The sequence below is a fragment of the Hemibagrus wyckioides genome, linkage group LG10, assembly GCF_019097595.1.
Source record: "Hemibagrus wyckioides isolate EC202008001 linkage group LG10, SWU_Hwy_1.0, whole genome shotgun sequence".
Lineage (NCBI taxonomy): Eukaryota > Metazoa > Chordata > Actinopteri > Siluriformes > Bagridae > Hemibagrus > Hemibagrus wyckioides.
Window position 1 is genome coordinate 9,627,300 of NC_080719.1, and position 72,089 is coordinate 9,699,388.

Consider the following 72,089-nt stretch of genomic DNA (forward strand, 5'->3'; position numbering starts at 1 on the left):
TTTCGGCTGAAACAAGCCACTTAAAGAACGCAATATATGTAAAGTATCTAGCTATCTAATTGGAAAATCACTGCTTTAGTACAATTCCTGAACAAGAAATGAGTAACTCTGTTAAGCACATACTGTAGTTCAACTTGAAGGGTCAATATGTAATCACCAATATATATTATATTAATATAATAATTAATTATTAGCTAATTAATTAAAAGTACAAATTAGTAGCCTTTGCTGAGCTGTTTATGATATGACATTTGCACCATAGTAGTTCACACACCTCCTTAGGAAGTTTTAAATAAAGTAGATAAGCTGGGTTGCCACTCACTAGTATCAAACAAGTTTACAAAAAAAAAAAAGGAAAGAAAATGACAAATTTACCAATCTGCTGATTAGGAAGAAAAAATAACAAATATTTCAACATATAGCACAAGATATTAATGATAGCTAGAATATTTTTGAACAGTTTGTATTTGCTGCATTTAAAATAAATTTATAATAAAGCAGAAACATGAGTGTTTCTTTTAGTGACAGATCAAATATCCTACCATAACCAAGTATTTAAACTACATTACCAGTCAAAAGTTTGGACACACCTTCTAATTCCATGGTCTTTCCTGATGTTTATTTCTTTCTACATTCTAAAACAATGCTGAAGGCGGCCGAAATACACAATAATGTCCTTTGAACAGTTGATATTGAGATATGTCTGTTACTGATGCTCTGTAAAGCCTTCATAACGGCTCTAATCTGAGGTGCTGTTAATTGGTGATTTCTGAGGCTGGTCACTCTAAATGAACTTCTCCTCTGCAGCAGAGGTAAGTTTTGGTCTTGCTTTACTGGGATGGTCTTCATGTGAGCCAGTTTCATCATGGTGCTTGATTGGTTTTGCAAATGCACTTGACAATACTGTTCTTGCAAGAACTATTCCAGAACACCTGACCTTCGTGTCTTAAAATAACAACTGACTGTTTTTTGTTGTCATTACATATGGATTACTTAAGTCCATGTGTGTTATTTCATAGTTTTGAAATCTCCGGTATTGTTCTAGAATGTAGAAAATAAATCCCTAAACAAAAAACATTGCATTAGAAGGTGTGTCCAAATTTTTGACTGGTAGTGTATATATATAACTATTTATACTATTATACTAAATATAAATATTCCTAATTGTAAAAAAAAGTTTTTCCATTCATGTTTTTTTTTTTATTTAATCAAGAGGAAAAATTTCAGAAAATTGAATATATTCCATATAGAATGTTTAAAATTAATTGACAAATATGATATTTCTTGATCAACAGGAGCCATTAAACAATAGTTTGTATGTGAAAATGTGTGTGTATGTTTGGCGTCTTTCAGAAAGTGTGTACATGGAGACACATGAGTGACACGGTGCTTTCAGCAAGAAAAGCAGCCCAAAAAGCAGACCTTTCCTATTTATCGCCGGACATCTGGACTGAGGTCAAAAAGCTGTGAATGTTCTATCAATCTGTTGAATGTCAGGGAGGCTAAATGCTAGAGAAAAAATGGGGCACCACACACTCTGCCTGATTTCTATCAATCTACAGTGATAGAAAGCGAGGCAGCAGCCTCTGACATTTCACCCTCTATTATCAAAGCAGGGTTGATTATAGTAGACTTTTTATAAGGCTGGATGGAGGTGAAATACTAGAAATCCTGAAGGCCATTTGTACATGACAGACTGAATAGGTGGTCACAGTAGTCATGAATTTGATAGAGAAATTGGTAAAAACACACACAAGGCAGGGATTTGCAACAAAAAAATACACTTCATATCATATGCTTTGTATCCAAGAACTATGTATTAATATTTAAAAGTACATATCATGCATTAATCCAGAGCTAGCCCAGATATCAAATGGTGGCCTGTGGGATGGAGCTTGCATGTAAGCAAGCATGTTTTTACTGGCCATTACACATCCTTTAACAGCTTAATACTAAAGTATGTGGACACCTGACCAGTGTGCTTGTTGAACAACACCCTTCTATAATAACCACTACTTTGTCTGGAAAAGACAATTTTCCACTAGATCTTGGAATGTATTAGGGGGGCTGTACTCACTTATCAACAAGAAATGATGAAGCTCAACAAGAAATAACAAATCAAATGATCCCAACGGTGTTCAGCGGAGTTGAAGCACATATGCATGTGAAGGCTGTGGCCAAAATATTTTAGACATTGACAGTGTAGGTAAACAGAAGACATACTTCTATCTGGTGATGCGAGATAATATAAAATGATATATGTTAAAAGATAAGCATTAGGGATTAGGGATATTTTGTTTTATGCACCCTCTGGTCATGGCCATGGCCAAACGTACTGCTGAGTGGCTTGTTAAAACACATTATTTATGCCTATGGTACAGTCATGTGAAAAAATGTTCATACCCAACTAGGGGCTTAATTAAAACCAGAGATTTGCTCTTTTGTGTTTTGGGCTTACAATACATGTCAGCTTACAAATCTGCATCCAACTTTGCCTGATCCCTAGATTCTTCAATATGTACATCAACACCCTAGTGGAAGCATTACAGTGCTTCACAATACCACTTCTCATTCCATAAGATACAGAAATAATTCATGACTTGGTCTTGCTTTCACCTGAAAAAAGGGGCTACAGTCAAGAGTGTGACAGACAACCATAAAAACAAACAAATATATTGGAATTTCAGAAAGAGAAAAACAATCCAGTGGAAGCTCTGTGAAAAAAAAGCAAGAAGTACAAATAATCATGAAAAAAAAGAAAAGAAAACTGCCCGTTTTACTGCTTATTGCATAATATAGCAGTGACATTTGGGTTCCACTCAGCCAGTCTGATATAATCACTTACTAAACCCTTGCAACTTGTTATGAATACATAACTTTTGCCAATCTGAGCCTAGTTTTTTAAAGCATCGTAAAAATAAAAGAGAGTGTTTAATGGGATGCTCACTGTACCGTTCAATGATCTTTGTGCATTGCTGCTTTGGAAACTCGGCCCTGGTCATTACACTTATGGATCACTGAGCTTGCATTCTTGCCATAAAACACCAGAAGTGAGCCTGACAGTGAAACAAGCAATAACTGAATTATTGAAGCAATACATTGGTGCATTTCAGAAAGCTTAAAAAAAGCTTATTGTTCATACTTCCTGGTTTCTATTACCACAATGACATGAGTAACAAGGTAACAAATTTCATGACTGAAAACTTCCAATATGAAGTGTCCAGTTCAGTCCTGGCCAAGGCATTTAATTGCCTTGTAGATAGTGTTACTGTCATATTAGAGAAGGCTGAGATGGATGCAATTACAGGAAGTGACTATTATTAAAGGTTTGCAGACGAATCCAAAATGAAAGACAACATCAGGGTCAGAAAACAGGCTAGGATCAAGCGTTTAACAAACAGTTTGATCATCATACCAAGCTTTGCTTGCAGTAGCCACCAGAGAGACTTTGTAAACCAGGGAACAAAGTTAGAGCAAAACCAGAGAAACCATAGCAGGCAAAAACATCAGGTGAACAAACTGAACATATTCTTCACAAGAACTTCTTAGTGAAGGTCTGTATGTGAAGGATGATAGGGAACAAATGTGCATGATCAGAAGTCTGGTGTCTGGGAATGTGATGAGGAGGCTGTGTTCTGAAGAGTCCGGTCCATTTGCAGCCATGTTTGTAGGCTCAGTGTGTTCTGGGAAATTGCTGATTGGGTTTACATTATAGTTAGTGTATTGATAAAATCTTACTCTGTGATATCGTAAGGAACTTATGTTCAGTATTTACATTAGTATATTTAAGCTTGTATATTTAACACAAAGTCAACCTAAACACTATAAAACTTTTTTTTAGAATAAATCCATTAAGCAGAACTAATTTAACCAACCAAACTGGTAAAAAGATGGCTGAACGGATGCCCTTTTTAAGCAGAAGTGGCTCAAATGGTTAAGGCCCTGTCTTATCAGAAGGATGGGGTCTCAAGCCCTAGCACTGCCAAGCTGCTACTGTTGTGCAAAGCCCCTATGCCTCTGCTGTATCATGGTTGACCCTGTGCTCTGACATTATCTTTCTAAGTTGGGATATGTGAAGAAAAGTATTTCGCTGTTCTATAATGTATATGTGACAAATAAAGACTTCTTCTTCTAAATACAAAAAAGATAACTGCTGAGAATTTAATGTATTCTTTAATGAAACAGGGATATATCTAAACTTGTCTTGAATATAAAATATGAATCATATTCGAATATGGTTTAAACACTGGTTTAAACATTTCTAATTTGCCTATGAAGTCAGTATTTCTTGATAGGGTCCCTGATAGCAAAATAGGTCTGGCCCAGATCTGGCCCACACAATGCACTTAGACTCGGCCCACATACCACAAAGAATGATGGCCCTTTGGTGGCCCATGTCTGGTTTGCCAGAGGTGGGCCAGACGTGGGTCAGCACTGGGCCACACCACATAAACCAAACCATTACCGGGCCACATCTGGCATGCCATCATATAAACAGTGCCATCACTGCCAGACCTGGTCCGCATCTGGTTGACATACCACTTGCCATGCCAGAACTCAGCCAGCAGTGCCAGCTTAATGCCAGATCTGGCCCAGACCCGTCTGCTATGTGGGGTTGCATTTACAGTAAAGATCCAAGTGCAGTGAGACTAAATCTTTATGAACTAAGTACAAGACAGTCACAGAGAAATCAAGTATTATCAGCTGATGCCTGAAATGACTCGGACTCCTTTCCCCTTCTGAGTGAAGTTCCGACCCGACTAAGGTTGAGGAGAGTGAGTGCAGGCTAGAAGAAACTGATGGCTTGCTGTGTTGAAAGCTGAATAAATCCAGCAGTTTGTCAGTAGCTCTTGTAAACAGACAGATAGTTTCTGTGGACTGGGGTCTCTGGATGTCTGATTGATTGGGATTAGGTGCAGGTCAATAGGTGGGTGAAAAGAAGAAACAGCACCTTCAGTAGAAATGAGAGTAGTGTCCAGTCAACTATATGATAATCCAAATTATTTCTGTTCAATATTGAAAATACATGAAATTGTGTTTAACAAAATTACTAACTAATGATTTGATTTTTTTAATAAACAAAAAACAGGATTTTCCTGACATTATAAAAATATATGTAAATATAAAAATATACTCATTAAAATATAAAAAAAAAATATTTCTACAATATCTTCACTCTCATTCATCAAGATATTTAAATGGCAAATCTAAAAACAATGAGATTCAATAGAAAACCTAATTAATTTAAATGCTGCCACAATACACAACTAAAAAGATAAAGCACTTTAATAAGAGCTTATGAGTTAACACACTAGAATCAATGAGAAACAATGCTAATATTGGGATTAATGGCACAGCGTAGTGTAGTTGTCTAATCTCACAACAGTCTCCACACATGTTCCACAAAGTTTATCATTTAATCTATTTTGATCATTTAATCTATTTTTACTCGAACTGTTCATACTATTACTGTGTTTTTATGTCTCCTTTTCTTCTTTTACGACTTCGAATTTCTTCTTTTTTCCTCCTTAATGTTCACACACAATGAGCCATTGTTTGTAATGCCAATACAGCACCTTGAATTGAATTATTGGCTATGAGGCTTTGGGCTCTCATTAAAAATCCCCTCAGCCTCTCTGGTGGCTACTGCGAACAAAGCTTGGTTTGATCCACATGGAGGTCAGCACTCCGGTTCTCTTCCCCTGCTCTTCTTTTCATTTGTGTGTGTGTGTGTGTGTGCTTGTCAGTATTTGGGTGGTTGGGTGTGTGCTACAACCAGGAATTTAATGACATCTATTCTAAGCAGAGAATTTTAAAATATTGTTCAGGATTTTTGGAGGTGTAGCTGTGCATGCATGTGTGCTGTCGTTGTAAATGTGTGTGTGTGTGTGTGAGAGAGAGAGAGAGAGAGAGGATGCTTAGGCTGTGTCAGTGTGTGCTGGTGCTTTGCAACACACTGAGCTCATTATATGGCAGGTGCAGCATGAGGAAGGTGGCAGTAAATCCTCACAGCCTGAGAGGATACATAAACATCTGTTACCTCTCTCTCTCTTTTCAGTCTGTCTCTCTCACTCTCTGTGTGTCGCTCTTCCTCATTTCCTCTTCCTCCTCATTGCCATTTCCTTTTACATTTGCAAAGCTGCAGAATAAATTAATCTTCACTGCTTAAAACAAGTCACAACGAGGCACTATGTATGTACTTCACACATAATGTCTTGCTAGTGCACTTCTCTGAACACCAAGCACATGGTGAATAGATGCTTATCCTAATGCCTGAGACTTCCTCTTGTGTACCAGTCAGGAAACCAAAGCTAATCCAAAAATACTTATGTAGTTAAAGCACCTTAAAGGAAAGTGTGTATATGTGCTGACGTTTTCACTTCTAAAAGCTTTTAGAGATATTTTGATCATTATATTACAGTTTTACACAAGTCAATCATAGTAACAGATGTGTGTGTGATGCAGTAGTAGATATGTCTTTGTTCAATGCATGTGTTTTTACCTAGTGATGTGTGTTTGTGTGTGAGTGTGTTCACAGCAGTTCACAGCATCTATATTGATGTGTTTATGGTCATGTTTGACTCTGTACATGATTTTAAAGTCAGCAGGAGACACAGCACATACATATATCACTGTGTGTGTGTGTGTGTCCTCTGCATTGATGCCTTGGTGCATGTGCATCTAGAATATCCAGAGAAAGGTTGTCTGTGCTTAAACTCTGTGTGTGTGTGTGTGTCCTCTGAATTCATGCCTAGGTGCTTGTGAATGTGGAACATCCAGAGGTATGTGTCTGTGCTTAAACTCTGTGTGTGTGTGTGTGTGTGTGTGTGTGTGCTTCAGTACTAAGAGAATCAGACAGAAAAATGCTTATCCTGTCATGATATGCAGTCTGGTCCTTGGTGAGACTTTTGGATGCTTATTCACTAAAGGCGTGTCTGGGTTCTTGCTTGCCTGCATATTCGCGTGTGTGTGCGTGTGTGTGTGTGTTCTCTCTAAGGAGTGCAGAGTCAGGATGAGTCCAATGATTTTTTAAGCATGTCCCAGAAGGACTGGGCTGGAAAAGACAAGCATGAGCAAAATGGGCAAAAAACTGTCCAGAGAATACAAATCACTCCTGTGTGTGTACTGAAAACAATGGCAGATTCACAAATGAATCATTTCTTTAAATGACTCCTTGTAGTGAATCATGAAGTTTATTGAGTGTTATATATTGTTAGCAGAAGCTGCACTAAGCCTGTGAACACAAAAACACAACATTTTCAGCAGTGGACAAATCATAAATCCATTAGTTAGCCAGCAAGGGAAATGTGCTTCCCAGTCCAGTGTTTTGGTTGCCTGGAAACCTAATGTTCTAGGCTAAAACTAGTGGCTAACATAATGGAATAAAGTATGACAAGTCAGTTAGCTAGCTAAACACATTAATGTAGACACAAATGAGTATACAAATTCTTGCTTAATTGACAAGGTTTGGCCATGAGCTCTCATATTTTCTCTTTACACCATGAATAAAAGATTGTTTGAGTCTGGTTACTGACTTTGTTTATTCTCAACGTTTCTTGCGTCTCAAACTGCATGTTTTGCTAGCAGGAGGGAGTGAAGTTAACTGACAGTTAAAGCTTTACAGTGTTTATGGAGGTCTATCTGATTGACAGTTTAAATGAGGAGAAAATGTTAAAAATTTTATGAAAGTTGTACGAATTTTTCATTGTAATGTCAGGAATTTTGAAGCCCCATAACACCATAGCCATTTTTGGCTCAGGGCAAATAATTAACCCTGCTCTCTGGATATTGTTTATATTGCCAGGGTTAGGGTTTGCACAAATAACTTAAGTTATAAATTTGAGCTTCTAAGTCTAAGTCTAAGTCACTAAGCCAACACTTCTCAACCTTCACTGCTAATCACATCTGGTAGCTAATCTAAATAAAAATAGAGTTCTTACTGCTCTCCTGCAAGTGTGTTCAGCTTCACTAGCACCAAATAATATAGTCTTTTAAAAAAGGCAGTGTGCGCTTTACTCTCTCAGTTTTGTAGCTGTCATGTGATGCAGTAAAACATAGCTAGCAGAGAATTGATAGTGACAGAATTTTTAGTGCACTTCTATGAAGAATTCATTCTGAAGGCTTCTTTTTAAAATAAAGTCATAATAAACACTCTAAAACCCCAGGGTGTATTATGTCATGTCATTTTTCCAGTTTTTACAATTTTACTACTACAGAAACAAATCCTCAGTGAGTATCTTTCACAACAGTAATAATTTCTAAATCTGTTTTATTACTAAATCTGTTTTATTGAGAGAGAAAAAACAACAACAACAAAACAACAACAACTAGATTTTCAGGCAGTTTATGTCTGGAATTCTTTATTGGTGGAACGAACAACAAATAGTGTGTAAACTTGGGCTGTGGCAATCGATGCTCTGTAACTACACTGGGCCACGTGCATTATTGCTTTTGTTTGCATTCCTTTGCTCTTCTCTTGGTGTAGATTACTTTTGACTTTATTTAACTCTGAGGAACAATACACACACACACAGCACACACACAAATAAACACCACACACTCACACACACACTACTCAGTACAGTCATGAAAACCTTTACTGCTGCCTATCACGTTAGCCAGAATGGCTAATGTGGCGTGAAAAGCAATTTAGTCAGTGGTATGCAAAAAAAAAAAGAAGCTATTCACAGTTTCACAGTATTAGCATTAGCAGTCGCAGCCAGGCAGGCCTAACTGATACACACTCATTCTCATTGCTCTTAAGCTTCAGCTAACTGTAGCAACAGATTCGGTGGAATCTGGAGCTGAGAAGAAGTCAGTACAAATCTGTGCTTAATCACACTGTTTGGGTTTGTGTCAGTCTGTCAAAGCTGTGCATTATTATTCATTATGCTTTGTCAGAGTGAATCAGAGGGTTTCACACTGCGCTGCTCCAGATGTGTTTATCGTATCTAACAGAAGGCAAGAAACAGAACTACAATATGAAGTTGTAAGCAGCAGCTAATCAACTCTGACTATGCAGCTTATCTGCAACACTACTTCTGTTAAGATTAAGGGAAAAGTTGCAGTTTATCAGTTGTTGCCTAAACTAAAACACACTTTCTAAACTGTGGTAAGGCTAAGAAGAATGCTTATACAACAAATGTCTTTTCTACCCCACCCTCTTAATCCTCTCTATGAGGAGACAACACTAAAATAGTTCTTAATAAAATGTGCAAAAATAATATACAATGAAGCAGTCAGTTTTACATTAAAATTGGATCTTTTTCTGCTACAGAAATAATTATTTAGAGGTCCTCAGAATTAGTTAAAAAGTAAATGAAAAGTTTAAAAATTGCATTATTGGGAGGATTCAGTTCTGTTTTTAATGCAATGTTAATTATGTCTAATATTTAATTTTCAACAGCTCAGACTAAATATCTTAAATATCTAAATATCTTCACTTTATATCCACCTGTGTCTCATTGTATGGTTGCACAAAAAATATTTGATGGTCAAAAATCAGATCAGAGCAGTCCTGCTGTTAATAGGACCAAAGAAAAAAAAAAGAAGAAGAAGTTTATTAAAACATCAGCTTAGGAGGACTGTGAAATCCATTATAACAAAGTAGAAAACATATGGCACAACCCAGGCACTTAAAAAAGGCCAGACTGAGTATTCAGGCGACAAGAGAAATTGTCAGAGAAGTGTCCAGGAGTCCAGCTCTAACACTGAAGGAGTTTCAGAGCTCATTGACTGAAATAGGAGAACCTGTGTAGATGTCAGCAAAATCGTGAGCTCTTCAAAGATCTGGCCTCTGTGGGAGATTGCTCAGAACAAATCCACTTCTAGAAAAGCCAATTCATTAATTCTGAAAGCATCTCAATTTTGTGGTCTGCTGAGAAAAGTCGAGCCATTTGGTATAACATTTGCTGCAAGCCAAATACAGCCCAATACCAAGGTCAGACCATTCCTGTGAAGCATGCTGGTGATAGCATCATGCTCTTGAATTGCTTTTCAGCTGGAGGAATTTGAAATCATGTTACTCTTACAGACAATGTGGACAAAGCCAAAATACAAGCAAATTGTTGTAGAGAACTTACTCCTGACTACCAGAAGTCTACATTTAGGGCAGAAATATATGTTATAATATATATTCCAGCATCAACTACAAAGAAATGGCTTGGAAAAAAGGTTTGTGTTTTGAGTCAAAGCCCAGGCTTGGATCAAATTGACCTGGAAATTCTTGTTCACCAAACATTTTCATTGATGAATAAAAAAATGTCAAAATCAAAATGTGCAAATATCATAGACATACCCAAATTTGCATGGGTAAATATTTCAATGAAAGAGATTTTTCTTTAATATTCAATTAATTCTGAGGATACACTTTATTTATATTAGTTTATTAATTATTCATACTCACTTCGAAAGGTGGAAAAAAGAAATCCCCTTCTAATAAGCTTAATTTGGTGAAGAAATTCAGCCAAAAGAGAAATAATCAGTGAGGGGTGAATACTTTCTGGAGGCAGAGGACAATGGATTTATTGACAGAGACTTCAAAACACTTCTGTATGTCAAATGACTTAAATGTAAAATGTATCTCTTGCACAGGCTCCAAATCCACCATGAGCCTGATTTAAAGATGAAAGAATGAATGATGAAAACTATCAAGTGATCAAGCACCGCATGATTCACACTATATATTTTGGGTTACGCTGCAATGCATCCAACCATCAACCGAATACAAAAATTTCAGGTCGTAGCATGTAAAAGAGATGTGAAAGACACATTTGTGTTGCCCCAGTATGATACCAGGCACAGTCACTATCATGTCCAGTGATTTCATTTACATATTATCCCATTGTTCTATGACATCTGATGAGCACATACTTGTTAAATACATTGTTTAATTTGGTATCTCTCTATGAGCTCAGGGACTACTCAAAATGGTAATAAATAATGATAGATTACAAGCTGTCATGTTTTCCTCTGTGTCTCCTGCCTCCACTTCAAGACTCTAAGACAGACATCTTCAAAGAGGTGTCAGCTCCACCTGTCAAATTACACAGCATGAAATGTGAAAATGGCACCTAGGTATTTAAAGTGTTGCATTTTTAATTACATATCTTAAAGAGTGGGTGGATTTATTCATTTATTCATTCAAGAACATAAAACAAGGTTTGTGGTGGATCTGGGGGCTTTCCCAGGAAGACTGAGTGCATGGCAGGGGTATGCTCTTGATGGGCTGCACATGTTAATATGATCTTAGAGCAATATGGCATAGTCAATCAATCTACCAGAGTGTTCTGGACTGATTGGAAGAAACTGGGGAACCCAGAGGAATCCCACACAGACATGGGGAGAAGATGTGAAACTCTACACAGACAGGAACCTGAACTCAGGATTTAACATGGACAACGAAAGAGTTACAGCACAAAAGATAACATAAGAGTGGTTAAGACTGGATCTAACTTAGAATTTGAGTCTGGATTCATAATGCTAAAGATAATCATAACTCCAGAGTAAAAGCCCTAAAGCTTGGGACTAGGTGTTTCTTGGGCAGCTTATTTCCCTTGGCAATGCTCACAGTGAAACCCTGTCCAAACACACCAACTGTAAACTGTATATTATAATAATATCTCATTATATTGTATATTATGTAAGGAATATGACAAGGGAGCTTGATGTTATAGGAAAAAATTCAACAACGGGCAATGGATTCTTCTGTATGTTGCGGTCAGGGAAGCACCTCCACTCCCTGAAGGCAAACTCAGATAAATGAGGAGCTTCAATCCACAGGCCATTTAGGGCCTCAACAAGGACGACATTTAGACCTTGGGCTTTTGTTTTTCTTTTTCTGTACACCCACTACTTCAACTGGATTTTGCTGAGCATATATTGCAGCAAAATTGCACACAATCTGAACATTTGTACTTAGATCATGTTTGAATTTCATGTTAAATTTTTTGAAATTTCATTGCGCCAGAAATTTAAAGATGGTTGGCATCAGTTTGAAAACCGAACATAATGTGCATTGGCCTGTTCAGCATCTGGTCAAAGTCTGAATTATTTACACATATCCTGTTGATGCACATTCAGGAATTGTTGCTGCAATTTATCGTTGCTTCATGTTTGGAAACTTGAAACATAGCAGAAGAAGCGAATGAGAGACAAAGCAAGCCCTAAGTACACCCATACTACAACATTTAGAGCAAATAAACAGTGTGTTTTCCTAGCAATAGCCACATCGGTTTACCTTTATCAGCATTTATGTCCTTTATCGATGACTCTTCTATGTCTGCTCACACCCTGCAAGGCATTAGCTGATTCAATCTCAAGCTTACTATCTTGAAAATCACATACTCATAGTGCTGTATATGTGTGTGTTGTAGTCCTGGAGGGCCTGAAGCTAATTGATTCTTTCAAACCTAGCTTCTAAAAGTGTTCATCTAAGATAATGGGAGCTGTTTTAATGCTGCAGTTTAATGAAGAAAAAAAAAAAGGTGGTTCATCTATTAAGCTCCTGAAGCAATTTAAAAAGTAAATAAAGTAAATGAACGAGTTCTTTCTTACTATGGCCTGTGTAACTTTAATTTCTTGTGTTATGGTAGCGTCATTACAAAAGCTGATTGCAAATCAAGAATGCTAGGCTTTATACTGATACTACTAAGATACTAATGATCAAAGTGAGCTAGTGGTTTTGAACAAATTTGCAAGCTAACAAAATGCTGATTTCTCATCTAAGCAACTAGAGGTAATGCTAAAGTTCTTTCGTTAATCACCTGAGGAGCTATGTTACATGAATATATAGGATATAGCTACATGTACAGGCATTTACATATTCCAAATATAAATCCATATAAATATAAAATATAAATTTACTACTGCTACTAATTTTTGGTATATGCCAAATAAAAGCCCCCATACCATCTATCAAAAAAATGGAATGTCATTTACACAAAAAGTACAATCTAGTGCTAATATGCCAGGTTTAAGTTTGAGGTCTTAGAGATCTACTATGCTACAGTACAAAAAACATTACCTAATATCCATCACCTAATAAACACCTAATATCCATCTCCACACACAAGCATGCCTATGGTATATCAATACATCACATCATTGCATTTACTGATGAGTGTAAAATTTAACATTAAGATTGCCTTTGCCAAGCATTAGCTTTACCAAATTTGTATGGTAGCCAAGAAGTGCAATACAAAATAAACTAACTAACAAATCCAAAACAAAACCAAATCCAAGAGACAAAATTAGGTCTTCTCCAATCAGCGGTAAGAATTACATTCGCGAACTATACCTACCTTTTCCAGTTTCACTGTGTTTTTGGATTTGTTATTTTGTTTTCTGATTTGTTGTTTTGTTTTTGGATTTGTTATTTTATTTTCTGATTTGTTATTTTGTTTTTGAGTGTGTTATTTTATTTTCTGATTTTTTATTTAGTTTTTTTTTTATTGCTATCTTGTTTTTGGATTTGTTATTTTATTTTCTGATTTTTTATTTTGTTTTTTTAGATTGTTATTTTGGTTTTGGATTTGTTATTTTGTTTTTTTTAGATTGTTATTTTGTTTTTGGACTTGTTATTTCGTTTTCTGATTTGTTATTTTGTTTTTTTAGATTGTTATTTTGTTTTTGGACTTGTTATTTCGTTTTCTGATTTGTTATTTTGTTTTCGGATTTATTATTTTGTTTTTTTAGATTGTTATTTTGTTTTTGGATTTGTTATTTTGTTTTCTGATTTGCTATTTTGTTTTGCACTTCTCGGCCATCGTAGATTTGCTAAACATTTGGCTATCTGATTTGTTTGGATATGCTACATTACCTACAGCCATGCTGACATTCAGTATAACAGCACTGTTGCTCATGCATTACTGCTTAATTAAACAACAGTTAATTCCAGTCAACTTATTGGATTGGATAAATGCCATTCTAAGAGCACTGATATTTAGTAGAACAAGTCTGGTACATTTAACTGTTTGTATCACACATCTGTGTTTAATACACAAATTTACAAATGAAACTAAAACTGTTTAGTTTGCATAGTACACTCACTATGGGCTGTCAGTTAGTCTGCATGGTGACATATAACACTCGATCTACCTGTTGATTCTTTGGGAACTATTTTTCTTGATGGAGCATATTATCATACTCTTAATCATGCTGTTGTACAGAATATCAACACAGCTGTGATTACCCTTGTGCTGTTGTGTAATTGAATAATGATGTTCAGTATAATAGCACACTTGTTCATATGATATTGCTGATTTAGCACACAAAAGCCATCTTCATCATCTGTAGTAGTTTGAGATTCTATTACAACCCAATTTCCAGTTTGGGTACATTTACAGTCTTATCTAGAGCAACTTAAATTGATATTTTAAACAACCGAGCATTAAGAGCCTTGTTTAAAGGCCCAGCAATGACAGCTTGGTTATCCTGGGAGTCAAACTCACAATCTTCCAAACAGTAGTCCACCACCATAACCACCAGGATACCACTTCTTTGGGTACCATTTGGTTTGTGAATGTAACTTGATTTATCAGTTACATTCACATTTAACAGTCAGGAGACACCGTCTGAAGCAGGGATTGACCCTGGATCTCTAAGATAATCTTGATCACCTGCATGCAGGCTAAAATAAAAGAAATGCTTTATTAATAAAAAATAAGACATTAAGAAAATAAGAAAATAAGTTAGTACCCAAGTTTACGTATACCACGTAAACATAAAATAAAGACTGGCAAAAACAGATAACACAAGACAGGTATATATAGGATAGAACATCAAGGTAAATGGTAAACAGGTGACATGGCAGGACAGCAGAATGATAGGGAGGGGGCGTGGCACAACGCATGGGATCAACAATGGCAAACAAAGCAGGCTATGATGAGATACCTGCTAGCACCCCCTCTGGTGGTCTGGCAGGGAACTGTCCCAGTAGCTCCTGACAACATAACACTTTTAACATCAATGAGCATCAAAACAGAAATCAGTATATAAAATTTACATCTGAATAAACATTACTCCTAATGAGATGGTGGCAAGGAAATACTGCCTGAGGTGAGATGAGGAAGAAACCTTGAATTATTATTATTATTTTTTTTTTTACTTTAAACCATTTGTATCAACTGTCCAGTGATTGAGACTTGAGTGTAAACTGTTCTTAGAAATTGCTGTCTTAAGGCTATTCAAGGAAAAACATTCACACAAATCTTTAGGGTGTTCATGTGGTACCATCCACAGCATACCCATGGTGATCTTTAGGCTATTCATGTCAACCATCCTGAGGAGCAGTGAGTGATTTTTTCAAATAAATGAGGTTCTAAGCAAAAGTGGGGCATTAGGGTGGCTCAAGCAGGTCCAAGGGGGCAGAAGTCTACCAGATTACTGGTATCTCAATTGCTAGATCTCAAATCATAGCTATACATATGAAATTCCAATAAACTTGAACATTACATGATCACTGACTCCACAGATAATCCTTAATGTCGACTTTCTGGGTAAGATGAAGATGCCAAATGTTAAATGAGACAGAGTGTCTCAATGGAAATATTTGCCTTTAATTATTTCCCTCTGACTATTTGCTAAATTTTTATCATCCCTGAGTGTACAACATGCTCAATATATCTTATGTCTCATTCCTTGTGTCTCGGTATAGTGGCTGTCAGAACACACCAAGGTCAGAGCTGATAAGGTGGTGGCTCAATTCTGAAATCGAACTTGTGTAAACATTCTGAAGTTATAAATCCGGGACAGTGGAGGCTCAGCAGTTACTGCTCTGGACTATTAAACTGAAAGATGTCAGCTTGAATCCCAATGCTTCCACACTGCTGGATCTTTGTACTTGTGTCAGTGAAAAAGCTGATCTGGAGATGCTGCAAGCTTGCAGATGAACATGAACACTAAGAATCTGAAGATCAAATCAGTCTTCCGTCTACTGACTTAACTTTCTAAAAACTTGCTATCATGATGACCTTGGCAATGCACAACCACCTCACTGGTGAGTGATGGTGTCTCATTGGCCATGTATAAGAACTTTGGTTCAGCAGGTATAAATCTCTGACACAATCAAAAAGAGTCAGAAAGAAAAATCCCTCCGCAGTCATCCATTGATGTGCACTCGTATGTGGGTGTGCATATATTTTCTTTGTTATTTTGGCCACTTGACCCACTTATCTCTCTGAACATCACTCGGGAAGATTAATTACACCCTTTAATCTCATGCAGTTTCTGTCACAGAGCATGATACAGATATTAAGCAGTCACTCTTACCATTGCTTCTTAGAATTATACCCATCACCCTAAAACCTTTAAATCCATTACCATGCCAAATCTGTTCAGTGTTATCTGAAGGTTGTATTCAGTTAATTTTGCAATGCAGTATGAAAATCAGTTGTTTAAAAGTAACTGCACCCTTAATTTTCCTTTATTGCAATTAATACTAGCTTGAATGAAAGAATCCTGATAAAAGGTAGTAAAAAGGTAGGCTCATTTCTACTTCTATTGCTTGAAGGAATGGGTAGGATGGAAAATTGCTTCATTAAAACAGCCTTCATGCATTACAAATGAGAACACTCAAAATGCATATAGGTTTGTTGGACTGATTATTTGGTCCCTCCAGCACAAGCGCACCAAAAAAACCGCTTTGCATGTCAATTTCTTCATTACCTCCAACACACAATCAATTTCCAGCACATTTCAGCTGACTCTGAGACAAATCACTTGCAGGAAAACACATGACCAGATGAATAGTTTTAAGAAGATTAGTCTCAAAAACATTACTTGTCGAAATTGTCAGATAGGATTCATTGCTTTTCTTATACCCCCACCACATGCGTTCTCAAACAGGTCTATAAAATTGTGGGTCGTGATATTTGTAAACATTACACCTTTCTTCAGTTAGTATAGATCTACTTGCATGGATTGTCTTTCCCACAGCATTTACACACCAATTAACCTTTTGCAAAGGCACTGCATTTGTCAATTGTAGTCAGGTTCCTGTCCACTATATCCAAAGAGTTACAACATAATGTCAGTGATATTACAGATGTGCATTTGCATGCAGCCAGATGTAAGATTGCAAACCAAAAACATCAGTGTCTATCATGGTATAAATTCTCTTGGCTGGGGTGGTGTCTTCAAGGCTGTAGGCTTTTTTTCTATTAATTAACCAAGGAAATATATGTAGTGAGGTAATTTAACATAATTGGTTCTAAAGGACTATTAAGATGCCTTCAGTGCTACATTTAAGAAGAAGAAGAAGAAGCCTTTATTTTTGTTACAAATACATTACAGAACAGTGAAATTCTTTTCTTATTTATCCCAGCTTTGGAAGTTGGGGTCAGGGAACAGGGACAGTCATGATACAGCACCCCTAAAGAGAGGGTTAACGGCCTTGCTCAGGGGCCCAACAGTGGTAGCTTGGCAGTGCTGTGGCTTGAACCCATGCTCTTTCAATAAACAAACCAGAGCCTTAACCACTTGAGCTACACATTGCTCTATACAGATACACATTGCTCTTAATTTACATTGTTTGACCTGTCTGAACAATGGCCAGGTCTGAATTTGCCTTTATACCTGAAGTGGACATTGCCTAAACATTATTTTTTGATACCTACTGTTCTGCCCATGGAAACAGTGGGGAAAAACTTGGTTAAAAAAATACCAGCACTATAAATTCTGGCTCTAACAGCTATTCAATCTCAGCGACATTACTCGAGTTCATAACTGATCTCAACTAGAGAGTGTTTTTTGTTTGTTTGTTTTTGTTGTTTACAAAGTGATCATTTTTGTGTGTACCAATCCATGTTATTTTCTATATCCAAAAATATAAACAAACTAGCAGCCTAATTTAAACCACTGTGGCCCTAACCAGGCAGTTACTAAGGATGAACGGTAAAATGCCAAATGCATCTGGCAGCTCATATTTCTCATTAATGAATGTGATCTTTCTTTGTCCTGTGAGCTATATATAGGATCACTCACTCGCACCCGCATGCTTCATATCTCACTGCTCACTGGCATGAAAGTAAAAACCTCCCGCTTGCATAACTTTTTTGTTCCAGCCCTAGACCTTTGCACACCTCCAGTCTCAAACAGATGCTCTGGGAAGCTGTTTTTTTTTTTTTTTTTTTTTTTTTTTACAACAAAGGGCCTAGTTTAAAAAAAAACTTTCCTTCTTTTTCTTCTTCTTCACCACAAAATGTTTCACAAAAGTTCCGCTGAGTGTCTTGTTTTGTTTCGGACAGAATTATAATTGATTAATTTTTAAATTATGATTTTTATTAATTTTTGCAGGCCCTTGAAAATGTGAAGCCTGATGCCCTCATCAGTGTTACTTACTGACTCAGCATTTCAGAAGCTAAATGTCACATGACTCAGTTGTTTGTTATGTGTCCCATCATTTGGTCCAAAAGAGGAAAGAACAAGTGGCTTCAGATTACTTATAAATCTCTCTAATTCGCTGGTGTTATCTGCAGACGTTAAGAACAACACTGAACCTAAGTGTGCCATAAATTGGCAGTAGTACCTACAGAGTTTGAAACTTTAGTCTGAGTGACATATACCTCCATCTAATCCCCAAATCCATCTCCATGTGCCACCAACCAAATCCTGACTGCTGAGTGGGCACAGATTTGATATTGATTTGTTACAAAAAAAAAAAAACATTTAAAAATATAGCCTGCTCTTTTTGGCCCGTTTTAACCGCCTCAATAAAACTGATGCAGTAAACAGAAATAAATGAGTGAATGAGCAGAACATCACATAACTATAAGGAACAAATGTCAAGAGATAACAGATGATGGTGCTCAGAGATAAATTTGTCATGTCAGGAGATTTCAGCATCTCCTGAGACATATTACATATCTTTCCAGATGCTATAATGCCACATTCCAGCTGCCACGCTGCTGCTATTTATAATATTGATTCAACTTTGCAAGTCAGTTAATCAAACTTTGCACAGTTGATTTGTTAATTCATTTTCTTATTCTATGTAGCATATTATTGCATAGTGACTTAAATTATTCTGTGCATTATGTTACTGTGTTCTTTACATTCTGTTTTTTTGTTTTTACATTGGTGGATTACACCATTAGACACACCCATTAGAGGTGTGCATCAGGATATGAAGTTTGTAGGGATGACGAAGGATCTCGTTCATTAATATGGAAGTATACAGCAAAAGACAGAGCAAGTTGCTTGGGCACCACTTTAAACCTTTATTCTGCACATCTGCATAGGGGTGGTTGTAGCTCAAGTGGTTAAGGCTCTGGGTTGAAGATCAGGGTTGAGGCCCCAGCTTTGGGCCCTTGAGCAAGGCCTTCCCCCAATCCCCTGCTCCGGGGGCACTGCATCATGTCTGACCCAGTGCTTTGACCCCAGCCCTCTAAGGATGGGATATGTGAAGAAAGAATTTCACTGTGCAATGTGTATGTGATATAAAGGCTACTTAATTCATATTCATAATTGACAGCAGAGTCAAGGCGCAATGGTCTACAGATCTGGGAAGCTTTCCACTAGATTTAGGAGCATGGCTGTGGGGATTTGCCCATTCAGCCACAAGAGCATTAGTGAGGTCAGGCACTGATGTTGGGTGAGGAGGTCTGTGTTCCAGTTTATTCCAAAGGTGTTGAGGTCAGTACTCTGTGCAGGCCACTTCTTCCACATCAGCCCTGGCATAGCTTTTCTTCATGGGCCACACTTTGTACACACTGTCATGCTAGAACATCTTTGGACTTAGTCTCTTAGTTCCGTCGAAGAGATGCTACAGCCTACAAAAAGATTCTAGACAATTCTAGACACCCTAATATATTGGCTGCAATTTCCCTCTAAATCACTTTGTCTGATCTTCACCCCAACACCTGCCTGACGGCTTAAAGGAGTAACTTACGTCACAGTAGGTAAAAAACAGCAGCTTTGCTTATTGAACTCCTGATGTGTGGAAAGCCATACTGCTAACAAACACCTAACAAGGGATCCGATGCATCTGTAATGCATATGTGTAATGTCAATTCTTTGGAAATTGGAATGAGTATTATGAAATTACATTGCTTTATGCAATAAAAAGAGACTGTGATGATATTTTCATCTCACACTTTGAACTGTATAAGTGTTTACATTTTCTGTATGTGTAGTAAAAGAATTAATCTGCCCTTATTTTGCAAATTAACAATGCCACAATTACATAATTTGTTCTCCTTAATGTGTAAGCAGTCTGGAAAAAATCTGTTGCTTGTTGCTAAAGCTTAATTCTGGAAACCAAAACAGAGAAAGAAAATCTGGTATTGAATGAAGCTTTTTCCTACAAATAATATACTGACATCTACTTTAAGAAAAAAAAGTAATATTTTCCAAACCTATGTTTAGCTATTTTTATTTTAGTTGGCTTTTTTCCCCATTTTTTGGTATTTGTATATAAGACTAACTCAGTGTGTAAGAGCTGTGTTTCAGTGTGTTTTAATGAAGTTTTAAAATATTGAAATGGCTTAATAACAAGAACTCCCTGTATGTGTTGAGTTTGCATGTTCTTCCCAAGCTTTTCCTTCAGGTAGTCTGGTTTCCTCCCCTTTCCATGCATGGTACGCTGACTGGCATCACTAAAATTGTCCATAGTACTTGAATGGGAGTGTGTGTGAGTGTGATTATACCCTGCAATGAATTGGCACCTCATCCAGCATGTCCCCCACCTTGGGTCTTGAGTCCCCTGGGATAGACTCCTAGTTCCCTGTGACCCTGTGTTAGCTAAAGCAGTAGAAATGATGGATGGATGGAGGAACGGAGCAAGAAATTTAGCCAACAGACAAGTGATTATTTCCTCACTGATGTAAGCACCGACTAGGCTCCAGTTCATCAAATGCTGCAAACGACATTTATGTCAGATGATGAGACAGTAACTGATGTGGATGATGCTTATAATCTGTTAATTTAAGCTGGAAACATTTAGTAGAAATATTATTTTTCCAGCAGTTTGTGAGATGAGGTTATATTGGAATGAAATTCAATTTGATTCACTTTTGAGGGTAAGTGGATTTTAAAATGCTATAACTTTATCTGGTTGAGAAACATGCAAAATAGAAAAGTTGTAGATTTCACAACTATATAAAGTAGAAAATGACAAGATTTGGCCATGTGAATGCAGACCGCCACACCTATGAAAAAAAAAAAAAAATCGGATTTTTTCCCCTGGACTTTTCCCACGTTTCTGAGCCGTTTGGCGTTCCATACTCCGCCGCAAACCCGGGACTGTAGAGACAACAAAGCCCAAGCGAGCGAGTCTGCAAACGGAGCGCAGGCATGGGAACGATATCACAGCTCTCATCCTCTACTTCATTCCACATGCATGCACAACCATGAAGGAAACGGCAACCGAAATGCACCCGGACAATAAGCAATAATTTTTTTTCATGCACAGGACTGCAGATGTGACCGTGCAATAGGTATATCCTTTCTCCTTTTTCTTAGTTGGCTTTGAATTTTATTGCTAAAATAATATAAAGATATTTGTGCAGTAATTAATGGGTTTTAATCTATGGTCGATATCTTATTAGAACTCCTATATACCTTATCTAACTATTACACTGTATGCAATATATGTTTGAGCCACTGCATACTGCATATATATATATATATATATATATATATATATATTTATATATATATATATATATATATATATATATATATATACAGAAACAGAATATTTCCAATATTGGTAATTATTTCCTTTTTAGTCCACTGTTGCTGTGTTATGTGGTTTAGTATAATAAATTAAATAAAAACCTCACCACAGAAAGTAAACCACAAATTTATTTTTTATTAATTTTTGTATTTTTTTAATTATTTTTTTTATTTATATTTTTTGTTTCAGTTTGTGTGCATGCTTTGATAAGAGTTACAAAGGGCTCCAGTTAACCTCTGCAGGCAGCCAGATAGTATCTCCAGTCACTAATCCCTACTGTCTCCCCATACAGGGTATCATCTCTTCTCTAAGATAAGACTTAACATCAACCACCATAATGGATGCAGTGCCCGAATACTCGATTTTTCTCGTGAGGATTTTGGAGGAACTAGACACCAAGTACAGCACTGTATCGTATCAGGATCTGTGTAAGTCTCTGTGTGCTCGTTTTGACCTGGTTCATCTGGCAAAACTGAGGAGCTTATTATTTTACACAGCATGTTTGGATCCTAGTTTTCCTGCTACCTTATTTAAGGACAAAATGAGGTGTTCGGGGGAAGATCAGCAGTCTAAGAAGCTCATGGTAGCTGCAGACATTGTGACCATGTTCAACCTCATCCAGATGAATGGCGGGATGGCCAAAGACAAGTTACCGGTTAGTCAGAAACATAAGTTTCATAAAAACCAATCCTTTGAGTCCTGCAGGTCTGATACAGATGTGTATAAATACAACGAGTGTGAAAGTGTGTATGGTCACACAGACAGAAGGGGTCATCATGTTTCTCGGAACTCGCCCTGCCCCAAATCTGAGTGCAACAGCTGTCAGCCATTTATACCAGCTTCAGAGCCCAATTTTCTCCTGGGAGTCAGCAAGGATCTGAAATGTAGAGCAGCATCACTGGATAAGCTGCAGCATCTGCCTCAGTATGCCAGTGCCAGTCCTCCTCCGTGTGAGATGCAGAGCACCTACTTCCCCATGGAGATCGACAGCGAGTCCACAACCGACCATGACTCGCTGCACATCAACCCGGGTGGCAAGGACGTTTTTCTGCCTAACTCCGACTCTTTCACTGTGCACTCGTGTGTACAAAAGCGCAACATTTTCAAGGAGGACTTTCACAACCTTGTTGCCTTTTCGCCCCATGTGATCTCTGCGGAGTCTAAAGTCAGTGCCAGAGACAGTGGAGATTACCACAGGAGGGAGCTACACAAGCCTCCAACTTTCTTTAATCACAGCTTTGAGTTGCCATATAGCAACCCTTATTTCGAACCGGTCAACTCACCTATACAAAGCAAAGGACGAGTGAAACACGAGAGTCTGGACGACTTGCAGGCATCCACGTATTTTGGTCCAACGACAGTCACCGAGTGTGTGAACATCAAGAGGACTTCGGGGAAACAGAGCCGGCAGCCTGCCTGGCCTGTCAAGAGCTTAAGCCTGAACGCAGATGAGGGCTCTGAATTTGAGAGATCCTTTTTAAACCATAAGGTGCCAGTAGACAATCATCGCCATACTAGCATGATGGACAACGAACAGCACTTTCAGTGTGCAAAAGAGAAGCCCACAGCCTCTCCATCCGGCTTCTCCAAGAAGTCCAGCGGACCAAAGATAAAAGATATGGCCTCTGTTGGTTGTGGTCCGAGTTCTGAAAAGAGAGAAGGAGGGAAGAGATATAAAGACAAGAGCATCAACTGTCCATCGCTCCAGACTGCTAACATAGACAACGGTCTTAGTGTGGGGACTCAGACTGAACAGTCAGAACAGAGGAAGCTGAAAGATTACAGCATGCACAAGTATGCAGACAGGCCAACTTTTAAACACACAGATGAGGAGCCTGAGATCGTAAGTGATGACATTAGTGACATATTTCGCTTTCTGGATGACATGAGCATATGCGACTCTATTGGGATACCCCAGTCTTCTTGTTACAACAGTAACGGCTCCCTCTCTCAGGTGGCAAAGTCAGATGGTGATAGCTCACCCGAACGCAACACGATCAAACTAGGCAAGTCTGCCAGCAAGCTTGACCATCTATTCCACTCGCTGGAGAACACTGACGATGAGCTCAAAGCGAGCGTATGCAAGCTGGTCCTCAGGATTGGTGAAATCGAGAAGAAGCTTGAATCCCTCTCGGGAGTGCGTGGAGAGATCTCACAGGTGCTGTCCAAGCTCACCAAGCTGGATGAGAAGATCCAAGAGCCTGAAGTCAACGGAAAGTCTAGTGATGGTGGCATGGCGCAGATTCAGACGGATGTAAACCTTTCACCACACATGTTCCAGTGCCACACCACAGGTCACACTGTCAAAGTGGACACTAACGCAGACTGGTGCTGCTCGGATGCTAGTGGAAGTGAAAGCCTGAGGGTGAAGGCGCTAAAGAAGAGCATGTTCACTCGCAGGTCTTCCAGGTCGCTGACCGAGGAAAACAGTGCTACCGAGTCCAAAGTGGCCAGCATCACCAATTCTCCTCGAGACTGGAGAACTGTCTCTTATTCAAGCCATCCAGGAGAAGATGTGAAAGAGAAGGACAGGCATGGGGAAGGCAAGGATAGACATAGGAAAGCCAAAGAGGTAATAAATTACTGTTCTTGTTACAGTATTTGTCATTGGTTTGTCTGGAATTGTGTTTTTCTTTTGCTTACATGGCAAATTCCTCAGCATTTCCTCATGAAAACAAAATGTCAAGTATTTTGTATAGTAGTTACACAAGAGGTACATAAGCTTACTAAATGGCAGAAGATATAATCTAACAGAAATAATAATAATCATAACCCAGTTTTAATGAACGACCATCAAATTTCCTATTTGTATGCTGACTTCTGTGTTACACTATAAAGCAAATGCCTTATGCTACAGTGAGGCATTTTTATGTTCCTTTATTAGTCCGATTATGAAAGTACAACAACAAAATCAAGCTCATTTTATGAGCTCAGAGACAAATGAGAGCAGCTTTCTAAAGGGTAGAGTGAGCTGAAAGATAAATATAGTTAGATTATTAGGCATGTTGTTGGTGAAAGGCTTTTGAAGAATAGAGCATTTACCACCTCCTAAGTTAACACATCCATCATCGTAAACAAAGGGCAGTAGCACACTGCAAATCTTGGATGCAAATCGGCTCATAAAATTACAGGGGGACTACAGTAACCATTACTGACTACAGAACTGATTTCTGCTGCATGGGTGGAAACGGATGGTAATTGTTATTATGTCCTTTGCTGTGGCTGAGGTCAAGTGATTTGTAATGACGTTTCATTGAGAGATTTAATTGAATTAGTGTCTTGACCTGAGTTGTGACATGCTGAATCTTCCGAATTAGCTACAGAAGTTGCATTGTGTATCTAATGCTAATTCAAGGCTTGTATGCCTTCTCAATATAAATGAATGGCTACATTTTTGTGCTGACTAATAATCTATTTTTAATCTGTACACCTTAATTGGAAAAGAGAAAAAACAGTTGAGACTAAATGATTATATGAGATAGATAATCCTTTTATGAATCTGTTAAAAAGAAGAATATTAGCCATGGAAATGATTACTTTTGCTAGCAGAATCTAAGTGTCTTCTGTGCATGTGGGTTCAGTTCATGGTGTGCTTCCTGTGCGATAAAACCTGTAAGGTTCATGAACACAGGTTTATGGTTACAAGATGTGAGGTTCGTAAACAAAGTCTGTGTTACAGAGTTTGGATTGGCAGAATGATGAGCTTCAAACTAGCATTTTGCGGCAGATGCAGGGAGTAATTTCAGTGGTTAACATTCACTAGACATTCAGCAAGGCTGCAGAACCTGTGAGTGTAATAACAGGGGTAAAAACTTACAACTATATTTATAATGTTAGAAGATGAATAAAGACTTTATATACTCAATGGCATGTTGTGTGCTAACACAACGCAGAAGACCACATCAGGTTCCACTCCATTCATCCAAGAACAGAACTCTAAGGGGAATTTCACACGGGCGGTTTAGTCCGAAACAGAGCTTAAGAACTCGTACACAGGTCCACGCTTTTTCAGGAACTAAAGTAGCCTGGGCATGTAGTTTTGCCTCTGACAGCATTATTAGTTTCCACAACACATGTACCATGAGTAGGAGGGGAAAGCTGCAGGACACAGAAGAGGTGAGATGCCTTCCTGCACAAAAGAACACCAAAAATAATACAAAAACAAAAAATGATATGATATAGAGTTGCATTGTGTTCTCCAGTGTGTTTCTGATGATGTAAGGTGAATGCAAATGCACCAGATTTCGATAGAAACAAGTGAGTCTGAAACCAGACCAACTCTGCGGGCAGTGCCGGGAACAATCACACTCGGATTTGAACTACAATGGGCACAGGCTTAGAAAAGATTAGAAAAACAGCTACTGGTCATTTGTCCCGTTTTCAAAAGTCTAGTTTATTTCAGTTATACAATTTTGCTCAAGTTACACAATTTTCTTTATGTTGCATGTTTAATAATCACATTTTAAACACTTTAAACTCATAAACCCCCTTGCTTTTCCTTGTTATGGTAACATTGACACTAAACCCCATGGCATGCACATATGTTAGGAACAGATTACATGTACTGTATATACGTACACAAAGTCTACATAGCATACAGTTTAGGATACCTATATGTATCTGCAATGCATCTGGAATAAACTGGTGAAACTCTTTGCAAATAAACATAACTAATGAAACATTCACTGAGCTCTGGCCAGAATGTATGCATAACTAGCGTGCTATGAGCTACATGTATAATAGCAACAACATATGAGGCATTTAGACACAAGTAGACATTAATGATATATTCCTCTGGTTTTGATTATTTGGAAACAAATGTGGTTTACGTATGTTAGTGGATGCATGTACATTCTGCTCTTCTTTTGAACATTTCCTTCCTCTGTGCTATCTTTCTCTTTCTGTCTGTCTTTTCTGTTTGCCTGTGTGGAGGGCAGCCAGCTTCTGTGCCTCTCTCTTCTCTCACTCGTCTTTTGTGGAGTTGATGAATGTAGCGCTGCCATAAATTCCGTCTCACGAGTCCCTCAGCCCCGGATTCATCTTTCTGAACGGCACCTCGGGGAGCTAATACTTAATCAAAACTCGCACGCAGTAATGCAACTGGGAGAAGCTAATAGTGTGTGTGTGTGTGTGTGTCTGTGTGTGTGTCGTGGCACCGCATTGTATAGATGATTTTGTCTAATAGGGCACTGGGATGTTTAGCATTTTATTGTTACCCTTTTTCAGGGGTTATGTAATACTACAATAATCAGTTTAGTTCCTGTTATAAAATAAGAGGCATGTTTTGTTCAGGAGCTTGAGGCTACAAAGCCCAGAATGTTATACACACAGGGTTCATAGGACAGTGCTGCTATGCCCAGATATAATTTAGTTTATTAACTGAATGTCTCGGAAGACAAGAAAGTGTCCAATCCAATGCCATATTCTCTTACTTTTATACTCTCTCTCTCTCTCTCTCTCTCTCTCTCTCTCTCACACACACACACACACACACACATACACACACAGACTTCAAAGAAGGCATATACCGGTATTACATTTTCATTTCACAGTAAACTTTTTTTTTTATCACATATTCACATATCATAATATATTTTTTTTTATGACTGAAGTAATAAAAATACTGCTGTCAATTTCTCAAAACTTCCTGTAAAGCTTATCTGATAAACAGAATTATGGGATGGGTTTCTCAGAGAAGGACAAATAAACTACTGCTTTACATTTCACTAAAATAATAACAGAAGATAATATTTATTCGTATTGTACATTGCAAATCTTTCGTCTCATTGGTGTGTATGGCATGAGCAAATCAATTCCTTTCTTATCTAGCGTATGTACATTAGGGGTGTAACACACTAACATTATCTGTATTTATTTAGTGCTCAAAATATTTGGACTTTTATCCAATTAAAGGTTGGCATAACTGAAATTTAATACTGAAAGGAAAGAAAGGCATTTTGGTAACTCAAAGGTGACTGTGGCAGAAATCGAGCAGAAATAAATCATATTCCTATAAAATGCTATAAAAAGAACTACTTAAGTACGTTCACGATTAACTATGCACTAATTAACTGAGATTTAAGCAATAATTACTGAGGCTCCTGCACTTCTACTGTATTCTTCAGTAGCCCATAAAAGCAAGGAACAGCACTGTAAAAGTGAAATATTTTAATAATGAGTGAAATGTTACTAGTTAACGATGATGTGGAAGAGCATTACACGTGGTAATCCATTATTAATTTTTTGTTATTTAAATGTGAATTATTTGTTACTCATTGCAGCCTTATACGTTTGTAGGTTATTGTTGTTGATTTCTCTCATCAGATGTTGACTGGATAAATAAAACAACACATGTTCCTGTGCTCCTCTCAGGAGAACTACAGTATTATAACTCATAAATATTTACATTTTAGAGACTGAGGTTTTGGAACAGGTTGAGGTGTATTAGGTAGTTGATCTCCAAGAGGAAGGTAAGATTAAGTTATTGGGGATTGGGGATATGATCAGTAATTAATTCAGTAGTTATGATAAAAAAGCTGTAGTGAAGAATGTAGAGAAATGTAAGACTCAGTAATTACTGCTTAAGACTAACATAAGAATTGAGTGATTAACTAGTTCTTGGTATATTATAGGAATAATATAGTTAATGAAGAACTTCTCGTTTGTTCCTGCTTAGTTCCTGTATAGTTACCTTTAAGATTTTTTTAAGATTACAGTTGCATAACCTCCTGAACTTCAACAGGAACAACTTATTATCTAATGTGACTGAGTAAACTAAGTAAGTTGGCAAACATATCAAACCAAAAAGATCAAATTTACTTCAGTGTTTGGGGTTTGCTATGTTCCCGATTAGAATAATTCTCCAGATGTGATATCAGAATCTATCACGAAGCTAGGAAGCAGAGCTGCTGACAATAAAATCAGTGTATTGCCTTTATGATTTTGCAGGAACAGATAATAACAATAGAAATAGATTTAAATTAAATGGTCAGTTTTTGAAGCCCAGCAGAGAGATGTTGCACCTTTGCACAGCTTGGGGTCTGTGAGGGCTATATGAAGTTATGGCACTGGAAATAAAACATAATTCTTTGGTGAATTTTAGGCTAATTTGGATAGAAATATGGTAGAAATATTGTTTTTTATTTTGGAGCTAAGTAAGGCAGTATTTAAGTCGGGCTGCTGGAACAAACTACGAAACAAAGAATAAATCATGAACGTTCTATTAGTTATTAAAGGATGTCTTCTGCAAGTTCTTATGCGATATTTTTGTTGCATCATGCAGGACCTCTCTTTCAAGCTTTCTTAAAAAAGAAAAGTTTGTGTACATTATCATGTAATGATATATTTCATATTAATATATTTCAGAAATGGGAACATTAGGGATCTGTCTTTTTAATATTATAAATTAAAAATAATGTTGAATTCTTTCTATTAGTTACATGTTAAAACATAACATAAAATACTATAGGAAAATATTGCCTTTGACACTGGAGTATGGCAATATGTTAAAATCCCAGAACTGGAAGATTGCGCTCACTCTTCAGCATGTGCACACACACACAGACACACACACACACACAAAGACTCATAAAGGGCCTAGTCTATGAAAACACTCATGCAGATGAAGCAAACTGTCTCTGTGAGCAAATGAACTCTCAGCAGGTGTGAAGCCATGACGGAGCTGTCATCTCCAGTCTAGCTCAGAACAAAACATCCATTCCTTACTGAGCCAAAACCAAAACACAAACTGTTCCTCGAGCTCAGTGGTGTGAAGTGCTTGACAGGCATACAGCCTATTAGTGCAGGCAAACCCTCGTCTGCAAAAGTATGTGAGCTGGCTAATAGATTGATCAAGGATACAAGATAGAAAACAAATCTATTCATTATATTAGCTAGTTGACATCAGGGGTCATCAATTGACAGATCCAGCAAAAGTATTTCTATAGACTGAACAGAGTACTTAAAAAAACTAGAGCAGGGCAGCTAAAAAGTATGAACACACATGGTTGTAGTTCAGTGACACAAACATAATGCTTAAAAAGGGAATGGGCAAAGAAATATGTGTTTATTCACACAGGGTCAAAAACAAAAAGTTCCAAATAAAAAAAAAAAATGTAAAAAAAAAAAAATACAATAAAAATAATCAATTAAAAAAAGAAAAGAAATTGAATGACTTTGTCTAATTCATATCAATAAAATAAATATGTATAATAAAATAATTAAATATAATACAATTATGTATAATCACAAAATTAAATAGTTAATGTTATTAATAATGTAAATAATTTTATATAACCAGACTTGGGCTAGCATTGTTTGAGTAGCATGATATTACATTAAGATGAAAACTCTTTATGCTGTATTTTATATATTTGGATTTTGCCCGAAGAATACATTTGATCTTTCTCACTAGAACTCACCACAACTCTGGATCTTTTCTCTTATTTGAATGTTATTTGTTCTGCAAGTGATATTATGTTGCATGGTATGATTAAAGCAACGGTATTATAGTCTTGAAGATTGTTATCCCAGAGAGATGCTGTTGGGCCAAAATTTTCATTGCTTTGGATAGGTTTGTATACCAAGCAGGGCTCTCACTGTAACCAAAATACTTCATTTAAAGTACTTCATATGGAACGTTGTGTTTCTAGAACCATCAATGCAACATTCATTCATTCATTCCTGTTATCAGTAATCACTTCATCCTGGTCAGGATCACACTGGTGGGTCACAGTACACTCTGTGTGCCCATGTGCACACTCATTCAGACCCAAGGCCAATTTAGCACAGCCAATTTGTCTTCTAACATGTGGGAGAAAATTGGAGAACCCAGAGGAAAAGCACATGAACATGGAGGATCTGTGAAACTCAGACAGACTGTAACCTGAGCTCAGGATTGCACCAGGTACCCTGAAGCTGTAAAACAGCAACACTACTTTACTACCTGCTGTGATGTGGCTTTTTGAGGTGGTTTCTTTTTTTTTTCATTTTCTCCCCAATTTGGTCACTTGCCAATATCAACCCAGCTCTCCCTTATAAAGGACGGTGAGGGCTATCGGCTTCCTCTGAGACATGTGAAGCCAGCCAACTTTTTTCTCTAAAATTATGCCACACCGAAGGACAGCCCTATCTAATGCCCACAACTGCCTAGTGTCACTTTGATTGCCAGGGAAAAAGAGAATATCATTCCTTCCACCCAGAGAGCATGGACAATTTTGATACTTTGGCACCTTGCCTTGGATGGCAGATCCAGTTTGGCTACTGGTTCTGATATGTATATACATGGATAATCTCTTGACTGCAGTGTATCCCTCATTCAGGACCAGCAGACAGTACTTAAGATAAAATATTAAAACAGTAAAGCAAAGCCAAATTTACAAGAAGAAATTGATAGAAATATCTCAGTTTGGGAGAACTGGGCAGCAATTTTTATGACTAAGAGCTATCTGTAAGCCTAGGGTAGGATTTGTGACAACTTGTGAGGAAAAGTGACACCATTTATCTTAACCAGTACGCTTATATGTACACAACCCAGAGACATCCAACCCAGTACATACTGTACATACTCTATATCCAAAAAACACCAAGATACTGCTTTAATTTTATTTGTGATTTTAACTGTAAAGATAAATTATTTTTATATTTATGATTTAATTTTGAGATTTTCATAAAACGTTTACAATTAAATTTAAGATGTACATTTATGATCTAGATTCAGAATTAAATTTAGATTTAATTAAAACATTTAGATTTGATAATTATTTTTAATTCCAGAAAGGAATAAGGCTTATTTATGTAAATCTTGGAAATGTTTTTCTAGTTATATCAGACCAAATTCGATCAGTTTTTGTTACACATTTTATTTTATAAATGGCACCCTATATGTGTTTACCATAATTTTCAGGAATCAGAAATACGATAAACCAATATAACATGACATTTATTTTTGATGAATGCTACAATTTAAATGAGAAGACGTTTTGCAATACAAACACAAGTGCTATCATATAAACTGTGAGTGATCACCAGGCCTTGGTGCAGATCATAATCAAGCTCATTGTGTGTTCACTTCCCAAGCCATTGGGAATCTTTTAATATTGCCTTAGTGACCAGAGTTCATTACAGATTTACATTTACAGCTTTAATTCAACATTAACTTGCAAAGTCTATTTCACACATCTTTCAACTTTACGAGATTTTACGGTAGGTGAACTTATAAAAGTCTGAAAAAACATCCAAAATCTTAAATATGCATGCCCTCAAGGCAAATCTGCCTAGCAAAAACCCTGACCTCTAAACAACCTCTTTTGAACAGCTCCAAAACCTGACGTCTTCAATATGCCCACTCTGCAGTCTGCTTGCCAAACTATCTGTAGTGCGTCATGCTGGTTTTTTTATTTCACAAGCAAGGCGAGGCCTAGCGGGTCATTTGAACACCTCACAGGGGCTCTAAACAAAGAACGAGTCAGCCAAAACTGACCGTTACAAAATGGTATATCATAGACACACTGCTTCTGTTGTATAGAGACAGAGACCTGATGGTGTAATAGAGAATTTTATTTTATTTTTTTGCTTAAATTACAGTTTAAAAACCTGTATTTTCATGGTGTTTTCATGAAAGCAAAAGTTGTGATGTTGCAGTCAGAAGATGTTAGCAAGAACACAAATCCTTGTGGCATAGAATTTAATAATACCCTGAAGCCTGCTTTATTTACATGCAGGCAGTTGATTGAAAATAAAATAATGGTGAATGTGGAATGCATCTCAGTAATGTGCGGGTCATGCTTTATGGGTCCATGCAGCCGTGAGCTGGCATGGCATCCTCGGCATCCTGTTTTCATAAGCTTTATCAGGGAAAAGACAGACAGAGTGGTTAGTAGGTGGCTTTCTCATATCCTCCTGCATTGAAGCCACTGCATGTCCTTGAAGCCATTACCTTCTGCAAGGCTCAGCATCACAGAATGTAAGATAATTACAATGCTGCCATCTACCCACTCAGTACCTACATGTTCTAACTCCTGTTTTTTTTCTTGACACACCACAGTACATTGAGTGGAAGTTTCAGCATATAATTTTTTTAACAATCCTTCTCCAATCTTCTATGTTCCATGTTTCATGCTGTCATTTATAACTGATTAGTGGTTCAACATTAATAATGTTAGATGCCAATCAGTCTGTCAGGTCCATTGTGTTTCTTTTATAGGTCTAGGTGTAAAATACCGTCAGGTATTTGCCTACTAAAAGCACTCAGTATCAACATAAATTCACTTTTATATTAAGTTCCACCACACTTTTATAGGCATTTCCACCACAAAATAGGAAGAAAAGGGAAAAAAGGGAAAGGAGGTACTGCCATTTTACCTTGAAATCCAGACTCAATGCAGAATTTGCAATTTATAAAACTCCACAATGCAGTGATCCAGGGTGTCTCCCATCTTGTACCCTGGGTTTAGCTTCAGGTTTCTCGTAACCCTGTGTAGGTATGTGGTAGCTTAGTGGTTAAGGTGTTGGACTACTGCTTGGAAGTCCCAGGTCTGCCAAGCTGCCACTACTGGGCCCTTGAGCAAGGCCCTTCCTTAACCCTCAATTCATCAAAAATAGGAGTTAAGATGTAAGTTGCGCTGGATAAGTGTGTCTGCCAAATACCTGAAATGCAAATGTATTGGACAAGCAATACAGAAAATGGATGGATGAAAAACTCAAATATTTATAAAATTAAGAAGAAAAGCCTCTTTTTAAAGGAGGATGGCCCAGTCTCTGCCTAAAGAAAGGTGATGCAAATGGCAGAATTAATGCTACTGGAAGAGATAGAATGTACTGTGCTTAGGAAAGAATGGATATTTAGAGGCTGAAATAAATGGGGTTTTTTTTTTCAGAGGATGAAAATTGGCTTATGCATAGGTTCTGTTTGCCATGGCATCTTCTCTTACGGCTGTGCAACACTTTGGAGCCAGCACTACTTCAGCTGACAAAAAGATCCTGTGAATGTCCAAGATTTGTCATTGCTCAGATTTCTTGCTACTGGAACGTTTTAAAAAGAGATAAGTGACTGATCTGGTATTTTTCAACTTACAATGAGGCACATACTCCCTAGTGTGCTTTGTGCCTCATCCAGCATGTCCCCAAATACATCAGAGTGTGTTCCTCTGCCAACCCTAAACGAAAACTCAAGTGAGGATGCGGTTCGGAATACAGTAAACTGGAGAAATTCGGACATCTGCTTAATTTACATAGCAAGCTTGATTTGTGACTATTTGGCATTTTTTGCTTTATACATGAACAGAGTTGTTCATTGCCCTTCACTGCACTGAACATAGCATCCTGCTTTTCCACGATAGCATGCTCGCATTTTCCACTTTGCCTTTTATGGATATTTGTGGCCATCAGTAAATGTAAATCAGCTATGCCATACACATGCCCAGTAATTTAAGGTTGATTACCATTTATCAACATATGCACATTGAATTGAAAACTAAGAAAATCAGCACCTCTGAAGTTTTTGTAAATCCAGCAGAAATGTTTAGTTTGGTTTAGCTTATGCAAACTTTTCAAAAAGAGGTTGAATAACTTGATATGATGAAATACTTTGTGAGGACACCTTTATTTAACATTTAATGTAGGAGTCTCAGGTTCTCTGGAGGCTTAAGAGGAAAGGCTTATGTCTTCAGCAAGCTACATTTTTGTCTTGTTATCTTCCAGAAAGAGAGAGAAAGAGAGGCTGGGGAAATAAATGACTCTATATAGCTGCTATAATATAAAAGATAACAGGAACTAAATAATCTAGGGGACATTTCACAACAATAAATGTGACTACAAAAGGTGTGTGTGTGTGTTTCACAGATAAATAAAAATTCACAATGAGAAATCACTGCGGACTATGGGGAATAAAACACTTTGGGACATGTTGTTATAGGAAAATAATCCATTTCAGGATCGTAATTTATCACACCATTCCATTGTGGATTATTTTCTGATAACATAGAATGTTTTATTCTAACATATACCAGACAGCAATACCTTGTGTTGCTCTAAAGGCTCTTGCTACCTCTTGTGTCTTTGTTTACATTCATTTCTACTAGAAACTAATGAGCTGATCTTCAAGCCAATATTTGAATACATTTAAAACCATCTGCTTGTCATTGTCCTCTACATGTCACAATTTGTGTCCTATCTTCATGGGATGATGCCAGCTGCTGTTGGCTGTCTACTGTGTAATTTGTGTTCTCCTCTTTTGCAACATCCATCATTTTTATCTTTGCCACCAGTAAGCCAGCATGTCTGATGTGCTAACTTACAAGCTAACAATTAAATAGTTACAATCATTAAGGTAGTGGGTTTTACCATTCAAACCAAGAAGCTTGTGTTGCTCAAGCTCAGGGACCAACCGGACATCACATCCATTGTTTTATAAGCAGAATGGATAGAAAGACATAAAAGTAATCCTGTGTCTGTTGTCACTATACATATAAATGTGTGACATGTATAATTACTTGCTGAACTAATTGCATCGCAATATGACTAATTGCTTTTCTTGTAATATCCCAGCTTGGAAGTTGGAGTATACACCCCTGGAAGCCATTTAAGAGCCTTGCTCAACTGTGGCAGCTTGAAAAAGCTGAGACTTTATTTTTCAACCATCTGCTCAACTTCCCAAATCTTGAACCACTGAAACATCACTGGCCCTAAGCACTTGTTTAAGGATCGCTACAAAACCTCAGCCCCACAAGCCTAGGCTTATGAGTCTTAATGCTCTACTTGCTCTTATTCTCTGACATTCTATTGAATTAGCTGATAGTGCATAATAGATTGTTCGTAAGTCATTGAAAAATAGTCTAGAATTAGGAAAGAATATATTTTAATGTGTTTAACAGTACAGATGTATTAAACCCTGCTGAGCAAGCCCAACATCAGTTGCAGGGAAAATCTTTATAGCATGAAGGTAGATGGAGTAAGAAACCATGGGAAGAACTCAGAATAATCAGAATCAGAGTGTGCTTTATTGCCAAGTATGCTCACACATTCATGGATTTTTTTTTTTTGGTGCTGGAGAATACACAGACATAAATTATAATATAGAAAAATATAGAAGTACAGATATACGTAGGATGGAAATATAAATAGGGTACTTATATACAGTATTGCACAGATATAAGTAGGATGGAAATATAAACAGGGTACTTATGGGTACTTATGTACAGTATTGCACTTGTGCCTATATACCTACATGTATATATAGATCATTATTGCACTGGGGGAGATGGCAGACCGATTAATTTTTCAGGAAATGAATGGCTTGAGGGAAGAAGCTGTTCTTGTGTCTGGGTGTCATGACGTTTACTGCTCTGTAGCACCGTCCGGAGGGTAAAAGTTCAAAGAGGGGGTGGGCTGGGTGTGTGGGGTCCAGAGTGATTCTACCTGCACGTTTCCTCATTCTGGAGGTGTAAAGTTCTTGGAGAGTGGGCAGGTGGGCACCAATAATTCTCTCAGAAGTCCTGACTATCCATTGTAGTCTTCTTATATCTGATTTGGTGGCTGAGCTGAACAAAACAGTAATAGACGTACATAGGACAGACTCAATGACAGCTGAGTAGAGCTGTATGTGTGAATAAGCAGCCATCCTCTGATAACGAGGTAATTTATGGCAAAAGCAATATATACGATACAGTATATAAAATTTTCACACACAATCTAGACCAATGCAACCAATCATTTCTAATAAATGTTTGTTATTATAACACTGGGGCAAACTGTACATTCTAGTGCACCTCACGCCATAGATATGATCCTCTTTACTTCCTCTAGATCCTTTGTCCTCTAGATTAAAGCCTGGTTCTGATTTTGTCAGACCTTCTTCTGAGGCAAACCCACATAAAGCTTTGTGAAGTCCTCATTCAGAAGGAGGACTAGCTGTACGTTAAACAAGAATGCAGACAGTAAACAGCATGGCATAAAATCCATCTATCCGTTTTCTATACAGCTTCTCCTACACAAGGTCACAGTCACCTGGAGCCTATCCCAGGGGCCTCAGGGCACATGGGGATGTGGTGGCAACCTACACACATGCACACACACACTAAGGACAATTTAGAAATCAGACTACAGCACATGTTTGGGAGGAAACCAGAATACCCAGAAGAAACCTCTGAAGCCAGTCTTAGAGGTGCAAGGAAAACATGCTAACTACTACATCACCAAAGTGTATTCAAATAAAATAGTAGTGCATTCTCTAAGAATATGATGTTAGTATAAAATTGCATCAACTGATGGGAAACATTTATTTGAAATCAAATTCAAGGCCTTTTTTGTAGTAAGGAAGAATGTGCATATGGTTCTTCTCCATTTTGTCCCATTTCAGGTATCAGTGGATAACCTATTTTCATTGTTAGTTAAACTGTAATAAAGGTCCTTAACCTGTGTTAGAAACAGCTCTGTGACAATGTTGAACTATTTTAACCCTATTTCATGTTAGTCCAAACACATATTAAGACTATGTTAAGAAAACCAATGTAAGGGGTGTGTTTGTCTCTGCCACTTGGCCAATAAAATAAAATAGTTTCACTAATTAGGAGCTGCATAATATTATAGGAGCAATGCTTTCATCTTGCTTTGGAAAATGGAGTTAAACCCATTCAATATTACCAGATATTTTCTGGGATCAGCGTGTTAGAGGATTAAGACTTGCAATCTGAGCTACACTGCTTTCCACACCAAAAGCTGCTGCAATCTACCTGTTGAAGCCTGGTGGAAATATAGATCATGTTTTAGTCATAATTTGTCCTAAACTGCACTGGCAAATCTGTGTACCATTACTAAAGATCTACATGAGAATTGAGACTTCACGCAGTGAAGTGTGTTCTATATTTGTTTATATATTCTGTATATTTGTTATTATTTTATTAGTCTGCAGTGCTATATTATACATGTAAATATGTTTTTAGCTGTTTAATTATTTCAGGGAAGAGTCCATACACATTAGAAATGCTACCACATTAGGGGAGAACTGTGAAATCCAATACAGAGAAGGAACTGTATTTCATTTGTGACATGAGGACAACATGGTACAATGAATAATCTCTTTACCTCATTGCCCAAAAGCAATTAGCAAAATATTATTGTTTTTTCTTTTTTTATTAAATGCTGACAAGTCAGTGTGTGGCAGTTCACTGAAATGAAATTGCTGGCATGGTTGTACACATAAATAAGCACAAATTAATTATGTTATGCACTATCATTAGCCTCTATAATGCTAATCTTTACTTGGAGCAAGACAGGACTCTAATATATCATATGTATCTTAGCCATATTTAAAAAATAAAGTTGAGTCAGTAAGGGACAATAAACAGATCATTTTTGCACCATAAACAAGACAGAAATAATTTCTGCAAACACAGCACTTATATTACAGAGTTATGTCTCTAGATGGTTGAATATCTACAAGATAAAGACTGTTTGCTGTGTTTGCTAGCGATATAGCTGATGCAGGCTGCCCACAACTACCGCTTTTATTCCATCTTGCTGCGTTGGTGTTGTCCATCCAATTCTGCCACTTTAGCACTTACTGTGCTGGTGAGAAAAGGGATTTAGGAACAGCTAAAACAACTGAATTAGACCGCTTAATTGAACACCTTGTAATTGTCCTAAGTGGGCAATATCAATAATGCATTCCAAGAGAGAATTGTTCCAACTCCCTAACATACTTCCTAACTCAGAACACCATGGTGAAAAAAACTACATACTTTCTCTCATGGGATTTTCTTTTCTGATCAAATGAAGTCCATTTTTCTGATATTTTCCCGGTTTATCTCCAACAGACAGATCGGCAGTATGACCCTCACCAGGCACACCGGTCATCAAAGGTCCCGAAGGACTCATACCTGGTGGAGCAAGTGTTCAGCCCCCACCATTTCCCCCCCTCTGTCAAGTCGCACGTGAAAGGAAGTCCTCTGTACACGGACTTGCGATTGACTGGTCTGACTGACAGCAAACGTCCACAACCCTCCTGGACCATAGAGGAATTCAAACGCAACTCAGGAGACAAGAACAAACTCAGTGTGCTGGACCTACAGGTGAGACCTTCGATTCAGATCTTGGGGAATTTCTGCTTTGTTTAAACCTTGTTGGCAAGGCAGGTTGGTTTGAATCAGTCTATATGCCCTAAACGGTAGATGTTTAGCTGCATTTTGCTATGATTGGAATGACCTCAGAGGTTGAGACACAAGAGGAATAAAAAGTGTAATGACATTGGAGATGCTTTTGAGCTTACTATAGAAGGTTGCACTGATCAGTATCTTGCTGTTTCTGAAAGAGGAATTACAGGTCATCTTGCAGGCAGACTTGTGTCACTGAACAGCAATTCACAACACAGACATTTTGAGCTTTAAAGAAATAGTCCAGTAGATTTCAACCTAATCTGTATCCACTGCATTCATGTAATCATAGCTCTTAAGAAGCACTCTGTGTTAGCCAGGGGTCCATCATACATTTTTATTACAATGCTGGAAATCACAAAACATCATTATCAAAGTTTATATTTAGTATTAGGTGCCTGTTGTTGTTGACTTCTGACTTGAATTGAATAGGTTCAATCCAAACTTCCATAACTCACACACAACAAACCTGTAATTAAATTCATGTTGAATCACTTTGACATTGGAGATAAAGGTTATTAGCCAAGTGCCTTTATAGAAGCCTCCTTTATAGGAGCAGCTAGATGCTATAAATTATTTTAAACCAAGCATAAAAAAGATAGAGGCCACCTTATTATCAGTAGAACTGTCAAGTCAATTTCCTTAGGGATTTTTAAAACAAGCTAGGTCATGTCTTCGATGGCTGGCTTTTTCTTTCAACATTTCAAAACTTGATGAAAAAAATAATAAAAGTGATTAGTTAGAACCTACAGTACCCAAAGTACATGGTAGTTTCATCTGTGCTGTATGGAAGTGTAGGAGATCATTACTGAGCTCTGTATTATGATCTGGGCTACGGTTATGGTTTTGCTGTTGCTTTTATTAATTACATGAAAGAAAATCTTCATTCTTGGTCTCGGCATTCTAAAACATAGTATGAATGTCCTCTGTAGCCGTCTTTAAATCTAGATATAGTATTGAAACATGATTGATGCCATAATATTTTCAAAAAATATTTTTTTATCAGTAGAATATATTCTTTTGATGAAAGATTGATGAATGAATAAAGCTCTATTGTTCAAACAAATAACATATTCTTGTACATGTGAGCAGTTAGATTATGGTAGTGAAATAAATATGTGCATAGATTTTATTAATAGTAGTTCCTGACTGAAATAAAATCTGAGAACCCCAACTGCCACATATGTCTGATTACTATTAACAAGAATAAACTTGTTTAGTCTAAGAGAAATTGTAGAATTCCATCAATAAAGAAATAATGTGACTATATAATACAAAGCCATGGAAAGTCTTTGGCTGCTCTTAGGTAGTTTTATCCAATACTTGAGAAATGCAGTAAAAACAATACAAAACAATTTCAGAGAATTAAGTTTTAGGTTTTGTGATATCCATGTGAGCTCAGACTGATGAATGTTACAGATTAAGAGTTAAATCTACAAATAACTTTAGACTGAATACTTCATGATAGAGTTCTCCAAAAATATGTTTCACATAAACGTTTATTGACAGAATTTTAATAATGGCCCTAAGACTTCCACTAAAATTGAGTTCTAATTGGAGAAGATTTTTTTTTGCTTAATACAGGAACACACAAAAATCTTGTCTTTGTTAATCACTAACACACTATAGATGTGATATAGAATGTGCTGTTTGAAATTGTTCTATATGTGACTCAAATCAGTGCTTCAAGGATAATTTAACCAAGCTGGATGCCTTTGTATGAGTCTGATAAAGTCCAATACCGCACCTAGCTTTATCTATAAATCTGAACAAATTTGTTTGCTTCAGCACTTTCTGTCTTGAAGACGTCGTCTGTGACTGTCAATCCTACTTAAGTAGGCGTGTCCTCTGTGCCTTTCAATCCCAGTGAAGGAAGTGTGTGTTGTACTGCATCCAAAATAGCACTAAAATGCATCCCAGTGAATTAGTAACAGTTACAGCACGATTCCCTTTTACTCCTCATACACTGGATAATTGATCTTTTATCTAGATGTGCAATGTATGTGGAAAACTTCACAGCCCTAGTACTCATGTATCACTTTTTTTTTATTGAATATTGCTCAATATGAATGGTGAAAGCATTCAGTGGTCAAATTATCCACACTTGTACTGCTTAAATGGAAACGAAGGCTGAAAAATGGTGTGATCAGGAGAGCACTGAGACCATTAACCTTGTAATTCCCAGTTCAGTTAATGCTGGGAGAAATGAAAATGCATCCTCAGCTGCTGCATCGTGCTCTCGTTAGGGGCTGGAAAGTGGGCTAACATCATAGTTGCACTTGATTGCAAGGATTTACTTTAGAGGCTGCTATTTCTGATGCTGTCCTGTGAGAGATACTGTACAAAAATTGCCAGGCACAGCGCTGCTCAGCACAACACGTCATCCTTTAGTAAATTAAAAAGCATACTCAGACCTCGCCTGAAGCTTTGCACTACAGAACAGGATTACATTCAAAATGCATTAAGGGATGAAGACATAGGGCAGATCACCTTGAATGGGTGCATATATCTACACTCATTTCGTGTATGCCCCGGAGACAGGTCGCTGAATCTACTCTTTCATTGTTTGTGCATGAATGCCGCGTTGAATAAGGGGTGGCTAGTATAAATAGGCTACGGTGTCTAAACCACTATAAACTATAAGGTTTCGTTTTTTGCATTCACAAAAAAATATATGTGCTGTAAATAAATGTATCAAAGCAGATTATTTGGATTTCTCTGGAAGCAAACAGCACCACTAATGGCTGAAAGAAATTCACAGTGAATGGTGGCTGATTTCTTTCCAGCACAGACTGTAAAATCATGCAGCTTGTCAGTGACAGTGTCAGATGCTTAGACAGAGTGCAGCTCCCTCTAGATTTCACACATAATGTCCAGTCTAAGTAAAATAATATTAGACAAAAGGACAGACCTTTTCTGAATATTGGAGTAAGCAACAAGAACCCAGTGTGTTCAATGTGTGTAATATTTTGCTTTATATCTAGTTTATTCTGATATTATGATGTTTTGCACAATCCTAATAATTTCATTATTAAGCTATAGATATTCATTTTCTGATATATCTGATATAACAAGCAGACATCACTGCATGGAACAGGTGCAAAATATATTAAATTTGACCCAGGCCATGCGTTTTGTTAAAAATCAGTGATCTACAGGTGCATCTGTTTAAACTTATGCTTATTCTTTTTCACAAGGCAACTCATAACGGTGAGAATTGCCAAAGCAAAAAGCAGCTTGGAGCAGACGTGCATCAGTTGTTGACGCTTTCACCCTGTAACTGTATTATTTCCTAATTAACATCTGTGTTTGTTCTCTAAATCCTTCAAATGAACCCACTGCTGAGAAATTATAATTAAAACAATAGGCTTTCATCCTGGAAGAAAAGATGCCTAACAAATCCTAAATACAATGTGACTGACTTGGTAATGTGATTGCATTCATATTGTTGCCAGGAGATAGCCAGTTCACCATGATGTTGCATTATAAGCAAAAATAATAGCCACCCTGTGCCCTTAGCAAACTATTGATTGCTAATCTCCTCCAAGATGGAATTGTTGAGGGTTTTTCTAATCGGAAAAAAAAACAGATTACTCCTCATTACGCAGTGCACTATTGATACAAGATTACTTTAAGCCTACTAGAGACAAAGAGGCTAATGCTTGCTGTGTGTCTGGCGGCATGGGAGAGAAAGGTTATTAGCCCAAGTGCCTTCATAGTAGGAGCAGCTAGATGCTATAAATTACTTTAAACCAGACCTGAAAAAAGGAAAGTGGCCACATTATTATTAATTGAACTGTCAAGACAATATACGTAGTAATAGTTCAGGCATTTTAAATTAAGCTAGGTCCTAGATTCCTTCAATAGCTGTGTTTCCATTTCAGTGCATTACTGAAATTCAGTGCAAATTAATGTGTTTTCTTCAACTGCTGACATGGTAGATGTTGTTGGAGTGATTAGGAAGAACCTACACTACCCACAGTACATGCTAGGTTTTATTTTTGTATGGAAAGAGTGCAACAACAGCAGTGTACAAGAAAGATCTTTAGTAATCTCTTTATCTTGGTCTGGGGCACAGTTTGCCTACATGGCTTGATGTAGCTTTCATTAATTAAATCATAGAAAACCTTAATTTCTTTTTGGTCTTCTCAAACGTCATATGAATGAATTCTGTAGCCAAGCTTACATTGCTTAGTTTAGATATGTTTAAATCCAGATATAGGACAGAAACATGATAAAAAAAAAATCATCACTGACACCATCATTTATTCCAAAAGGCCATTTCCATTATAGTTTTTTTTTTTGTTGCATCACATCTTTATTAACAGAGCAACCTTTCTACCACAGACTAGAGAAAAAACATATTTGTTATGATATAAAACCGTGAACTGCATAAAGTTTTTTTTCCACATTGTGGTTGATGGAAACCCACACACTATTGAAAATAATTTGCAATTAATAGCTGTTTTCATGACATAAGGGTCAAACTTCAATAAAATGGAGATAAGAAATAATTGGAAGTGAGACATTTCAGTCCTGCAAGTTCTCTTTTTTTTTATGAGATATTTTGTCAGCAGTGCAGGTGGCTGTATATTTGCAGAGTTAAAGGCAAATGGGATAATATGTGATAAGATTTTGTGCAAGGATTTGAAATGTTTGCTTATGGAGATGATGCAATTGGTAATATTTTACAAAGCTTGATATTTTGTGTTGCTGTTTGGACTAGTGGAATAAATATGAGTACGCGAAACTGCTGGGGAAAAAAATAGAGGGAATTTTTATTGGTATCATATGACATTTTAATTTTGTGCCTTTTCCAAAACAAACTAAACTATCATACAGCAATAGGAAAGGCAGGACAATACAGACTGCAGAACAGACAAGAGCCTTTTAAATTTATATGTTGAAATATGTTGAAAAGAATTATGCAGAGTGTCCCAGATGTATCTGTGCACAACTCTTTTCATAAAAATGTAAGTTTATTTTACAAAACATCCTCTGCATGATTGCCATGTCTTTGTGAACACAAATAACTTGTGTTAACACATCTGGTGTTTTGCATATAATTGTGTGTCGAATGAATTCCTTTCAATGAACTTTGTGTTTTTGCTTTTCATTGTACAGCATGAACTTTTATCAAAGGCATTTTTCAAGGCTGATGAATGAAAAAAATATTTCATTGCTTTTTCCATTTCATGACTCTTAAGTCAACCTTTAACCATAATTATCTCTTTTATACTTCTTTTGTTGTTTCTTGTGAATGTGACATGCAGCCTTTTTCCAATTAACTTTAAATGCCCGTAAACAAAAATATTATTTTTATAAAGTTAACTCTTGTTGGATGAAGGTTTCAAATTTGATTGGCATTTAGGGCAAGATTGTTAACAGCTAAAAGTCATATTTTCTAAATAAACCAGAGATGTTCTCAGTTAACCATGTAGGTAGGAACATTGGGTATGAGTACACTTAATGAAAAATAAATCTAGTACCTTCGAACCAATCACACTGTACATTATGTTATATGATAACCCAGTACCCAGAAACCTTTGCTGCAATACCTATGTCAAGCTAACTGATGGTAATAATGAATATACATTTGAATATTATGGTATATTTTGATGGATCTGTTTTTTATTGAATAGATCTGAATATGGAAAAGCAAATCATACATGTAACCCTTCTCATGTTTAACTGCAAGATAGTTTATTACTAACAGCTGGCTTACTACTTAAGTTAGCTTGCATATATGGGGATTTGTGCCAGTATACTGGATGTGTTTGTCAGGTGTCCACATATCATAGCCATATGGAAATGAAATGTATGAAATGAAAAGTCCAACGTAAAATACAGCTTAACATTTCAGGTTCAGGTGTATGCACTAAATATTCAGTTAGAAAATGGATTAAAGTGCTGACTCATAAGTCATGTTTTACCAAATTATTGACTATCAAGTCATGTATTACTAAATACTGCCCCATAAACTGAAGGATATTTCCAGATGTAGCTGTAAAGATGAAGGTAAGCCATGATAAATCCATGCATCTCATGGCAGTGGAGTGGAAATTTAATCAATTGCTTGAAGATCAAACGAAGTAGTGAGTACATCAGGGAGCAGACATTGAAAATGTGAACTCGGGACAAATTCTTTCCCATAAATTACATTGTAGGAACAGTAACAATGGACATTGTGCTTATCTTTAAAGTTTGTGTTATTTGAACAACCTCGCATCGCTTGTCTATGATTATGGATTTGCTTGATTATTGAATCCACCTGTGTATTAAACCATCCCATATGTTCTGCCCATGCATATTAGAGAAGCCTGAGTAAAAAAATATTTGCATGTACTTCCTACTGCCCCGGGCTCCCAAATGTTACGGGTTCATTCCAAACCCTGGTGGGCTTGAGCCAGGTAATCAGAATGGTGCAGGTAGCTGACTGGCACTGAAAGCTGAAAACAAATTAAATTGCTTGTGCTTGGGGTCCTATGAGAATTAGATTGGGAACTGTGAATGTATAACATGAGTTTTGTTGTGTGTACTTTACTACTACTGAATTGTTTCTTGTTTTCCTACCTTTTAAATGCTGCACTACAGTTTAGAGGCCACTAGGAGGAGTTTTTTATGTGTAGGTTAAACCACTGACCAATGTTTCCAAACCAGTTTTATAAGTGGCAAAGAATATCAACATATGATTTACACACCAGAAGATTGCACCTATCCTATCATGATTTGTACTGTTAATCTGTGCCATTGTGATTATAGTATGGTCAGTCAAGCATATGACTTAGAATTGACAATATTGTGTAGGTCAATTAATCACACATAGTTTTCATCTCCAAAACAATGACTCTACTTTGTTTGGACGGAATACACTAGTGTTTTTTTATGCAGTAATGATCCTCTCAGGACACAAAGCTTAAATCTTAAAAATGAAAAGTGATGAAATATGTTTGTTGTATACAATCTAAATGAATTCAGTGTCAGTGCCAAGGTTTTCTAATTTTATTAAAATCAGTATGGCAGACAAACAAAAGGGTTCAGAAACATGAGGCAGGCAAATGGCCATGTGATCAGCAAAGAGCGTAAAATTGACAAGGCTAAAGAGGGAAATGGTAAGAAGGTCAAAACACTAATCAAAACAGGCAGAAGGTAACCTTGGAATCATCATAAACAATGCTGTAGCAAGACTTTGCAAAGTGTGCTTGTCTGTCTGGGTTATTCAAAAGGAGCAGTCTGACTGTACACAGGTGAGTGTCATTAGTAATAGTAACTGAATGGAGATAAAAGCCTGAATGGTTGTTTTGTGATGAAGTCATTAGAGTTATATTATATATTTTACCTTTTACTATTTGTAACTGGTCTGAAGCTTGTGGGAACAGACATAGTATGATGTCATCTGGTGGAAGTCTCAGAGCAGTGTCCACATATACTTTTTTATTTTTTTTAATTGCTTGGCTTTGTGGTTGATGTGCCTCTTCTCTTGTTCCCTTGCTTTGCTCGTCAAAAGCTGAGGTATTTGTGGGTGTAGTGTTCTACAAAAAGAGGTGCTTGTTGGCCCAGGATGCACTGGAATGGTGTGAGCTGTGTGGTTGAATGATGCGGGGAGTATCTTGTACATTTAGGTCCTGAAGCAAAATATGACCTTTGTAGAAGTCGTGAAGGAACCAGCCTTGGTTTGGTGGTTAGTTTTCTAAACTTGTCCTTTAGCTTGGGGATGACAAGCAAATGTCAAACTTAAAGATACTTCTAGTTGCTCCATTAAATGCCCTCCATACCTGAGATGTGAGTTATGACACAATGTCTTCTAAAAAACCTGGCAGATATGAGATTGCATCTGCTTTTGGTCCATTGGGAATTTCTTGAGATGAGTTGTGTTATGCTAGGATTGATACTCTCTTTTCCATTGCACATGTTTAAACTTGAATTTTCTGAGCATGTCTCTGAGTACATAAACCAATGAAAACCTACAGAGGAGTCATTGACCAGTCCAAATGGCATTATTAGGTATTTATAGTGATCTGATGGCATACTAAAGACTGTCTCCCACTCCACACACTCACTGATTTGAAGTAGATTGTAAGAACTTGAAGGGTGACCTTGGAAAAGATGATGGGTGTTTTGAGCTGTCTTGTTGAGGGTACCAGAGGTATCTACATTTTAACCCTACAGATGTAAATGAAGTGGGGATCTGATGTAGCCTTGATTCAGGTTCATATTCTTCCCTGGGCTTGTTTAGCAGGCAGATGTGAGATTGGTGTCACAATTGCAAGCACTTTTAAAGACATTAAACACCACTGAGTAGTGAGCAGGCCCTGATTTCAGACTTTAGTCTTTGTCACATTACAGATCACACAGTTTAAAAATAAAATATAAGGCAGAAAATATAACTAGGTTTAACCATATCTTGCACTGAATATAATATGTGAGTCAAGTGCTAATATAAATAAATTTATAACTTTTGCACTGAGTATAGAGGAAGAAAGTATGCATGTACATGGTCATTTTGTATGAAGTGTCAAATGCAGTCTGTGCATTACATTACAGAGACATGTGTTAAAGTTTAAAGCCTAGCTATGGCAGTGTTCTGCTGGTCAACAGGCTGTAGGGAAAAAAACTCTCTGAATCTGTTCATATGAGTAATGATACTTGAGTATTGTCTGCCGGAAGGACGTAGGATGAACAGGTTGTGGTTCAGGTGGCTGGGATTTTGTGGGCTATATATCTTAGCTATTCTAATTAGTGGCATGTTTTTTGGGAGGAAACCTGAGAGCCGAAAAGAAAGTTATACTGACACAAATGAAGACTGCAGAAAAACTCTGAACAGGCAGTATCGTACCACATCACTCCACCTTAGACTATCCAATGTATTTATTATATGTGTTTATATAATATATATATATATATGTGTTTATTATAGCAAGGAATGAAAGTTTACTCTATTTTTACACTATAAATCAATTCCAGTTGGCTGCATTGCTGATTTAGAGCGAAGACTATAAATATATCTGTATAAAGTTTGTTGCTAGTTAACTTACAGCACTTCTTTACTTCTAATAGATCAGCTATTTGACTTGTTTGCTTTATTCTTCCAAATTTTCCTTTTTTTGTGCTTTTTGATAATGAAAGCTAGTAATCTAAACTATATTGACCCAGTTAGCCTGATATTTAATATGACTAGACTGTAATAGTCAATTACCCAATTATGCATCACATATTTGCCAGGTAAAAGACACACCCCCTCTGTATCATATAAGCAGTGAGGAAATTAGGAAATGTTGCATGAAATTAGATAAATGATTAAACATGCTGGAATCGATAAAATAGAAATGAGAAGTTTTAAACTTTAGGAAATAATAAAAAGTATAAGTATGTATTTATTGTTAAACTTTTTACGTTTTCTCTGTATTTTCTCTCTTCATCTCTGTTTTAGCCTTGTAATCGTTCATATTCGTTCTGAACCAGTCATTTGTTTTTCACTCATAGATACATCTCTGTCCTCTGTTCCTCTTCTGTTCCAACTCAGTTCCACCTTTCAGTTCCTCCCTCGTGCTTGCTCTATCATTCCTAATTCAATTAAACAAGCAATATTGAATATTGTCGCTTTGACGAGCAAACAGAAGCATCATTCGTCTTCCCCAGGCTTAATTTCACACCAGGGTCCTCAGTAATATTAAAGTCAGCTCCGTACTAACAATTTGTCACTGTCAGAACCACTCATCTTATGTCTTTATCTCCCAACAGACCCAGGAGTCACTCAACCCCAATAATCTGGAGTACTGGATGGAGGACATCTACACACCAGGCTATGATTCACTGCTCAAGCGCAAAGAGGCAGAGTTTCGGAGGGCCAAAGTTTGCAAGATTGGTGCTCTGATCGCTGCAGCGGCCTGCACTGTGATATTGGTCATCGTTGTGCCCATTTGCACTATGAAGTCTTGAGGTCTTCTTTTCTGTTGCCAATAAACACAAGACATCTTGTTTTGCTGATGTAGGGTTAATTTTTTGGTGCCTAGATGACGCCTTATTGTGAATTTGATAGAACTTTTAATGGCAGACATCCATTCAGAAAACTCGTATACTCAGTTTTTTGGCTTAATCCAGGCGCAAGGAACTGGTTTTAAAGTCTAAACTACAAATACAATTCCATACTGAGGATTAACATTTGATGTTTGTCCTTTTTATTTCTAGTAGAAAGATTATTTGTTATCATAGACTTTTATGGAACACAGATAATGTTCTCTTATTTTATAGCTAGTATTTAACATACTAAATTAAGATATTTCGATTCTGAGATCTTTATGTTGTTGCAATAGACACTACAAGGAAGGAAGCGTAGTATATTTTTTATTTTACTATGATTCTATGAGAATTATTTTTCAATGAATTTGCAGACAGAATGTGACGCTGTACAGCAAGGTTTATCTTTTTTGACAAATCAGGAATGTTTTATTGGGTTTGTGCAATTTTTTTTGACAGTGACAATTTAGATATGATAGATAACTAGATTACTATATATACATATATATTCAAGAAAACCATTTCACAAGAAGTGAATGTATGAAAGGCCATTGTATGTATTAATTGTATGAGGATTCTAAAATGATTCCTCTTTGGATGTTTACTTGTTATTTACCTAGTACTCAGTACACATCATTCAAATTTTATACAGCGATCAACCGGATACTGGAACAATGCTGTATCTTTTGAGGAGCATTCTTCATCTTTATGTTTCATGACCATGATTTACTTGAAACTTTTCCTTAATGTCTTAGCAGCTCATTTGTGTTACTTTAGAGTTTGGACTATATACAAAATCTCAGCTTCATCTGTATCTATAGGTCTGTCCCATATGGTATGATTTACATCTAATTAGTGTTCTTATGCTGCCTTCCCCTGCTCAACGGATGTCCTCTTTCACACTTGCAAGGTCATCATTATGTTTTTTCATTCCTGTGCATTATTACTGCCATTTTGGCATCTTCCTAATTTAGCCCTATTCTTCAAACCTCTCCTTTGACTCAAGGGTAAACGTCAGTATCCGAATGAATCCCAATAGCATGAGGGCAGCATTGCTAAAAAAAAAAAAAAAATTGTAGGGAATGTCCTAAGTGCTAAAATGTCTACAATCCATTTTAAACAGTGGTCCTGAAAGTCATTAGTTTCAATTTGTCATAAGCTGTACTCTCTATGGTAATAAGATTCACATAACAAATTGTGTACATTAATGTTTTGTTACTGAGAAATGGCAATGAGCAGCAATTTGGTTAACCGTGAACTGATTATGTAATGAAATCAAGGGTAAAGTTATGTGTACATTACATCCAGGGGACATATCTGTGCCATCTTAAAGGCTTATCTCAATCACTAATTAGCAGCCTACCTACTTTCTAGCTACTTAGGATAGATAGACTGCAATAGCACAAAGTGTTGACCTCTTTTCTTGCAACTCATATCCCAAGCCATATTTTTGACCTCTTAGGATAGAATTACAATAATAACTCTTCATGAAAACTAGCATTTTGGAGGTGTCCTATGTCTGTCTTTGCTGGGATGTAGCAGAGTGCGTTCATTACTCTTCATAGAGGCCTTAGGACCACTGAATGCAAACTACATATTACTTGGAAAGTCACCAACTGATTCAAATCAAGCTTAGACAATTTAGTTTGAAATCGACAAATGTGTGATTGTCATCAAATTGCCATGAAACAACAACAATAACAATAACAACTACAACATTCAACTGCTGCTGAGATGAAAAATACTGAGTGAGTTGTTTTGCTGTGCTCATTCATGTCTGCTTTGTAACATATCAGTAGGGTTGACGCTGAGATAGAGAGACATGTTTTATATTTCTCTCATTAATGTAACTAGATATATGGGACTTGAACCCTACTTCTTGTGAATTCACTGGCACATGGCCAACTGTTTTGGATTTTCTTTCTTTTGAATGTGTCATACACAGACACCTTGATTAAAGGTTTGGTTTAGCGAAAGGTTCATTTGAATAATTTTCCCCTCATGCCAAATGTAGTTGATCGACATAGATATTTTTGGTTTCTGGTCTAACAAATTTTCCAAAAATACATGCTAAGTCTTACCTCATATCTGCAACAAATGACAATATTATAGTGAGTAATACCATTTTATACACACTACCAGTCAAAAGTTTGGACACATCTTCTAATTCCAGGGTCTTTCCTGATGTTTATTTCTTTCTACATTGTAAAACAATGCTGAAGGCGGCCGAAATACACAATAATGGCCTTTGAACAGTTGATATTGAGATATGTCTGTTACTGATGCTCTGTAAAGCCTTCATAACGGCTCTAATCTGAGGTGCTGTTAATTGGTGATTTCTGAGGCTGGTAACTCTAAATGAACTTCTCCTCTGCAGCAGAGGTCAGTTTTGGTCTTGCTTTACTGGGATGGTCTTTATGTGAGCCAGTTTCATCATGGTGCTTGATGGGTTTTGCAAATGCACTTGACAATACTGTTCTTGAAAGAACTATTCCAGAACACCTGACCTTCGTGTCTTAAAATAACAACTGACTGTTTTTTGTTGTTACATATGGATTACTTAAGTCCATGTGTGTTATATCATAGTTTTGAAATCTCCAGTATTGCTCTAGAATGTAGAAAATAAATCCCTAAACAAAAAACATTGATTTAAAAGGTGTGTCCAAACTTTTGACTGGTAGTGTAGTAATACCATTTTTAATAAAGCATCTGGTTAAATGGTAGGTATAATCTATATTTAGAAATGATACTACAATCCACATATTTTCTACAATCCGACGGTATTTCTTTGCATAACCACCTTTAAAGCAATTGAGGGTTAAGGGCCTTGCTCAGGGGCCCAGCAGTGGACCTGTGATTCAGTGTAATACACAGTTAAAAAAAAAAAAAAAAGGTACAAATATATACAAAGGAAAAATATTTCAAGTATTTTGGCTGAGATTAACTACTATTACTTGTTAACTCTGTTAGTCTCTAGACACTAAAATGGTTGGCAGATCGACTACATCTGAAGTAAGCTAAAAACAATCAAATTGAGCTTTCGCTAAACTATTCCTTTAATGAGCTGTTTGAAAGTGACTTTTAAGTTGATGGATGATACTCTGTCGGGTGACTCTGCCTTCACCACAGGAACTGTGAGCCCTCGTACACTGTAAGACCCTGTACATAAACTTCAGGTTCAAAGTGCATAATGTAAAACAGGTGTAACTGGAATAATATTCTAATAAAACTCTTATTGTTCTGACTGTTCCAGGAATGACCCAGATCCCTTGAATGTATGTAAGTGTCATTTTAAGTGGCTGACTTTTGAGGGGGTTTTGATGGTTCTTTTATTTTGTGGTACATCACACTGCTTTAAGTCCATTAAAGCAGGAAACACGCAAATGAAGGTAGTCTAGGAAGGTAGTAAAAGGTAGGATATAAAAAAAGGCATATTTAACATGTAAATCCTGTCTACAAATAAGCATGAGGTCATTTTTCTGTTTCTACAAATTGCTTTTGCCAGCATTTCCTTAAATGCAAACAGTGATGAATTAAGACAAATTATGTAATTTATCTGTAGTAGGTCTACTTCTTCCTTAAACAGGAAGGACTCTTGACTTTAAACTGGTGCAGCTGGCTTGGTTACAGAAGGCAGGCATAATGAGAACTGGCACTGGCCCATTCACACCGAGATCAAGAGCAGATCTAATACACGATGTCACCGAAGACAGCTGACACTTCACAACTGCAGGGGACGGTTGTATAAAGTAAAATCTTGAAAGTCTTTAAAATGGCTGTGACTATCAAACCTAGCCCAGTTTAGCCAGGAGCAAGATTCTTGTAGGCTCAAATAGAAAATTAATACCACACAAAGTTAATGCTGGATGCCTAGCTACCTGTGAACACAGTGAGGCCTTAGGATCAGTAGATGCTGCTTTAAAATTTTCAGTGCAGATACTCTGCTAGTTTTTCCAGTCAAGATGCTTATAAGTGCTCTGAGAGTATTTTAGTTACAGAGTAATAAACAGGATTGTATTGGTGCATTTATTCTAATACATTAAAAACCTAAAGTATACTGGGAGTGCTATAGCAGATGCTCTACATAAGCAGATAAATAAATGAGTAAATAAATAAATATGCATCTTGAGGATTTCCAATGTTTCCAATGTCAGTGTTAACATTCAGACACTTTAGGTGTCTGAACTTTAGGTTTTCTACCACAGGAAAAGACGTTTTGTACTTTGTGCTTTCTGAGTAGCTAGAAATGGAAAAATTCAAATTGAAAATTTATTTGTCACATACATAACCATACACAGTATGACATGCAGTGAAATTCTTTTTGCAGTGGTATAAGAAAAATAAAAAAATTATTATTATTGGAAAATGATTATTTGATTATTTTTCTATAGCACCATATCAGGTGTTCTTTCTTAGTGGCTGAAAGTGGCTTTAACTCCTGTATTTTACACCCCTTGAGCAGTGCCATTTTAATGAGATAATCACTGTTATTCACTTCAGGTGTCGGCAGTCAGTGGTTATGGCTGATTATCTATCTATCTATCTATCTATCTATCTATCTATCTATCTATCTATCTATCTATCTATCTATCTAAACATACATACATACATACATACATACATACATACATACATACATACATACCTAGATGTGATAAACAAATAAACGAAGATAAATCATGCCTTTTTCTCATCCTCAGTGTGAAATCACCGCATGTAAAAAAGTAAGGGAAAAACTACCAGAAACTGTTTTTAAGGAAAAAGTAACCTAGTTGCATAAGGCCCCCCCCCCTTCATAATTTTAAGTGATATAGTACGTATACTACACATGCCTTTGATGCAAACTATTTGATTACACTAGTTTTACCACTTCAAATGACACATAACACTAAGTATTTATCACACTACTTACCAGTTTGCTCATAGGATACATTACATCATATGTTAAGCTAATACTTTATTGTTCACATAAGGGAAATTTAAGTCCCTAATAAACAAATTTACAAATTTACCACACAGGTTCCACTGATTACATCAAAAACTTCGAAATAATCATGAAAATGGGCAAAACCTAATATTCTCCTGAATAACACTTTTCATATAAATTAAGCTTAAACACCATAAGTTTCAAGTTTCTGTAAAACACTCACAATCTTCAAAACGTTAAGCACTTTCACAGTTTTAATAATTTGTGAAGACTTTTTTCCCTCTAGAAACCATTTGTTGGTTCGAAGTGGGGTCATCATCATTTAAAAGATCAATCTATGGTTGAGTCTTAACCCTCTGCCAGTGAAGGCCAGGTTTCTGGCTGACAATCATGTGCAGACTTTATGATACCATCACTCTTCACAAGAACCCTCGGAGCAGCATCTGCAAATCATCAATGATGCACCAGCATATTTTACACTGGGTTTAGAGGCTATACACTGTATCCAGTCCATTTATTGTAGTTGCAGATCCTGTAAATGTACTGTATTTTGTGTGTTGCTCTCTGGAAGATTGTGTTTTCAATGCAATATTTCTGAACAGTAGTTGTTATTGGTGGCTTCCAACAGGTCATTTTTATATACAAGAAACATGTTACTTGTGCAAGTAACTTTGGAGCCTTTGCCTTCGTTATCATCCTCCCCACAGTGAAAATGTTCAACATTTCCAGACAATTATCTGTCCCTATTGTGTTCAAAGCTCTTTGATTTTTTTTCCCTCTCTTGTTGATGGATTTTACCATCCATGTTTCCAACATTATATTCTGTCAAAGGCACAATAGAATCTTTTTTTAGTTTCTAGAGACATTTTAAATATACAGTACTATGTAAATGTCTGTAGAAAGAAATTATGTAAAGAAAAGATTCCTTTAAAAATAATGAAATTAAATGTTTCTAAATAAAAAAAACACCATAGATAGTAACAGATTAAACAAAGTCAATAATTGGTTTCTAATCCTTTTTTCTCTTTTTTTAAATAAGAGCAACAGGTAGCATTTTATAAGGAAATTAACTGTTAAGCTTTGCTGAGAAAGCATCTCGAAGAATCTGCCACGTCTATAGATGCAAAACAGCCTTCATTCTGTTCTTTGTCTAAAAAGGGGTTTGTTACATAACATTTTTTGTAAAAATTTATTTTTTGTTGGAAAAGTAGAAAAAAACAACAATAATTTGTTCAATGAAAATAGGCTGCCTTGCATGGTATTGAATATAATGTTTTCAGGGACTTCTGTTTCAATGTATAGTATTCTTTACAAAAGGTCAGTGAAAATATCAATATTTTTAAGCAATTCTCATAATTCCACTTCTAAATAAGTGGAATGTTACTGAGAAAAAGAAGGCGTATTGTAACATATTGAATCGAGTAATGCACATTTTCTTGACGATAAATATTTGCCCGTATTCATCTCTTGCCAAACAATTTGTAGTCAAATGTGGCTTATAATTTGTACTAGATAACTATGGGATAATAATGTTGCTTACAGAAACCCACTTCACAATCATGTCATGTGCTATATCCCTGAAAAGCTTGTTTCCTGCTATAAATTTGAATTATATGTGCCATTAGGTCATATATTACATAATATAATAATAAAAATAGGTCATGTATTACATAATATAAAAATAACTGACATTTATAATCAGTCTTATTACAGTGAAATCACATTTATTTTTTTAAACCATTTTAATTTTATCATTCGTTCTAAAAAAAGTTTTTTTCTTTAGAACCAAAAAAGTTCAGAGGAATCGTAGTTTCATTCAATTTTACATGTGCATTCAAATCCCTATTTAGTAGCTTATTACAGAGGGCAATGTTGATAGTTGTTGATTCTGATTTATGATATTTAGTACTAACAGTGTGTGGTATTTTCCAAATGAATAATTGATTAATAAATAAATAAACAAATGACATTCTACCAAGCTGTTCTGTGAAAGTCTTGTGTTAGGAGAGAGTGTTCACAGTGTTTTCATTTTAATTCTAACATCTTACAAAGATGATCTTTGAACGAATTTATTAGACACATATTAGAGTAATTAGATAAATACATAAAAAAAACGCTCAAATATAAAAAAGAATCGTAGGAGTACAGATGATGCAAAGATTAACTGGGATACAGTATAGTTATCATTCACTTATAGTGTTTTGCCATAAAACCACTGCAGTAATTAAAAAAAAAAAAAAAGATATGGTATCATTATTGTCTTATGGTTTGCTCTTTGTGTGTTTGTGCAGTAAAAGTCCTGCTGGTAATGCAAAATGTGTAATAATTCACTGACGATATAGAGTGGCATAAAATTGAGAAGGTTTTTAAAATGAACTGACATCACGCAACCCAGTAACTTTTACACATACCGAGACAAGCAAATACATCAGAGTTACATCATATATCAAAATGAGTATTTTGTTTTCTAATGACCCCCCCAGAGCACTTGAGAATTAGTTACTGTGAGAAAACATTCTTGGCTCCTAGAAAAGTGCAGTGTCAAAAAGAGCAGCTTGGGAGCGAAGTCACAAGCAAGTCATCCGTCTGGAGCAGCTCTTTCTGAACTAATGCACCACATGACATGATGAACATTACAATAAAGAGCTTTCACTGCAGATTTGTTTATTGCAGTTCTTTTGCCACAAAGTTTGTTCATATTTAACTATTTCACATATTTCACTGTGAAATATGTGGTTTATTCCTGTACAATAAATATAGCGACAGCATTTTATACAATTAACTGATCAATGAAATCGAAAAAAGCCCAAAAAAGGACACATATGATTGGAGCAAAATATTACTGTAGGTTGTGCAACCATACAATCACATCACTATTGCTGTTTTCACATTTACATTAGTGTGGTATTACATAAAATGTGATATTTATACACTTTATCATTTAATTTCCATTATCTACATATATCTAATTTTCTTTTAGCCATATTTATTTGTTTGGTGGAAATGTTTAGACAAGCTTGGGCAGAATCCTTAGTAGCAGGTTATGGGTCGTAACAGTATCTCTGGTGGTCCTAAGATCTTCTAGCTACTAACACAGATTCATAACCGCTACACCATAATGACTGCCCGCGTTATGTATGTCTTCCCTCGATTGTATTTTACTGTATAAATCCCTATTGGCTGCTGACAGGTTTATTACATGCTAAAACGTTGAAAGATTTAGCATGTATCTTGGATAGTGATGTGTGCACACTCTTGCAGTTCCATGACATTTTAATTAACATTTCAGTAATACTCCTGGCCTTTAGTATACATGACATCAATTTTTGTTTTATACACTATGACCTTTCGAAGCAGTAGGCTCCGATTGGCAGGCAGTTGGCAGACAGATTAGAAGGTGCTACATAAGCAATGCTGAATATTGTGCATATGTTATGTATCCTTGCCAGACATATCTTTGCCTTCGCATTGAAGGTTGCCAGAAAAACAAGAATTTCATCCAAATGCTTTTTCTCCAAACACTGTTGTGAGAGTATTCAGAAAGCTTTCACGGGCCTGACACCTGCATATAATCTACTAGTTTTGTGACATATTTTGTTAAATATGTACAGGTGTACAGTCATGGAGAGCTCCTGAAAAACAACACTTTTTGGAAAGTTGATATCTCACTATTGCCTATTATTGCCCATTTACATACTAGTAACTTTACCCATTCATGAAACCAGTTCCAGTAGTCTTAACTGTACTACACATGAAGACTTACAGACAACATATCGCTACAGTCACTGAATTTCTAATCACACACAGCTAGTTTCAGTTATTACATATCTATTACAAGTTCACAGTGAATTTTATCTGTGACATTACTAAGCAGTTACTTGCTTTGCCTGTTAGCTGCAAGCGTGGATGTAGCAGATTGCAGTGAAGCATCACAAAACAGGATTGAATCATTGGTGAACAAACAAATAACCATAATCCAGGTCACATTACTAACCCACTCCAGAAGTCTACTTGCTCAGTTTCATTAACATCTACCTCACATCACCCAGCCATGACATACTGTATGATCAAGATTTTTGCTCCTTCTTCTCATACAATTTCCTGTCTGATAATTCTACTTAATGCTGGGCAAGGCTTGAGATTCAGCCATTGCTATATGGCTAACTAGTACTGTAGTTAGGTTGCATGACCAAAAGCTTCATTCACAGTGTCTTCAACCACTACACTGAGGGTAAAGAAGCAGTGAAGCACTTACTAACTCTCAAATATATATATAACGCCACAAGAGACTTCACCTTGTGAACACTGGCTGCAGGTGGCGGCTGGAAAGAGCCAGCTTTAATCTAGGTATTTCATTATCAAATCAGCCTGAAGAAATAGTCATCTCCCTGTGGATTCAGTCACTGCCAATTCATCTCAGTAAACTACTCACGGAGAGAAAAGAATTTGCCCCTAACCACACTCTGTATCCTATAGCAAGGGTAAGATATTCAAATCCTGAATGCATATAGATCAGCAACTCCTGTTGAATCTTAAAAAACATGCCTGGGAAGGATTTGTGTTTCTACTGCACAGGTGCATCCGAACCTGTTACAAAATAGTATCTGGTACAGTGGGTGTGCTCAAATGTATTATCATTTCTCATTCTTATTATCATTAAAAAACTACATTTCATCTTTCACCACTAATTGACACCAGCTGGGAGCTTGTCTGAATACACTGCAGTGTTCTCAACTCAGTCAGTGAAGCTGCCGATCCAAGCAAGTTTGTTGGTGAGGGAGGTCATTACACATCAAACTGTTCACGTCCACACTGATACTAATGCCATGCACAGGGATGTATCCTCGTCTCTAACTTCCCTAGAGCAGTACAGATTTTAACCCTGCCCTTTCTTTATTCGTAAATGAGATCAGACCCAAACTTACATTTGAAGTTCCATCTGCATGAAGTATATTCTCTATATATCTCTTTATAACTTTCCTCATGATACATGTGATTTGTAGAAGTTTTTTGACCATGAATAAAAGGTTGTGCTTGATTTCTGTACATGACAGGCATGTTGCACACTTTCCAGCATGTGTCTGAAGCTCTTGATGGTTCTGTAGCAGACTCTCTGTGGGTTTTTTGCTCATTTTGAAGCCTATGCTAGCTTGTTTAACTAAAATTCTAACTAGCAAACCATTTTGAGTACAAAGGTGATGAAATAAGAGTCGCATAACAGTTTGTTGACTGTATGACCTTAGTGAACCACCAACTGAATCAGTGGAGCATTAAGTAATCCTGGTTGTTAAAAAAAAACTTGACTTCTAAATTCAGATGGGTAACAATGTATGTGTCAGAAAAATAATTAGATTTTTTTCCCTGCAAAAAGAGGTTGTGTTGAGTTTGAAGGTGAACTGCTCTAAACCAGTATATTTGCACTGTACATTTGCATTTATATGTATTTTGTTTACATATACTTACACAAGTTTATTAAAATAATGGATATATCTGCTAGATAGGAAGTGGTAGCTCAGTCAGTCACTCAAACTCTTTTCCTGATTAATGTATAATCAATATTCTTGCAAAAATTCTACAACTACAATTTAGTTCTTTACATATTAATTAAAAATGCTCCACTTGCCACTTTAATAAGTAGTGTCCATCACAAATATGGATGGGAGAGAGGCAGGCCGGCTGTATGATCAGCCGTATCTACTGCACAGACTCTGGTTCTCATTTAAAACAAAAAAGGCTTTAATATAAATGGCATCATGCTGTTCATATATACAGTCATTGTTCTAAACCCCCAACACTCCAATATCTTGGTCAGAATGGAAAATATCCAATATCATTTATTTCTGGCACCATCATCACTTTAGCAGTCTGTAGAAAGCTTCAAAGTAGAACTGCAAACTGAAATTCAGACAGGCTATTCAGAATATGGAGAGGTCTTCATTTAGCCCAAGGCATGTGCTCTCCTTCCTACCAGATCTTATGACTGTGCCATTGATCTATTGTCTGCACAAAGCACCCCCTAGCTCTCCCATTTAACAGACATCCCCTGATGAGAACATGGTCACGGAGTATGGAGTATATAACTGAAGCTCTTAAACGAGGCTCCATTAGCTCTTCTACACAATCAGCGTCAAACAGATTTTTTTGTGTCCAGAAATGTATTAACTATCACAGGTAAATACCAGTTGTTTTCAGTTTTCAATTATCAGCAAATTCTCAGTAGCAATTATCAGTCCCTCTGTGTTTCAGGCATTTTGACGTAATTGACATCCATTGAGATATACTACACAGATTTATCACTGACAAACAGAAGTTTAATAGAACACAACAATTATGTTCAAAAAGTGGAAAATCAGTTGTTTTCTGGAGGCTGAATTCCATTTCAATTCCTATTATTAGTAGAAAGGAAATATTCATGAACAACTAAATAGTCCCTCATACTGGAGAAGGGTGTAGCACTGCCCATATTATGAAATGTTCATCTTCTGTTAGTAGCATCAAGTAGCATTTTTCAACCAGATCACGCAACATTTCCAAATGGGCAGCATTTGTTTCAATCATTCAACTTCAATAACCGCTTTATCTTTGTCGGAGTCGCAGTGATCTGGAGTCTATCCCAGAAAATGGACATAAGGTGGGAATTCACCATGCACACATGTAGCATTCACACGTCGGGGGAATTTAATGTACAAATGGACAATTTCACTTACTGTCATTTTTTTTGGAAGGTGGGAGAAACCCAGAGAACCCAAACAGACATAAGGAGAAGATACAAAGCTTGGCACAGACAGTAACCCAAGCTTAGGATTGAATCAGGAAACCTGAAGCTGTGAGGCAGAAATACTGCCCATTGTGACACAGTGCCTTCAGATCTCAAGCAGCTTTAAGCTATTTGTTTTCCACCAATCCTTCTTCTGATATCTTGTGTATTTAGCCTTTTCCCCTTATCCTAGGCCATTGCTTTTTGTCCTATTTTCCTCTAGTGGCCTGGTTTACTGCCTGTGTTTTTTCTGTTTGCTGCTCCTTTTTGTGAGCCTGATTTATGAGTATGGATTGCCCCTCAGTCTGTGTGTGAACTGCGTGACTCATGCTTGAAATATCTAAGGTAACTGGAATTCACTTAATAAATATGCTATGATTCAGCGCTTGCATCTTATCATACCTGCAGAAAAATCCTGTTCACTTTTTCATATACATTAGCTCTAACTCTACCTTGAACACACCTAGATCCTATGCTCACTTAAACAGTAATTTTCTATTTATATGTGTGACAAGGAGTCATAATTTGACAATAAAACAAAGCAACCACCATGCAAACAACATGCTCATAGTGTGAATGTAGGGTAAGCCTATCTTACCCTATCTTCGAGTTTTCGACCTTTAATTAATGTATGATCTGTTTATATTCTTATGCAGATGTCATCTGAGTTCATATGTTTCCTAGAGCACACTGGAGCCTACAGACATGCACATCCCAGACTAGGTTTCCAAGAATCCATCACAGCCAACATGCTCCCAATCTCTAAACGTCTGATCATCCTCACCTGTTCCCAATCCCAGACACAATAAAAACAACTCCCACTCAGAAACACATTTCGAAGTAATGCTCAGTTGTGCAAACTCTAAACTTACTAAGTTGCTTGATTTCATATCGCTACTCTGCGTTTTGGTCTTTGATTGTTTCCTGGTTTCTGTATTTTGTTTTTTGCTACACTGTGCTGTTGGCTGATTGACCCTTTCCTTTTCCCTTTATTTTAATTTCTTCTGCATTTGCATATGTTTCAGCATCAAGAAGTATAATGTTTAATATGATTACAAATACGAATACTCCTTTTTTTCAAACTGTATATGTTTTGACCCTGGATCACAGCAACAATTGTTAAATGTTTTGTGTTAAACATACTCAGTGAATATGTTTAAGCAATTTTGGCTCCCATCAATTTTTATTATTCAGGGGTAACTTAATGTCAGAAACGCTCGCATGAAGGTGTGATCACCATTGATGGTGTTGAATTATAGTGGTCACCAAATTAGAATGACATGCTACAGCACGTTCAGCAGAAAATAGCTGATCATTAACAGCTTCCAAAATACAGCCTCAATAAAATCAGCATGTGAATCAGCTCAGTTACACTGCCTGCCAAAAGTTTGGAAACACCTTCACGATTTTTTTAGTAATGTTTTATTTGCACAATCCCAAACTTGTGTGAGAGATTTTTGGACAGAATGGAGACAGAGCTGTGTATAATGAAATGTCCTACCTAGTCACTCAACCTTAATAGTTATGGTTCAGGAATACAATAAAATGGACACTACTTTCCACTTAAATATAGTCAATCCGCCAAGACATACCTAACAAGTAATGGAAATGTCTCATCCAAAGTCTTCAGTACTTATTGTACATCAACAGAATATGTTTTTGCCATTAATACTGTTCTCTCTCTCACTATCTTATGTCCATTTGACATACTTTTGACATGCTTTTATTTACTGTTGCCCATGTTAAAAATCACGTTGGCTAAGGGACCAATTAACAAAGCAGTGCTAAAAGAAACAGTAAGTCTACATAAAAAGTTTTAAAAACCCGTTAAGTGTGACAGTGAATTTTTCACGTTTCTCGCATGACTGTGTGCTGAAGTCTTAACAATTCAGCTTCTAAGCAGATTCCGCAAATTGTCCACGATGTACCCGCACCAGAAAAGAGAAAAGAGCTCTTACACGCTCTGCACACACAGCAGAAGGCAATGTATTAAAATGTTGAAATGACCTACGGTAATTATACTCAACAAACAGAATTGACTGAATTAATCTGTGATTATATTATCACCCAGGTAAGAGCAAAGGGCGATCAATTGATTGAAGGGTAAGTAAGAGGTCAATGATAAGATGGTCAATTGTAAACTCTCAATGCTTTGTTGCATTTGTTCACATTTAGAAAATGTGCTGGATCTTTAAATGCAAGTTTCTCCTTATTCACCTCTGCAGTTCACCAGACTTTAAAATGCAAAGTAAAAGAACTTTACTTCTGGAGAAACATAATTAATTTCCTGACATGACACAAAAATGTTATTTTTTTTTTTTTTTTTACTTTTTCTCCCAATTACTGCTGCTAGTTGTTAAATGTTAAGTTATGGCAGGGCAAAACAAAGAAAGAATTAATTTATTAAAAAAGTTTAAAGTGTTTAAAGAAAATTATAGATTTTTTAAAGAGTTGTGGCGCAAAAACTGTAACTGGAATTAGTTTCCTTTTCATTTGTATGTTACAGACATCACATTAATTAAATATATATATATTTCTTTTACCTTAAATGAATATCACTGTATCAAACATGTGAGGTCAGTGTTTTCTGATTAATTTGAAAGTGCACGATGTGTGACTCTCAATATTATAGTATTATAACATAGTAGTCCGTTGAAAATATATATATAAATGCTTGACACTTTATTCTCAACCTCAGTCACAATGAATTGACTAAAGTACCTGAATACAGGTTATGCAGTAATATATGCCAGGCTAAGTGAGTCACAAATGTGAATTCATCAGATGTGAATACATTCAACCCAGCAATTTCCTTCTTTTAGAATTTCTATTTTCTCTTAACTACCTGAAAGTGCCTTAATTGAAGGCACTTATTTGGTATTGCTGAAAATAGAGCGTATTTAGTAGTGCTGCAAAGAAAGCCGGAACCTCATTGCTGCAATGTTGTTATTAAAGGGCTTTAGTATAATACTTAAAAATATTTTGGGAAAGGGAAAAAAATGTTTATATAATTATTCACCTGGATGGACTGGATTTGAGATGCAATCCTATAATTCACAGTATTCCAAATGCCAGTTATGTGATATACTGTGATATTTATTATCGTGCACAATATATCACTTCTTACCTATTTTCTTTCCAATTTATTTGAATAGCCCAGTTTATAGCTATTGATGTTTACAATCTATAGACTATTAGCTTGTGCCTGGTATCACAATTTCAAATTCAGTTCATGCAGACTATAGATACATTTTATAAAGTGTTGAAAAGATCAGTGTATAAGTTAGGTTATGTCTACTGATGGATTGCAGAGTGTCTAAAACAGACTATCTAAAGACAAACAGCACCTCTGCAAGCTGTTATTCTTAAAGAATTATATATATATTTTTAATTGCACTCTTTCACTAGAAACTCTGGATGCCTTTAAAATATTAGAACAAATGCAAAGTGCACTGTGGCAGGAATGGGCAACTCCAGGGTCCTTGGTTTGTTCTTGATATTAATTGACTGGATCTGTGGAATTTTATTTAGTTACTGTCTCTGTGCTTTTCATCCTGGTTGACTAGTTTTCTCCTGTTTATCAAAAGCATGCATGTACATGGTTACACTGAACTAGTCCTAGGTGTCAGTGAATGTGTGTGTGTGTGTGTGTGTGTGCCCTGCAACTGATGCCATTCGACCAGAAAGTATTCCACAGAACACAACAAGTGTTTCTGGGATAGGCTTTGGATCCATTATGACCCTGACCCACTATGAATAAAATGGTTACTGAAGAAGGAATATAAAATTCCTTTTTGCATCATCACCAGCGGGACTTTCAACACAAACGAGCAGGTAGTTGTAGACCTGCACTAATTTAAATCTAGTAATGGACATTAAAATAATAAAGGCTGTTGGAATCAGTTGTTGCGGTCAGATTTGAAGAAAACTGAACCTACTGGCTGAAAACAGCATTGGAAATGTATACTCAAAATAAGGTGGTTGATGGAGAATTGTTGGTGTTTTGTATTTCATCTAAAGATTGAGGACATCAAGAATTCTGGATATTTTAACCCAAAACGTGTTTTTTTTGCAGAATGCAGGTTGAGGCACAGTACAAATGTGCCCATTTGTCCCCGAAAGGACAATATATGATTTAGGGAACCACGTGTGAGAGATGAGGAAGTGCAAGTAGTTTTGGTATGCTGCTCAGTAGTGGTAGCTTCTAGGCTGATTGTGGGAGCAGTGCACATGATATATAGTAGTGCTGCTTATGTGACACGATGTGAGGTTAGCTATGTGGAAGCTTTAATGCATTAACCGTAACACAAGAAGTAAAATAACTCAGTCGCTCTCTTACTTAAAAGTCACCAAATTGTAAAGGGGCAAAAACGCTCTCAACTTAAGGGCCCAAACATTTATTGCAAAATCAGATCTCTTCCCCTTAATGTTTTTTTCTTTACTCCTGAGCTCATTTGCTTTCTATTACTCAGTGTTTTCAAATAACAGTCAAAGCAGAGTAGAAAGTGAGTAGCAGGTGACACAGCTCTCTGTCCATGTACAAAGTAAGACATTCAGATGGTTTATAAAGAGGCGTGGCTAGGTGCAGCACATTTAGCCTGACTACCTACATGAGGTTGGTGCATAGCAACCTGTGCCAGTTCTGTGATAAAAGCCTGTGCACATGGCCACTGGTTTGCCTGAGAGGGTGCTTGTGGCATTACAAATACGTTTGCCTCTTTTGCCACTGCCAGGAGGAAGATGTAAGATGGATTGTGCGTTAAAAGCAATGCAGAAATGGTTGTGGGGCATAAAATATGGGTGATGTTCTGCCCAAGGACTGGTCCAAGATTCTCTCAAAGTGTCACCCGCATTGTGAGGCATTACAGAAAAAGGCAAAGCACTGTTATTGTCTCCAGGCAAGGCTTCAGAGGAAATTATGCATCCATAATTTCGATATGTAATAAAAAAAATCACCACATATACATGTGTATTATCTGTATGTTGAATATCACTATTTGCATTAATATTAATTTTAGATACATATTGTTGCTAACATTTGTGAGTAAATCTGGAATTGAATGCACCTCTATCTCTGTTAACCTTCCCAGGACGTGTAGAACAGAGGTAAAGATCACTGCCTTTGGTACAGCTGACTCAGGTCTGGCCTTTCATCTCACAATAGATGTGAAAGCAACAATTACATGAGGAGGTTATTACGGAGAGTAATGTCACTCAGTTTCACCATTACAGAAATGGAGATGGACAGAGAGAGAGGTTGTGGCATAAAGTGTGGTTAGGTGAAGCCTTGGTTGTATGTTATTAATTGGAAAGGAAAGCTGTAAATGGCTCACCCTCCATATCCTCCATGCTGTTTTATCACCCCAGCATGTGACAGCTCACTTGCTGCCCCCCACACCCCCTGCTGATGGGATATTTAAAGGAAGCAGGGAAAAGCGTGCTCAGAATGCAGACACAGCGTTGCATAGGCATGGTCAGAGCTACCTAGTAATTTGGACACATAGAAATTGATAGTAGAGAATCCAAAACTCTGACTCCATTACCAAGAACTGGTTTCATTTAAATGGTTATTTCTAATGACTACAGAGATGCTAACATTGCTAGAATGAAAATCATAGCATGCAGAGTGAAAAATTTTAGAATATTCTCTTCATACATTATTTGATTTATATTATCTAATTGTTTTGATGCCACTTATTTCATGCACATGGCAATACATGTAAGTTACAGTGCAGCATGGTCCTGAAGTGACCAGTTTTTTATATATAGAAATAAATAGATCATTATTTAATTTTGGTGGCTACACCTTCAGACAAAACTAACTAAAACAAATATAACTTTTATAAGTATACATATAACAAAAAGTCATACAATTATCCAAAGAACATATGAGGAAACATAAGATACCATATGTGGCCATTTAAACGGCATATTATGTTACAGCAGATTTCAGCCCAACAATTAAATTATTTTGGACATATATACCAGACAATCTGATATCTTACGTTTTTCCATAGTGTGCAAACATAAGAATGCAGGATCAAGAAAAACTGCTCTGGAGTTAATAAACACTAAGTCAAGCCACAAAAGTCATCACTTTGCAAGTGTAGAAGGGACCATAATTTATGAAAAACTATATAATGTAGATTATTTTGTACTATGCATAATCATTGTTATTATTATTTCCTGTCAGTAAGAACAAACTGGTTGGAAAATTTTTATAATAATTAATAAATGAAATAAAATCCGCTCTCAATATTGAGATTCTTGTGAGGATCGTGTTGTATGTTCAGCACTACAGATGTGTAGCCAGTAAAACAATTGCCTGATTGTGTCCTTTCAGTTCACTGAGGACAATCATTTACATTAAATTCATGGCACTATGCCATAAACAACTCATAGTATATGATGCAATATGGGTATGTATCCATGATCGTGGTAGTGATCTTCTCTTACTCTTGCCTTTCTGCTAATTATCAAATGATCAATCATTCTATTTGTAGTGAACAGGCTGTAAACTCTACTCAACAGGCTTTGCTCTACTGGCAAAATCTCAAATTTGTTTGCAATTTGGTTTTATCTGGTTTTATCCAGGCACTCAAAAAAAAAACAAAAAAAAACAGCAACAACAACAACAACAACTGTGACCCCTATTATGCAGTTTGCAAGGACACTGGAAACTGATTTATGAAAGATGGGAGTGACTAAGTATCACTCTGGAATGCAGTGTATCACTTCTTTCTCTGCATCTTATATACTATATGTTAAGCCAAAGCTTGTTGTCATGATATGTTTGGACCCAAGGTGTATATTAATAATGTATATTACCAATAAGTAAAGGTTAAATACATCAGGCACACAAAAGCCAGAATCAGCAGAATCCAGTGCTAATAAATCCAAAGAACAAATAACAGACAATACAACATCAGGAACCAATCCTAACACAAGATACATGAGGGCATACCCTGGATGCAACACAAGTCTTTCACAAGGCAGTGCACACACACACACACACACACACCATGGGAAAATTGAGTTGCCAACCCACCTCCTGCCATGTTTTAGGGATCTGAGAGAAAAAAACCTGGAGGAAACCCACATGGACATGAACTCTGTAAAACTTCAAACAGACAGTGACCTGAGCTCAGGATTAAACCGGAGACTCTGGAGCTGTGAGGTGCCAATGCACCCCGCTGTGCCACTGTGCCACCAGAATTTATTCAGATAACACTATTTACATTGAAATCACACTTTTTCAAAGTATGCTCACTCAAAGTTCCTGGTTCAGCCTACTGATCATAAAAAAGCAACCCTTCGAACCTGAGGACTAAAACAGAAACGCATGTGATGCAGGATTTTCACCAAGTCCTTGTATCTGTAAATGTGTTGCAGCTTAGCACTCAAAAACGTTAGGTTTCTGCTGCATTTCACAAGCTTCACTCTGAAAATGTTCCACTTGATTAAAGTTCGTATCCTTAACTATTTCAAGAACCCTAGAAGAACCTTGTTGTTTCCAAGAGTGCACACATCAATTCTCACCAGTTGCACTCTATTATTCTTTTGGTGTCCTCATCCAGATCTCTGTCGTCCTTTCACAGAGAATTTGTCTGAATATTATGCACGCTTCAAGAAACCTTCACAGCGGTGTGAACACATTATTAATCATATTTAATATTTAATCATTTTCACCCCCTTGTCTTATAAATATTTTATCAATTACCTCCGGCAGTAGAGTGAACAGCGCATTGTGTTTTTTCCCCATCAGCATTTCATCTTGACGCTTGCTTCCATCTTTGAACGCTTTTTATTATGCGCAACGTTACATGATTTGATTTCGTACATGTTGCCGCTCTGCCTTGTTATTCTTTCATTAGCAAGATCATAATGTGACCCTCTGTGGATAACAACGGCAGAGGTATTAAGTAACAAGCTAATATCTCTCTGTCAGGAATCATTAATAAACCCTGCCCCAGCAAGTCTGTGTGCACACACGCCACACACACGTAATCAAATACTCACAGGCGCAAACGTATCATTATCCTCATCAAATGTGCTATAATAGAATTCAATAAGTCTCAGTTCTGTGATTTGCTCTCAGGCTTATGTAAGTGCTCGCCCTTATTTCCTTCACCCTGTTTAGTTAATTCAACACAAATGTTTGTCTTTTCTTTTTTGGGGCACAAGGCTAATTTATATCATCAGTGATTTTTCTCTGTACCACATTACATCACTGTATGCATTACACTGCTCTGTGTTTTTTTTTTTTTTTGCTTGCATACCCCCTACCTTACACTTCTACTATTCTCTTCTTTAGCATCTATATATGTCTGTTGAAGATATTTTCAATCTAAATGCAAGTGGTCATATTCTTAGACGCTGCAGCTGTGCTAGACTAAGACCAGGATTTGGGAAGCAATGGAGTATATCTGTATTCATTTATTCAACTGTATTCACACACACTCACACACACACACACACACACACAAAGGCACAAACACTTTCTATAAGTAAAAAATGGAATCAAATGTAAAGAAAAACTAATGTGTTTAATGTTAAAAAACTGTGAAAGTGTGTCAACTTTTGAAACAGTTTTTGGAGTTTGAAAATGTATTGTGGGTGTGATCGGCAGAATTCTCTTCTATATAAGCCTCAGTCTGTTATGAGTAATCAAATGTAGTATCACTGAGAAATGATGTACCCACAAATTTCCACTCAACCTATAAGACTGCATTGCAATTGATGCAAATCATATGAAGATGTTATCCTTTTCTGAAAGAAATTATAGTAAAACCATACCAAACAATTGAAAATACTGCACCACTGCACCACACTCCCTCCAATCTTCTAGCACTGTTTGACTTGGTTCCACCATCTCTTAGGTACAGTGTAATCATGCATTAAGACTCTTCTTTGGTCTGGCACCTAGATGGACATCTGCCAAATGGGATAAATGTAAATGTAAAAAAAATAATCTCTGATATGAATAAATGTAAATGCAAATAGAAACAAAAAAGAGTATGTCTTTATGAGCTCTACACTGATCAGTTACAATCTTTAATGGGTGATTTCTCTGTGGGAATCTCTGCATGTGCGTGTGGACCTCCAATAATCTGTCCTTAATATTTTTCAAGCTACCATCTAATGAATATAACATGGAATATATATATATATATATATATATATATATATATATATATATATATATATATATATTTGGTGTTTCATCTGACATAGTTCTCATTTGGCTTCAGTGACAATGTACGGTATCCACTAACATTATCTGTAAAACTCAGTGGCGGACCGCCTTCTCTGCTGGCCTAAACAGCAGGGATCTGAATCACTGACTTGCATTTTAAAAAATTTAATATATTTTTTGTGTATTAAATTATTCCCAATAGTCTATTCTCTACATTTCATAGTTTTTCTCTTGGTTGCGCTGCTTCCAGTAGTGTATATTTATGATAAGAGTATTTATCCAATCATATTTCAGCCAGTGGCTGACATCATGTGTTGCCCGGCCTTAAGGCCTTCAGAATCAATAGTGCAGGTGCCTGTAGCTTAAAATAAATGGCAATGAAACTGTTCCATTAACCAATCAGATTTCGAGTTGGCGTCACTGGGGCCATCTAGCAGGCGTGCGATTACGTCAGCAATTTCCCGTCCTTTGATTGGATAATTGGAGCAGTCAGAGGCAGCGAACCGCACAAACTAAATAATGTATATATTTTAACTCACAATGGCTGACAGAGGAGAAAAAATCAATTTGGTTGCAGACATCCTTACAAATGCATTTTCAAGGCGGACTTTTCAAGAAAATCCTTTTGATTCTTCAAAATAGTTGGTAAGCATTTTCAAGAACCATTTATGCTTTTGGGGTTTTTTTTCTTCTGGGTTTTCAGTTTGCCTTCATTCCAGATCCCTGGGGTGGGCTGTGGGTTTTTTTTGTTTTTTTTTGCAGTGAAAGAAAACTTGTGAGACTGAATTGTGTTAATTTGTTTTTTGCTATATGTAATGTAATTTTTTTGTTCGCTACAAGAGCATGTGACACAATACAGTGTATCTATATTCGCTGCGTCTCATTTTGGATGCTGCGTCCTCCGGAGATTGCCGTTTGCTGCAAACGTCATCAAGAATGACTTTATTGAGAAAAGTAACCGTAATAAAATTGACTATTCCTTGTGAGGTGTGAAATACTGTAGCCTAATTTCTTTTTTACTTTGTTATTTAATGGTTGATTAGTATCTATTGCCATGGTGTCATAATGATGCTGTAGAGGTGGATTATTTCAGGAAGGACACCAGTGAAGGCCTAGGTGTGAAATGCACAGCCCGCCACTGGTAAAACTTACACTAAAAGATACAGAGCAGCAGTTTCTGAAATATTCAAAACCAACCCATCTGGCACTTGTAACCTTGCCATAGACACTGAGGTAAAGGGAGATTTTTCCCCATTCTAATGTTTGGTATCTGCTGTATGATTTTATTCATTGCACACTATATAAATAGTTATATATATTAATATGTTGTAGTGCTAGGAACAATGATGAATATTTGTTGTAGTTTGATTTGTATGCTTTGATATATCATACACAGCATTATCATGACATTTCAATTAATATGTTAAATACCTCATGATGTATGCTATCTTCCTGAACATTGTATTGTGTAAATAAAGTAATGCAATTGTGAGCAAAATTATTGTGATTAAAATTAAATGAATTGTTCTTAATTTTAACATTAGACTGAAATGTATACTGGGTGAATTGTGCTCTGGAAGTTTAAATTGGTATTGACTCCATCCCTCAAACCTCCAGAGGCTTATCTAAAATATTATACCTGCCATATTGAAACAAACAATATGTCCAAACTCTATTATATCTAAAGCCTTCATGTTAATGCATCCCCGGTCAACCAACTCGAGAATGGCCACATGAATGCTTATGAGTAGAAAAAAGGTTTATAGTAAGTAATGTATAGCATTGTAATCAGGGCAGCATGTTTCAGGTCATCTTGAGTCCTTTTAATGTTGACAGAAAGCAACACAAAGCTTCTCCTTCCTGAATACTGATGCCATGCTCTGTCAGCTGAGACTTTCTAATTTGTATTCAGAAGTTTCCACACTCAGCTTGAGTTCAGCTCGCTTCTGTGATGCAACTTGTAAATAGAGGCAGATGTTATGCTTATTAAAAGGGAGCTGACAGCGTTGAGACAAGTCTGACGTCAAACATGTACAGGCTTTTTTTTTTTGTATGACATGAGATGATACAAATACTGGCAAAGTGCTCAAAGGGAAGAGAACAGCATGGTATTTTCTGAATGGCTGAATCAGTAGGATAAATTGATGTGTAGTACCCCTTGGTTGTTTCTGTCCTTTGAAGGACTTCAAACAATACTGGCATGGATACTCCCATGATAACACCTCAGTTATAATTCCACGCTGTGCAAGGACGGTGTGTGTTTCTGCTGCGGCTATGTCTAACGGTAGAGTCTAAAAAACTCCCACTGTTGTCCTTCTCTCAGATTCCTGTAGGAGGTTGGCTTTTGTATGGAAAACACCAACTGGTTT

At 36.7% G+C, this 72,089-nt stretch overlaps 1 protein-coding gene across 1 annotated transcript; it reads left to right on the forward strand.

Annotated features, from left to right (window-relative positions):
• The first annotated feature begins 21,268 nt into the window (after window positions 1-21,268).
• On the forward strand, window positions 21,269-53,246 carry minar1 (membrane integral NOTCH2 associated receptor 1). The gene is made up of 4 exons (XM_058400416.1): window positions 21,269-21,434; window positions 21,969-24,248; window positions 38,488-38,742; window positions 48,565-53,246. The coding sequence occupies exons 2-4, from the start codon at window positions 22,014-22,016 to the stop codon at window positions 48,760-48,762; spliced, it is 2,688 nt and encodes an 895-aa protein (XP_058256399.1). The 5' UTR covers window positions 21,269-21,434; window positions 21,969-22,013; the 3' UTR covers window positions 48,763-53,246.
• Window positions 53,247-72,089: the final 18,843 nt, after the last annotated feature.

Excerpts from the sequence above, each read along its gene's own strand:
- minar1 (XM_058400416.1), top strand. The coding sequence starts at position 22,014 with ATGGATGCAGTGCCCGAATACTCGATTTTTCTCGTGAGGATTTTGGAG. Across the intron at positions 24,249-38,487 it reads GACATAGGAAAGCCAAAGAG|ACAGATCGGCAGTATGACCC; the intron begins GTAATAAATTAC and ends TATCTCCAACAG. Across the intron at positions 38,743-48,564 it reads TCAGTGTGCTGGACCTACAG|ACCCAGGAGTCACTCAACCC; the intron begins GTGAGACCTTCG and ends ATCTCCCAACAG.